General features: G+C 44.6%; 3 protein-coding genes across 3 annotated transcripts; 2 read left to right on the top strand and 1 right to left on the bottom strand.

Annotated features, from left to right (window-relative positions):
• The first annotated feature begins 4,934 nt into the window (after positions 1–4,934).
• On the top strand, positions 4,935–36,857 carry LOC144598510 (ADP-ribosylation factor-like protein 13B). The gene is made up of 10 exons (XM_078408675.1): positions 4,935–4,990; positions 8,881–8,954; positions 11,193–11,433; positions 20,041–20,143; positions 22,372–22,574; positions 28,036–28,144; positions 32,293–32,470; positions 32,588–32,677; positions 35,631–35,697; positions 36,725–36,857. Exons 1-9 carry the CDS (start codon positions 4,935–4,937, stop codon positions 35,672–35,674), a joined length of 1,098 nt encoding a protein of 365 aa, XP_078264801.1. The 3' UTR covers positions 35,675–35,697; positions 36,725–36,857.
• Positions 14,275–17,894, bottom strand: LOC144598511 (syntaxin-19-like). The gene is made up of 2 exons (XM_078408676.1): positions 17,821–17,894; positions 14,275–16,102 (listed from the first exon to the last, which is right to left on the bottom strand). Exon 2 carries the CDS (start codon positions 16,000–16,002, stop codon positions 15,118–15,120), a length of 885 nt encoding a protein of 294 aa, XP_078264802.1. The 5' UTR covers positions 16,003–16,102; positions 17,821–17,894; the 3' UTR covers positions 14,275–15,117.
• A 3,545-nt stretch (positions 36,858–40,402) lies between the features above and the next one.
• LOC144598747 (V-set domain-containing T-cell activation inhibitor 1-like) lies at positions 40,403–62,912 on the top strand. The gene is made up of 5 exons (XM_078409118.1): positions 40,403–40,488; positions 48,722–48,771; positions 56,835–57,173; positions 58,963–59,226; positions 61,075–62,912. The coding sequence occupies exons 2-5, from the start codon at positions 48,726–48,728 to the stop codon at positions 61,125–61,127; spliced, it is 702 nt and encodes a 233-aa protein (XP_078265244.1). The 5' UTR covers positions 40,403–40,488; positions 48,722–48,725; the 3' UTR covers positions 61,128–62,912.
• The last annotated feature ends 2,710 nt before the right edge of the window (positions 62,913–65,622 follow it).

Raw genomic sequence — 65,622 nt, 5'->3', positions numbered from 1 at the left:
TGTGTCTGTCTTTAGTTCAATTTCTTTGACTTGTCACCATCATAACGAATTAGGAAATCCCGTTACCCTATAAACTTGCAATGCATAAAGTGCCCGGATTTGCACCCCGCTTTACGCGCATCAGCTTAAACGCGAGGCTGCCTAAAACTGTATGTTCAATCTCTTTGGTAGACACAAAATGCTGGAGTAACTCAGCGGATCAGGCAGCATCTCTGGAGAGAGGGAATGGGTGACGTATCGGGTCGAGACTCTGCATCCTTCTTTAGGAAATCTCGTTACTCCGTAAACTGGAAATGCATCAGTGCCTGGATTTGCATCGTGCTGAACGTTTAAACATGAGATTGGCTAAAACCGTAAATTTAATTTATTTGACTTGTCACCATAATGCTTCAGGGAATCTCGCAACTGTAGGAATTAACTGCGGATGCTGCTTTACGCCGAAGCTCGACACAAAGTGCTGGAGTATCTCAGCGGGACAGGCAGCATCTCTGGAGAGAAGGATTGGGTGATGGGCCGAGACTTCTTCAGGTTGAAAGTCAAGGGAGAGGGAAGCAAGTGGTATGAAATGACTGCTTCAGTCTGTCAGTCTATCTAAGTTACTCCATAAACTTGCATTGCGGTAAGTGCCTAGATTTGCAACTCTGCTTTCCGCGCATCATTTTAAAACGTGGGACCGCCTAAAATTGTCAGCACCATTTTATTCGACTTGTCAGCAGCACAATGCAAAGACCAAATGACAGTGGGAGTTTCTGGGTTGACAGCAGCGGCGCTTGTGCTGCCCTGGAACGGAACGTTGACCCGGGACGGAGCGAGAGCCGCTGGAGGGGGTGACGTCACAAATCCACCGGGCCGCCGGGAACCAAGTAACCCGTCCCACCCCGTCTCCATGGCAACCGGAGACTGGTTACCAGGGTTACCGGGGACTGGTTAACGGGGTTACCGGGGACTGGTTACCGGGGTTACCGGGGACGGGTTACCGGGGATTGGTTACCGGGGACTGGTTACCGGAGTTACCGGGGACACACGGGTTACCGGGGTTACACGGGTTACCGGGGTTACACGGGTTACCGGGGTTACACGGGTTACCGGGGTTACACGGGTTACCGGGGTTACACGGGTTACCGGGGTTACACGGGTTACCGGGGTTACACGGGTTACCGGGGTTACACGGGTTACCGGGGTTACACGGGTTACCGGGGTTACACGGGTTACCGGGGTTACCAGGGTTACTGGGGACTGGTTACCGGGGTTACCGGGGACTGGTTACCGGGGTTACCGAGGACTGGTTACCGGGGTTACCGGGGACTGGTTACCGGGGTTACCGGGGACTGGTTACCGGGGTTACCGGGGACGGGTTACCGGGGATTGGTTACCGGGGTTACCGGGGACTGGTTACCGGGGTTACCGAGGACTGGTTACCGGGGTTACCGGAGACTGGTTACCGAAGTTACCGGGGTTACCGGGGGCTATAAATAACCAGCGGCTGCCAAGGGCAGAGAGCGTGGTAGTCGTCGGGACAGGAGGTTGGTCAATGACTCCATGGATCCTGTGGCGTGGTTCCCAGAGCAGACTGCCCAGCTTGTCTGGCCAAATGCCTCATCGCCAGAACTCCCCAACAAGCACCAAGACCTGGCTTGGCTGGCGGTGAGGGGAGCCCTCCCAGTCAGATCCTTCCTGCACTGCCAGAACCTCACGACCAGCGCACTCTGCCCTCAGGACGATGCTGCTATGGAGAGGAGACGGTTGCCCACCTCTTCGCAGAGTGTGGATTTACAAAGAGAGTCTGGAGAGGTTTGCAAGGGTCCCTGTCACGGTTTATTCCGAACAGCTCCGTTGCAGAGGACTCTGATTTACGGACTGTTCCCAGGGAAAGTCATCAACTTGGTGAAAGACGCTCTTTGGTCTGCCTGAGCTTTGTTGACCTCCCAGAGGAGCGAGCTGTCCGTCGGGGAATGTTGCCGACTGGCCCGCTGCAGGCTACAGGAGTAGGTGCTGAGGGACGCACTGAAGCTCGGTGCAGCCAACGCCAAGGCTCTGTGGGGGAAGGCCACAGTCTACGGTCCTTCCGCTGCTGGACATTGGGGCAGGGTGTGGTGGAGAAGACCCTCAAAATAAGGAAATGGATTCCATGCCAGTGGGCCACATGGGAATTTTGTGTAATTGGTGTATTGAATGTATGTATTGAATGTATATATAGCGTCCGAGAATGTTGGATGGAGTTTTGTATGTTTTTTCTTAATTGTAAGTGTTGGATGTGATGTAGTCTTTTTTTGTGGTTGTGTACTATGTGAGGGGAGGCGGGGGGAACTATAAAAATTGTATCTTCCGAACGTGTCTCCGTTCTCGCTGCGGCCTACCATCGGCCAAACACCTGGAGCTTGCGGTCTCCAGCTGGGACCACCTGGTTTGCCGAGCCCGCAGACTGTCTTCGGAGGCTGTGGTGGCACTGTGAGTGCAGCTGCGACTCGCCTTCGGAGGCTTCGGCCGCGGGCCCTGTGGACGTCTGAAGCTCGCAGGCCCCTGGGTGGGGGCCGACTTCAGGAGCTCCGGCAGTGGCAGCGTCTTCGTCTGCCCTGAATTGCGAGGCTTGGGTCGGCCCGCTGCAGACCTTTCACCGTCCGGCGCAGCCTGGAAAAGGCCACGGGATTTCCACCGCCCGGCGGGGGCTTCAATGTCGGGAGCCCCAACCGCCCCGACGTGGCAATTTCTACTGCCTGACCGCGGGAGAAGGCGGCAGGGAAGAGAAAGACATTGTGGCCTTCCATCACAGTGAGGAGGTGACTGGAGGAGACTCACTGTGATGGATGTTTTTTGTTTTATGATGATTTTTGTGATTGTGTGTGTTATTGCTTTCTTTTTATTGCTTCTCATTGTTGACTAGGGGTAACGTAATTTCGTCCAAAAACATGTTTTTGGATGACAATAAAGGCTATTCTATGTAGGGTTAATGTTTGCTTTACATTCAAATGATTGATCTTGAAACAGTTACCAACACAAGACCAAAATCTAAAAAGTACCTTTAAAACCAAGTATTGTAAACAGACACAAAAATAATCTGCTGAGTGTTCCCAGCATTTTCTGTTTTGATTTCAAATTTCCAGTATACAGTAAACTTTTAAATCCATTTCAGACATGGGCAGGAAAGTTAAATATAACTATATCGTAGAGCACAAGTCTTTACTGTTTGCAACTCCAAATTCTGTGTCATTTGCAAACCGACTAACCAATCCATCTACATTTTTATTTATAACTAGACCAAGTGGACCCGTTGGGCCTAAACCTCTCCTGCATTGGTGCAGCACCCTGTCCTCCCCCTCCCCTCTCTCCTCAATCCCCCCTCCCCTCTCCCTTCTCCCCCACTCCCCCTCCCTCCCTCCTCCCCTCCCCCTCCCCTCCTTTTAAACTTAAAAATGTGAATAACTTAAAAAATATAACACCGATTTCAATAAAACTACTTGCAATAAACTACTTTCAATAAAACTACATGACAATGGTGAGTAAGGTGGGCCTAAAATTGTCGCGCTATCATGTACCGTTTTGGCTGAAGTTCAGTCACAAACAAGATAACAAACGAGAGTTTCAGTATATAGATTGCAAGTGAGCGTCCCAGCATCGATGACTGCGGAGCACCACTGTCCACATGATGTGCGGATAGTTTTCTTTGTAATACTATTTCTAAGTCTGGACTAAGATCTTGTGTAATCACACTCTATATTTCAAAACATTAATAACAAGAATTATTTAACCTTAGAATTTTTTCTATTCTAATTTTCATTCATAGAATTCGAAAATACTCCCTTATCAAAATGAATGTTCACTTCTTTTAATCAATTTCTATTTTTAAAAAAATCTTTGGCCGAAGCACTGGGCTGTGGAGGTTTGCACAGTTTAGGCTTGTAGAGGTAATATTTTTCATAACATTTTCCAATACGCTGGGTTGTGATCCCATCTCCATTTTATGACTACGTAGTCTAGTCCATCACACAGATCAAATGCTCCACCATTTACACTTCACAATGTATCGGAAAAGCTGACAACATAATCAAAGACTTGTCCCACCCTGGACATTCCTCCTATCTGCTCTCAGCGGAAAAAAAAGATTCAGAAGCTTGAATGTGTACACCACCAGACTCTGGAATAGCTTCTTTCTCCTCTGCTATCAGGCTTCTGAGCAGCATAATTCTTTTTGATGTCGAATTAGAGTAATTCTAAAAAGTCAGGGTGAAGAAACATGCTTGAGATGGAAAGTGAACATTAAACTTCTAAGTTGGAAAAATTATGGACTTTTTATTAAAAATTCTACACTATCTCAGAGGCATGAAATGTGGCCAGAGGACGGAAAATAGTTAGAAGGGGGGAGGGGTGGGGTGGGATTGTGGGCGTGCATTCCAGGTGGGGCACGAGGAAGAGAGAGAGAGGCTTTGATAGCAATTGATTTTTTATAATTGCTGCATTTAACTACAGTTCCAATGTCTTTATGTGAAAAATATTGATGAGAAGTGATTGCTTATAACTTAGATAATTAGTCCAGAGATCTGCCAATAATGGATATGTTAAAGAAAAACAGGTGCTAGAAATCTGAAACAAAACGATGATTGCTACAAAATGATTGCCACAAAATGATCATTTAGCATCAGTGGACTCTCCACTGACGTGCTGAATGTATCCATTCAAAATTTTCTATGTTCAACATCTGTCAGCCTTGGAAGAACACACCTGGCTTTGAATATCAATAATACAGTTATGATTTATATCCTCTTACTTACTTTGCACTTCAAGCCATTAATCCTTTTTCGTTTGCACGAAATAACAATAAGTTTGTTATTTCTATCTTTGCAAATATTTTCTAGTGAACGCTGGTTGATATAAGCTTTCTTCATTTTGTTGCAGAGAATTATCTCTTTGTATAGCGGACGTGTAGCCATTGGGCAGACATGTTTAGCCTCATGAGGCAGTGCTGCAGTTGGGTCAAACGTCGAGAACCTGACGGGTATGATTTAAACTTATGATTCCTGTTAGCAATGAATTTTTCCATTATACGATACGATATGATAGAACTTTATTTATCCCAGAAGGGAAATTGATCGGCCAACAGTCATAAAAACACAGAATACACGAAACATGAAATTAAAGTGATGAGTGGAAAGGATTGGAGATGTTCAGAGAGGGGGGAGGGGAGTCGAGCCAGTCTCAGTCTAGCCCAAGACAGAAGGGGGATGAGTTGTACAGTTTGATAGCCACAGGGAAGAAGGATCTCCTGTGGCGTTCTGTCTTGCATCTTGGTGGAACCAGCCTGTTGCTGGAGGAACTCCTCAGGTTGACCAGTGCGTCATGGAGGGGGTGAGCTGTATTGTCCAGGATGCTCCACAATTTAGAAACTTAGAAAATAGGTGTAGGAGGAGGCCATTCGGCCCTTCGAGCCAATTTGAGGAGCATGCTCCCCTCCAAGACCACCTTCCATGAATCCAACTCCACCCCCAGGATGGAGCCAGCCTTCCTGATGAGTTTGTTAATCCTATTGGCGTCTACAGCCTTCGCCCTGCTGCCCCAGCACACGACAGCGAAAAAGATGGCACTGGCTACCACCGATTGGTAGAAAATCTGCAGCATCTTACTGCAGACTTTGAAGGAGCCGAGCCTTCTCAAAAAGTACAGCCGGCTCTGTCCCTTGTACAGGGCCTCAGCATTCCTGGACCAGTCCAGTTTACTGTCCAGGTACACTCCAAGGTATTTGTACTCCCTGGTAAACTGCACATCCACGCCGTTGATGGAAACAGGGGACAGGGGTTTGACTGGATGAAAAGAAAATATATGAATTTCAACTGGGTTTGAAAATTCCCCTTGTATGACAATTTAAATGTAATAAAGGAAAGGATGTTTTCAAAACTAACTTCCCTCAAAGGCATGGACTACTTTTCAAAACTTTATATAACAATGATCCCTATCTATATGTAAGCCAGCAACATAAATTGTACAGTCAAATCAAAAGAATTCAACAACTTCTAAAGTTAAATGTTTAATAATCCATTTGTGTACTTCAATATGCTCAAAACATTAATTTATGTAATATCCATGTATATTTGCTTAAGCTTAATCTATTAACATTGCTTAAATGTCTGTGTGCTAAAGGCAAGTAGATATCAATGAAGAAAAGTATTTATTTATCTCTCAGCTAATGATATTAGCACCTGGCAGACAAGATATTCTTTAAAAAGTATGGTGAATGGTGACAATAAATAATAATATGTGTTCTATTGTCTTTATTATTTTTGTAACCCTTAAAATCATTGTATTTTGTGCATTAAATTTGTCAATGCAGTGAGAAGCATTTTCTGTGGATCGAATGCCACAGTTTATCTTCCTCCTTTCCTTCTTTCCTTCCTTCCCTCCAACCAATCTTAAGTACTAATCTGGTACAGATATGAACTCCATTTGTCTTGTGTTGCCTTGCCTCGCCTCTGAAATGTATAGCAATACATTATTGCCAATTCCGCCTCGTCCAGAGTACAGCTGAGACCCAGCCTTGGCATGTTTCTAACAGCCTTTCAGAGAGCAAAACTCCCATTGGTTTTCCCTACTGTCAAGTCAGTAAGAATGTTTACATTTGTCTGGTTATCAAAGTTCTTTACAGCCTATTTGAATTATTTTAATAATTCAAATAAGTTAATTAAAAATAGATCATAAACAAAGTAAAGAAAACAAATTTTATATTTTATTTCCTGGATAGGAATAGGAATTTGGGTTCAGTTTATTGGGGATTTCCTGTGTTGGTTGACTTAGTTCCCCCTTGCTATGTTGGGGAATTTCAGTCCAAATTGCCACTGCCTCTAATATTTGTTTATAATTAAATATAAACCAGCCCAATATCTTTTTGTTGGCTTAAGTGATATTCAGGATTTGTGATCCATTGCTGAAGTTCAATCCCAACAGCTCACCAAATATATTAATAATAACTGGGCGTCTACATAGTTAAGGGCCTGTCCCACTTAGGCGATTTTAAGGTGACTGCCGGCGACTAGGCTGTCAATAGACAATAGACAATAGGTGCAGGAGGAGGCCATTCGGCCCTTCGAGCCAGCACCGCCATTCAATGTGATCATGGCTGATCATTCTCAATCAGTACCCCGTTCCTGCCTTCTCCCCATACCCCCTGACTCCGCTATCCTTAAGAACTCTATCGAGCTCTCTCTTGAATGCTTTCAGAGAATTGGCCTCCACTGCCTTCTGAGAGTTCGCCAGGGTGTCGTGGGCATGATCGTGAGGAGTCTTCCAAGAATCGTAGTGGATCTCAGCACGTCGCTGAGAAATCAACCGGAGTAAAATTTCTCGGCGACAGCTGGCTTGTCGCCAGGTATCGTTGCTTATTGCGGGCGCTGTCGCGTGCTGTCCCCAGGTTTGCTAGGTTGTCTTAGATGCATTTAGAAGCACGTAATATTAAATTAAGTAAAGTCATTTGAAGATACCATAAAATACTTGTGTTTAACCAATTTATTTACCGTCAGGACATTTGACAGGTAGATTGGAGGCGACAGTTTAATGGTCAGGTAAGCGTGGGAATTTTCGCGATGTTTATGGCCCTCAGTGATTACATTTAAAGTGTGCTCCCAACCCAGATATGCAACCCAGAAACCAGATATGCATCTCCCGTACATTTTCAAAGAATGTCCACACTCATCACAAAAATCCATTTAACCACTTTAAAAATTAAATTTCTTAATACTGCTATTAGTAAACTGGAAGTCAATCCAGTTTATGCCTTGTTATCGTGAAGCTTGGTTTTCAAGTACCGCGGGCAAGATGTTACATTTCAAAACTCTCAAGTACTTACCGACTTGTCAGTGATTTCAGCGAAAATTAGGACGCCGGAGAAGCATTGACAGCGTGGGAATTTCGCGATGTTTCCAAAGACGGTGTAATCTCGACCTAACTCGGCATTGTCGTGGTCATTGTCGTCGGGTAAAGGAAAATTTTGGCGATCTGCTACGACTGTGACAGTCGCCTAAAAAACCACCTAAAAAATCGACTAAGTGGAACAGGCCCTTAAATACTTTCCCTGTAAAGCTATTTTACAACGCAAAAATATAATTTGGGGTATTCTGATTGTCATATCTCTAAGTGAAATATGTCATGTTAAATATCAGTCAGGTGGGTGGATCACTGGCAAATTACTTCTGCAGAATAATTAATCTTGCCAGTTCCATTTGCCTTTTAACTTTTTGAGGATTGGTAGTTTAATAGTTTCCTGATTTTTTTTTCCTTTCGTTCAACATGTGGCAGGTGTTGTAATTGACAGAATGTTGATAAATCTGCAGTTGGAGGGTAATCGTTGTTAGGAGCAGACTCGGTGGGGCGAAAGGCCTGTTCCAACACTGTATCTCTAACCTTAATCAACACATCCACAAAAAAGAATCTTTTACAGTCTCTTATCCCACATTTTCCTTCCAGCCAAATCGGTAAAGTTGCCTCTGCTTCTTTTGTGGGTTCTGATCTGTACTTACCTTATTGCTGCAGGGAATATTCTTTTATTGTTCCTGTCTGATTTCTACATATGTTTCTGATGATGCCTAAAATCAATTCTTCATTTATTCACAGACCCTTAACAAATATTGAATACTCAGTATAAAGTTTTGTCCCTTCAGTTTGCCATATGGTTTGCTCCTTGTAATGTGCCAAAGGGAACACATATTTTGTGCTCGGTTGAAACCATACAACAGCATTACTGTAGTAGTGGGAATGTGATTCTGAAAAATGATTTTATTGGTAAACAATTTATAAATGATTTATAATGTTTCACCATTTTCCGAGCTCTGCACTTTAACATTTGGTTCACATTTATTGTTGAATTAATGGAAAAATTGTTCGCAATTGTTCATTTCATAGGAAAATTACTCTCATGCTGTTGAGATTGGATAATTCTGGAAGAACAGGGATTTTGGGAGGTAAGGAATCTCTGAAAGTACAGAGAATTATAAATCTCTGCTTCTGTTGTAGATATTAAAACACTAAAGTTGACTCAGTTTTGTCCAAAATGCCTCGTTTTGCTTCTTATACTCCAAATTTAATTTTAATCACTTAATTGCATAATTATATTGTGGAGGTGGCATTACTTGCAACTAATAAAGGTCATTACTTGCACAGATGAAAACTTGTTTGATATGTTCTTTAGATCATTGGGATGTTATGGTCAAGATATTTTAATTTCATGATCATACAATACATACACTTAGCATTTCGTGACCAGCACATTACAATTGGATTCCGCAGTCTGATCTGCTTCGAATATAGCTGTTACCACAAAATTTACCTTTGGTTACAAAAAAATCAAGAACATTGACAGAGGGAGGTATGAAAATGAGAGTTGAGAATTTTCTTTCCATGAGCACTTTGGGAGGGAGAAAATGACAGCTGGAGTAATAATATAATTAAGCAAATAAGTGATGAAAATTAAATTCTGAGTATTAGGACCAAAACAAGCCATGATTATTCAAGAAAAAAACAGGAGATGATGGCCTCTCCTGCATTTTACTTATTTGCAACTTTTTTTGCAGATATTTCCCTCATTTGTTCTATATCTCTCTACATCGTCATCTATATCTCATTTTCCTTTCCAGTGACTTTCAGTCTGAAGAAGAGTCTTGACCCGAAACCTGAGTTGCTCCAGCATTTTGTATCTATCTTCTCAAAATTAGGACTCTTTTCCATTCATCCCTGCAGAAACAGCTGCCAGTACCCTGCACAAGCACCAGATGTGGTGTTTTCGTTTATTAGGTTTATTGTTGTCACAGATATAGCGAAAAGCTTTGTTTTGCATACGATCCAAACAGATCAGATATATTATACATCAATACTATCAATTCGCACTGCAGTACAATAGCTAGAACAACGGGGTAGATACAAAGTGCAAAATATAGTTCTCAGCATTGTATTGCACCAGTTCCATAGACAAAGTCCAATGTTCACTTTGGGGTAGGGGTAAATCGGACCCAGTACCCTAGCTTATGGAAGGATTAATTTTTACAGGAAATCTTGTAATCTCGAGCTAAATAGGCCACCAGCAGAATTAATGATAGGTAGCTCCCATTACAAATTCAGAAAACGGAATTACTTGATGGCTGCAGGTTTAAGCCATAGTGGGTGTTGGCAGCGAAATGGATTCACATTATAGGAGCCACTGGTTTTTGATTTTGTATTAAGTGGACATTAAGAGTAAGTGCAATTGGTTAGATTGCCTTATGATATCGGTCTCAATTTCAAGTTCTGCAGCTTTTTCTTGCTAGTTTTTACAGTAGGTGGCAATAATGAGTTTATAAAATCTAATAATCATCCTTTCCTTACTTTTAGCTTTATTGTACTTCTTTGCACAGTTTAGGGGACCAGATGCTGTGGTCATCCCTATACGGGGAAGACTAAATTCATTGGATTATGGGGCACAACATTCCCATCTACAAAAAGACTCTAAACCAGACTTTTTAATTTTGCACTTCATGGTCTCGCCCTTTGACCCCCCCCCCCCTAACATGGCTTGATGGAAGCTTGGGGAACTAGTTACTCCAGCTTTTTTGTCTATCTATACCTAATGACCGCTTACTTCGTATCCGTTTAGACTGATCATTTGAGCACAATTATTCAGATCAGAAATATTCTATCCCTTTTGTTTTTGAGACATTTGCTTTTGCTATTTATAACTCATGTGGACTCTGCTTGTCCAATTATGATTCCATCATAACTTAATTCCTCCTGCCTTTCAATCTTGTACACCTTCAATTTTGTTCTTTGTTTCCTTTTCTCATCCTATTCTTTCTTTTAAAACGTTGCATCAACAGCATTTTCTAGTTCTTTTGTACAGTGCTTTTAATATAGCCTAAACATACCAAGGTTTTTAATGGGGATGCTTATCAAACAGAAAATTAGCAATAAGCTGATAATTTATTTAAAATTTAATGGTGAATGGACTTGATTTAGAGTTGAAATAACCTCAGCATGTCTCATAACACAGAAAAATACAGACCTTCTACCTGTCAACCTGTAATTTACCAACCTACTCTCCTTTGGGATGTGGGAGGGAACCAGAAGCATTAACTTTGTTTCCATCCCCCCAGGTTCTGCCTGTCCTTAAATATTTCAAGCTTTTTCTGTTTTGTTTTTAAATTTTGGGCATCTGTAGTATTTTGATTGCGTTTTCCTTTTTCTTTCTTCAACAGAACCTACAATAGGTTTTTCAAGAGATAATATAATGACGGGCAAATATGACATCTCCATATTTGACGTGGAAGGTGGGAAAAACATCAGAAAGGTTTGGAAGAGCTATTATGCCAACGCCTTTGGAATCATTTTTGTTGTGGATTGCAGTGACATTCGGAGAATGGGAGAAGTAAAAAGGCTTGTGGAAGAGGTCGTGAGTGATCCTAGGGTTGCTGGCAAACCCACCCTGGTGTAAGTATCTTGTCTGGTTAGTAGGAAGCTGATTCTCCAGCAGCTTAAACATCTGGCTAATATATTCTGCTTTTGTGAACTCCAGGATTCAAGAAAATCCAAGATTTTCTGCTCATTTGTAAGATCTTAGTCTTGGAGCATTATGATTAATGTATTGAATTTAATGTCAGATTTAAAATTGGAGCTAAAGTGGATTTGTTTCCACAGGAAAAGTGAACCTTTACATTATTAAAGATAGACACAAAGTACTGGCGTAACTTCTGCAGCTTCTCTGGAGAAAAAATGACTAGAATCTGAAGACGGGCCCCGAACCAAAACATCACCTATCCTTTTTCTCCAGAGATGCTGCCTGACCTGCTGAATTACGCCAATACTTTGTCTATCTTTGGTATAAACCAGCATCTGTAGTTCTTTATCTACTTTCTGTGGTTATGTTGATGCCCATCTTTTAAAGTAAAACTTGTATTAACACTTTTCCTAATTAATTTCTTGATTATTGTTATGGTGAAATATCTACTCATTCCAGACTTTTACCAAATGTATCAGTGAGTACAGGTATATTTTGGCAGGGAGGAAAGAAAAACACATACTAGAATATAGCTCTGGCAAGTGTGAAGTGATGCATTTTGATAAGTCTATAAGGTCAGGACTCTTGTAGAAACGAGGAACAATAGACAATAGACAATAGGTTCAGGAAGAGGCCATTCGGCCCTTCGAGCAAGCACCGCCATTCAATGTGATCATGGCTGATCATTCTCAATCAGTACCCCGTTCCTGCTTTCTCCCCATACCCCCTGACTCCGCTATCCTTAAGAGCTCTATCCAACTCTCTCTTGAATGCATTCAGAGAATTGGCCTACACTGCCTTCTGAGGCACAGAATTCCACAGATTTACAACTCTGACTGAAAAAGTTTTTCCTCATCTCAGTTCTAAATGGCTTACCCCTTATTCTTAAACTGTGGCCCCTTGTTCTGGACTCCCCCAACATTGGGAACATGTTTCCTGCCTCTAACGTGTCCAACCCCTTAATAATCTTATACGTTTCGATAAGATCTCCTCTCATCCTTCCAAATTCCAGTGTATACAAGCCTAGTCGCTCCAGTCTTTCAACATATGATAGTCCCGCCATTCCAGGAATTAACCTAGTAAACCTACGCCGCACGCCCTCAATAGCAAGAATATCCTTCCTCAAATTTGGAGACCAAAACTGCACACAGTACTCCAGGTGCGGTCTCACTAGTGCCCTATACAACTGCAGAAGGACCTCTTTGCTCCTATACTCAACTCCTCTTGTTATGAAGGCCAACATTCCATTGGCTTTCTTCACTGCCTGCTGTACCTCCATGCTTCCTTTCAGTGACTGATGCACTAGGACACCCAGATCTCGTTGTACGTCCCCTTTTCCTAACTTGACACCATTCAGATAATACTCTGCCTTCCTATTCTTACCACCAAAGTGGATAACCTCACACTTATCCACATTAAACTGCATCTGCCATGCATCCGCCCACTCACAGTGTATTCCTCAAATCTTCTCTTCAGCTAGAATGGCTTGTTTATAAATGCTTGTTTTCCCTTATCTTTCTCTTCTTTGGTAAACATTGGTTTGGAAAATCACCATAGAAAACCATGGTGTCTTGCTCACATATAGCTACTTCAATGCGGGAAATAAGTGATGCATTATGAAATCCAGATCTCTAGAATTTGCAGGTTCAAGTGCTGCTCACGACAGCATTTTTTCCACAGCACAGTGCTGGAGAAACTCAGCGGGCCAGGCAGCATCTGTGGAAGAAATAGTCAGACAGCATTTTGGGTCAGGACCCTTCTTCAGAAACAGAGTTCTGAAGAAGGGTTCCGACCCAAAATGTCGCCTGTCCATTTCTTCCACAGATGCTGCCTGGGCTGCTGAGTCCTCAAACACTTGCGTTTTACTCAAGATTCTAGCATCTGCAGTTCCTTGTGACTCTGTCTCTCAGCTTTTCTTAATTAGCCCATTATTTTAACAACTTGCTGAATTTGCCTGTTAAATTGACAACAATAAACTATTTAACTGAAATTAGCATTCTAGTTATCTTTTTAATGGTTAGCTAGACCAAGTGGACCCATTCCTCGTAGAGGGGGGACAGGGAAGGGGAGAGGGTATCACTGACCTGGGCCCTGTGGTGCCAGCGCTGCAGCGAGAGGGAGCCGTGGATTCAAAGCCTCTCCTGTACTGGTGTAGCACCCTCAAACCCCCCCCTCTCAATCGCCCTTATCCCCCCTCCTCCCCCCACTGACCCACTCCATCCCCACCTACCCCCACTTCCCCCTCCCCTGCCCCCACAAGGAACAATTTAAACTGTTCAATCTCATTCTATCTAGCACATAGTTTATCGTTAAATTAAAAGAAAATATTGCCTTTTGTCTGCCTTCCTGGGCATTTTTCCCCTTAATCCTTTCTTTCCATCCACTATTTCTATTTCTGTTCACTTTTACTTAATTCTCCTCTTCTGCTTTATTCAATTCCTTAAGCACATTTTTTCGATGAGATGGGAAAATGGTTGCACTCTTCACTGAGTTTGCCCTTGCTGTGGTATCATCAGCTTCCACTTCCAGCAAATCACAAGGCCTTTGTTTTCTAGTTGAAGAAGGAAGAGAAGCCGCCACGGCTACTGCTGAATTATCCAACTCCTGTAATGCTCAGCCTGACATTTGTTTTCAGTTTGTAATTGATAGGTCTGACGATTCGTTTTGAAAAATCTTGGATGTTGTGCAGTTCACTATTTGGTAGGAATGAAAATTGAAGTAAAAGTAAACCTCAAGGAAATTTTGTAATTTTCATTTTATTTTAAAGATGGTTACCTTTGTAATGTATGGTGTGTGAGATTGCTCTTGCACAGCAAAGCAAAAGGCCAGTTCACTATTACAGGTTTCAGAGCTATCTGAAGTATGAACTCAAAACAAACTTGTTGCTCCAAGTATGTGGTGACCTCTTGCGCAAATCCAATTATCATCAATCTCTTGCTACAGATCCAATTTGCATAAACTATTTACTTGTCAAATAGACCGCGGATTAGTTGGGTTGCCTACGATATTTTCAGGCTTCCTTAATAACAGCTTGTGATTTGCAATTCTTGATACTCGCCAGTCTCAATTTGACCATTAGTAATGTTGTTGGTTAAATTCACTCATTAATTTTGTTTTTGCATTAATTTTGATTTTGCATGATAGTGCCTAGCTTTACTTTTATCTTTCTGTATATTTACTTATTCCTTGGAGTAACAGTGTTTAAACCACAGTCTCAGCATTCTATTAACAGATGTGGCTTAAGGTAACTGTAAAGTCAATAGTTTCTCATTGAAATTATTGTTGGCAATAAATGGACCTATTACATGTTCTTGGTTCAGTTTAGAGATACAGCGTGGAAATAGGCCCTATGACCCACTGATTCCGTGCCGTCCAGCGATCCCCACACACTAGCACTATCCTACACACTAGGAACAATTTACAATTTTGCCGAAGGCAATTAACCTGCAAATCTGTACGTCTTTGGAATATGGGAGGAAACTGGAGCACCCGGAAAAAATGCACACAGTCACGGGGAGAGCATATAAACTTTGTACAGACAGCACCCGCAGTCAGGATCGAACCTGGGTTCCTAGCAACTCTACCACTGCGCCACCATGCCGCCCCATTAAATAAAGCTACAGGCAACAAGTGAAACACCAACAACAGCACTGTCTGCATAGACTTTGCTTTGCGTATTTTCCTGCTTGGGTGATTTCATCCTTGCTCTTCTCAATATATTCTTTTGTGTTCATTGTTGCTCTTTCAATGTTGTTGAGGAGGTCCCCTTGCTCTTGCACCAAAAGTGAACTCTGCACAAACAGATCTTTCAGCTCTTTGATCTGGTTCTCAAGGCTGATCAGCTCTTTATGGCGGAGTTCAATTTCAGACATGCGTCGTTTAGTAATTTTGAGGTCACTGAGGTAGTTTTCATTGAAAATGTCCCACTTGTTGTGTTCCACCATGATATTTAGCTCCTCTTCTGATACTTCCTTTCCAAAGACATCAAGCTGACGTTGCATGAATTTCTTGCAACTTTCCTGCTTGGTAATTAGAACAGTGTTGATTTGGAACATGGTCATCCGATATTGCTCAAACATGAAAGAATATTGTGCTCTCTTAACTCTTGAAACAACTGCATCTTCTCCAAACTCTGCAATGGATCGTTTTACATCATTTGATAAAGAATCTAACTGCTTGTGGATGGATGCAGCTCGGACTTTGATGCATTTATTGAGATTGGAACTGTCCTTTTTTATAATACTGAATCGTCGTGTGAAAAGCACAGAGGCATTGCTTTGTTCACTCAGTTTCTTTACATCATTTCTTAGTTCATTAATTTCATCTTTAATTCCATGCGTGTATGCTAAGAAATCCAGTATAACTGGTTCATTTTCAAAAATGATAACCTGGTGTTTAAAAGCCACATTGCCCCTTGTTTGCTTTAGTTTTTCACTTTCATTGTCTGTTGTAAGTTCAGTCTCCTTTGCCCTTTGTCTAAGCTCTTGAAGGCGGTCCCTCATTTTTGGCTCCTTTGGTTTATTGCCAAACGGTTTTGCTCCTCAGAACCACTGCTTTCTCTACAGATTTGTGGACTTTGAATCATTACAAATACGTTTGATTCTGTGTGAAGCAAAGAAACTTTCTTAAGTTAAAATGTAAACCATTTGAATATTTCCATTGCAACTTCCTTACAATGCATTGTTTTCCTTCAGAAGTGTAAGTAATTTGAGCCTGTTCCTATAATATTAATTTTCAAATTTCTGTGATTACAACTTTCTTAGTCAACTTGCATTAACTTGCATCGACTGACGGCAGTGCCTTGCTCAGTGCCTTCCTCTCCCTTTTCCTCTTCCCCCTCACACTGAGCTTTAAGCGGCGTGGCCGGGCTCGCAGGAGGGGGGTTTGAGTGGGTGGAGGGGAGGGTGGGAGTGGGAGTGGGGGTGGAAAGAAGGAGCGAGTGGGAGAGGAGGGGGACGGGGAGGAGAGAGTGGGGGTGGGAGGGGAGAGTGGGGGGAGAGTGGGGGTGGGGGGAAGGGGGTCGGGGAGAGGGAGTGGGGGGAGGAGGGGAAGGGGGACAGTGGGTGTGGGAGGCAGGGGAGGGTGCGGGTGAGAGGGTTGGGGGTCGTGGTATGAGAGTGGGGGTGGGGGGGAAGGGGGACAGTGCGGGGCAGGGGAGAGTGGGGGTGGGGAAGAGGGGAGAATGGGGAGGGGTTGGGGGGAGGAGAGAGTGGGGGTGGGGGGAAAGTGGGGGTGGGGGAAAGGGGGGGTGGGGAGGAGAGAGTGGGGAAGGGGGTGGGGGAGGAGGGGGTGGGGTAGGTGGGGCGGGGGAGGAGAGAGTGGGGGGAGGAGAGAGTGGGGGGAGGGGGTGGGGAGGAGGGGGTGGGGAGGAGAGAGTGGGGGTGGGGGGGAGAGTGGAGGTGGGGAGGAGGGCAGGGTGGGGAGAAGAGGAGTGGGGTGGGGGAGAGTGGAGGTGGGAAGATTGGGGGTGGGGGGGACAGTGAGGTGTGGGCAGGGAGAGTGGGGGGAGGGGAGGGAGGTTGGGGCATGTGGGCGTGAGGGGAGGGGGGAGGGGGGAATAGGGGTGGGAGGGGGAAATGGGGGTGGAGGCAGGGCTAGGGGGAGTGGGGGTAGGGGAGGGGCAAATGGGGAAGGGGCAGGGGAGGGGCAAGTAGGGGTGGGTAGGGGGGATGGAGTGGGGGGAGGAGGGGGGGATAAGGGGGATTGAGTGGGGGTTAAGAGTGCTACACCAATACAGGAGAGGCATTGAGTCCAGGGCTCACTCAGTGACACCCTCTCCCCTTCCCTGTCCCCCCTCTATGCGGAATGGGCCCAACGGGTCCACTTGGTCTTGTATTACTTAATTTTCAATAATATTTCCCAGTATTGTTCGGCTCCTTTAAAATCCCTATAGCTGAATATTACCACTTTTACTTTCCACCATTCACATTTTGTTCTAGTTCATAATTTCACCGTACCTGTTATCAAAGTATTCTCTCATTCTGAGCTATTCTACTGTTGGCACTTTCAGGGAAAATCAACTATGCACGAGAATCAAAGTTTAAAAAATCAAAGTGGACCAAGGGCTCTCTAGGCTAAATACCAAGGGCTCTCTCGGCTAAATAAAAGTCCTGGTCCTGCTAATTTTGTCACAGAATAAAGAATTTTAAATGCTTTAAATTTACAAAGTAATTCATAATACAATGTTTAACAGTTATGATCTTTAGCTCTCAGTGCAACAGTTGTCCAAAATCAATCAGACTGTCTTTCATTATTCACCCTAAGCATATTTTGCCACTGATATAGTCCATAAAATACCATTAATATCATTTATACCATACCTCATGTGATCTGGATAGTGTTGGTAACACTGTTTAAAATCTTAGCTGGAACTATGTTGTTTGCATGAGTCGCTTCAAGTCTCAAAGAAAGCTGCAGTTCACAATTTCTGGCTTTTATTCAATGATACTCCATCTTGTTAAAAAAAAAATAGTTTCTCAGAGTAGATAACTTGACAAGCTTCCAAAAGAGATGTGATCAAACAATTTGACCTTCCCAGTGACGTCAAGGGTGGGATTTTTTTGTTGTTCTGGGAATCTAGTTCTGTCTCCTGGGAATCGAATTTGTCTTTCACGGCAGAGGAATGTATTCCTTGGTGGCTACCCTATCGCCTAAAGCTTTTAGAAACAACTAGACCATGTGGACCTAGACTAACTAGACCAGATGTCTCCTGCATTGGTCCAGCACCCTCTCCTCCCGCACGCCCCCTCCCCCCCCACTACCCCCCTCCTCCCCTCCCCCCCTCAGCCACTCACCCACTCCATCCCCTCTCAACCCCCCTTCATCCCCCCTCCTCTCCTCCCCCCCAGCCACTCACCCAATCCATCCCCCCTCAACCCCCCAAACCTCTCCTGCATTGGTGTAGCATCCCCCCTCCACTTCCCCTCCACCCCCGCCCACCCACTCCATCCCCCCTCAATCTCCCTTATACCCCCCTCCTCCCCCCCACTCACCCACTCCACCCCCTCAATCCCCTTATCTCCCCTCCCCCCCAACCCCCTCACCCACTCATTCTCCCCTGAACTCCCCTTATCCCCCCTCCTCCTCTCCGCCCCACACCCACTCCATCCCCCTCAATCCCCCTTATCCCCCTCACCTCCCCCGCCCCCTCACCTCCCCCGCCCCCCTCATCTACTCAACCACTCCATCCCCCCTCAACCCCCTTTATCCCCCCCTCCTCCCCCCCCCCCCTCCCACATTGTTGCAAAGTCGAAATATCGTAAGTGGAAGCATCGTAAGTCGGGGAGCCATCCTGCGGCCCGGCAACCCTCCCCCAACTGACGAGCATTTATTAAAGTTAGCGGCAGCTCGTCGGCTTAGCAGCCACCCCCCCCCCCCCCCAATAGCCGCCACTCTGGCGGGTCCCACCCCCGGCAGCCATTGTGGGCCCCCCCTCCCTCGTTGGCCGCCACTCCCGTCACTTGGGCGGGTCCCATTGTGACGTTGAACGCTGAAGACAGCCAGGGTAAGTTGAAAAGGTCATTTTTAAACTTTAAAATGTCTATAACTTTAAAAATATAAGACCAATTTGAATGAAACTTGGGTAGTAAAGACCCCAGGACAACGGTGAGTAAGGTGGGGCTAAAATTGTCACGCTATTGTGTGACGGGGACACAAACATAAGGCACAAACATACAGAGGGAACAATACGGGGGGAAACAAACAAACAAACAAGAGCTTTAGTAATATATAGATTCCATAATTATTGCAGCAAGACGCAGTGCCATGTAAATTAATTGATTATAGATTGCAAATGATTAAAATTAGAAAACAATCATAATGGATAATGTAATGTATTTAAAACTAAAATATTGAAGACTAATCTGCCATGTTGTATTCTCCTTGAGTAGCCATTTCATTGAACTGGTTCTGGTAAGGACATTTGAGAACCAATTCATTATTATGGTTCTAGTTTCAAGGTTGAAAGAAATGACAAGTCATTTTACAGATTGATTTCATCATTATAAATACATTCATTTCTGCTTTGAATCAATTTTATTTAAACATCTATTTTTGTAATATAGTAAATGCAAATTCCTATCTTCAATAAGTTATAATTGTGAATATTTAAAAATGGGGATCATCGTAACTCTACAATCTTTAAGGAAAATTAGACTAGCATCCTTATTTTGGAAATCAAATTCTGAATTGCCTTTTTTTTAAAACAATATTGGGTTTAATCATAGAGATATAAGTAGTAGAATTGATTAGTATGTCCAAACATAATAAGGCAAAGGAATTAAAGTATATAACAGATAAGATAAAGATGCTGGGATATCCTCCGGTGAATGGATGACAGTCTAATTGCTTTAATAATTTATCTTTCTCAAAGAAATGAGAAAACAAAAGTCCACACAAAGGCATCTTAGGAAGTTCATTTGTCAATGCTCAACGTGACAATTTGTCCCATTGAATAACAGACTAATATTTCACCAATTATGTGATTACATTTCGTAAATTTAAATAGTGGACGTGAAATATAATTAATTTCTTTACTTTAGACTGGCAAACAAACAATCAAAACAAGCTTTAAGGGAGGCTAAGCTCATGGAATACCTTTCATTGAATAAAGTGGTCAATGGGAATAAATGGCCCGTCCGTATTGTAAGTAACTAAGTTCAAATACTTCCATTTAAAAGCACCTTCCTATCCTCTACATTATTAATGCCTTTGTGAAATCACAGTGAATCACTTCTGTCTTCTCTATCGTCTTGACATCTTTCCTAGACTAAGATACCACACAAAGAATATGATATTGTTAGTCTAATAAATATTTTTTATATGTTTACCATTACTTATTTATCTTCTGTTTACTAGTTTACAAACATAGATCCTGCTCTCAAACTGTTCTTGTACTTGGCAGTTTGTGTTTCTGAGACCTTGATTGCTGCTATATTTAAATCTTTACAGTTAATGTTTGTTCCCATTCTTGCTTTTCTTTGCAAAAATTGGTACCTTGCATTCAGAGGAAGGCAGTACTTTGAAGGATAGAAAGCAACCAACACTGACAGAACTACAAAATAACTTTGGAAATTATTTTTGTTTGCTGTTCACTATATCATTTAACATTGTGGATAATGGTATCATATACATCAACAACAATGTGGTAATGGTGGTCATCAACTTATTAGCTAAGGTACTTCCATCCTATTGCGCATTGCTATGTATGTTGAGTAAATTAAGTAGTTGATTTATGCAACAACAAAAAATTCTACTTCTTCTTTCTGATGAGCTGTGAAATCAAGATGTGCAACTGACTGTTATTCAGGTACACTGCAGAATTTCTTGAAGGTTGAATGAAAACCACTTTATTTTAAGGGGAAAGGTATTATTGGTTGTTTTCCCCTTTTACTTTGAGAATATATTCACCCATCAATCTTCCACGTCTGTTGCTTCTCTGAATTACGGCATTAATAGACCTGCTGATATTCTTGTCAGTTTTCAGTCCGCCTGTTGGCAAACATCTTCTCTATTGCTATGCCATCTAACTGTAAATGCTTACTAATCAGCACAAAGGTTAACTTTGCACCCCATCCCTGCAACACATTTCCCCCATCCCCCCTCCTGTCAAACATGTCCCTTTGCAACTCCAGAATTCAACCTCTGAGGTACATTCCTCAATGCTCATCATCCTTCTTCTTTTCTAATAAACCCCATCCTTATTTTAAACATTGCTAGATCATGTTTTCACTTCCCAGCACTTTCCCTTCCACTGACTAATTTTACTGCTGTAACTCAGAATCGAGCCAAAACCCTGCCCTTCTGTGCCCTGCTCAATCCTCAATTGATCTTCTGGCTGGCACATCTCCCGGGCCTTTTTTTTGCACTCTAACGAATGCTACTATATCCAACTGTGTGGCTAAGCAACGACATTGCTCCCTATCCTCTATCCTGATTGCATATTTAGTCATTTGTTTTCCAAATGCCAAATTACATTGATCACGTTGCACACTATGAGTGCTGAAGCGATGGGAAATGTTCGTACTCTTATTGATTCCACCCCACCATCAATCACCATCAATCACCCCACCCCACCCCACCATCAATGTTAAACACCAGTATATCCAAACCTTTGTAAAAAGTGGTGGAAAAAGTAAATCATAGAATCCTAGAATGAAGCCTAGAATGAATGAATCCTAGAATTATACCCACACTGAGTCCTTCAAAATAGTGAAGGCAATATAAAGCACTTTGATGGTCGTCATAAACAACGTGAGTAATTCAACTTAATGTCCAGTTAATGTCTTAATGTCCAAATTAATGTTCAACTTAATGTCCTTATGTCCAGATAGTGTGTCTAAACTTAACTTTAGTTTAGTTTAGAGACACAGCGTGCAAATAGATCCTTCGGCCCACCCAGTATGCTCCAACCAAACGCTCCCCGTGCATTAACACACTAGGCACAATTTACAATTTTACCAAGCCAATTAGCCTACAAACCTATACGTCTTTAGAGTGTGGGAGGAAACCGGAGCACCCGGAGAAAACCCACGCAGATCACAGGGAGAACATACAAACTCTGTACAGACAGAACCCATAGGGAGGATCGATGCTGTAAGGCAGCAGCTCTACCGCTGTGCCGCTGTGCCACCGGAACTGTGTAACCCATGATTGAACCAGGCACCTTTTAGATCTTCAGTCTAATGCTCTCCCAACTGAGCTCTTCTGAGGCTGAAAGATTGAGATCAAGTTCTTCAATTCATCTGCTGCCATTTCTGATTTTGTCTGTTTTTAATGCAAACAAGAGGTCCGGCCGTTATATGCATTGTCTTTGAAGTGAAGTAGCAATTTCTGAACGAGCATCTTTTTCTTCCCTTATTTTATACCAACAGGAACGATGTTCTGCCATTATAGGAGAGAGTCTTATATTGGACAAATATGTTGCTAGAAGTCTTTCTTGGCTTGTGGATAGCGTAATAATCAACTTTGATAGCCTGGTAGAACGGGTTGAAAAAGATGTAAGTGAGCGGACTGAAGCGGAAGAAGCAGAGAAACGAGAGCGTGAAGAGATAATACAAAAAGTACACAAGAAGAGGTAAAAGATATCAGTCACACTTGCCTGATTTCTTTAAATCATTTCTAATTAATTGATTGTATGCAAATAGGCCCTTTGGCATGCCGAGTCCATGCGGACTATCAAACAGCTTTTTGCGCATTGCTATGTTATTCCACCTTCGTATCCACTCTTTACACACCAGGGGCAATTTGCAGGGGTCAATTAACCTGCAAACTCACACTTTGGGACGTGGCGGTGAACAATCAGACAGAAGACAGAACCCGAGGTCAGGGTCGAACCAGTGTCTCGGGGACAGTGAGACAGCAGCTCTACCAGCTGTGTCACTGTGCTTCCCTTCTCTTCAACGTTATGCCTTTGAAGAAATTGTTCTCCAATCCCTAGATTTTAATTTCGACCATCTCCCACCGTTTTTGATGAAATTTAAAAAATAATAATTTCCTCTCTGTATACAATCTAGATTGTAAAGATAAAATAATGCAATATTCACATGCTTTCAAATCTAATAGATGGTATTTGTGTAGTGCCATTAACATTATAAAACAGTCTAAGCATGGTAAAATTAACAAAGAAAATTTGATTCTACGTCACAAAGACTAATTAAGGCAGATGCAAGAGAAGTTCTGGGTCAGAATTCCAGAACTTGGTGCCACTGCAAACCACAAATCAGGATGAAAATTTTAATTTGCCTGGATGAGGATTGCTACAGGTTCCTGGACCCTCTGCTGTCTTCCCGCAAACTTTCCCAACTCCTCCACGAGTCCTTGTTTTATGTTATGCATGAATCATCCGCTTGAATTATACTTTATATCACGAGTAAGCTTTCTCCCACCAGTAAAGAACGTGATATCCCTAAAGGCCTTTAGAGTGCCTATGATGTCATCCGGTGGGGGTGGGGAGGAGGGGAGAGTGGGGGTGGGGGAGGGGAGGGAGGTGGGGGTGATGGGAGGGGGAGGGGGAAGGGGTGGGGAGGGGGGAATGGGAGTGGAGGCAGGGCTGGGGGAGTGGGGGTGGGGGCAGGGGAGAGACAAGTGGGGGTGGGGTCGGGGGGTGGAATGGGTCAGTGGGGGGAGGAGGGGGGGATAAGGGGGAATGAGTGGGGGGGTTGAGGGTGCTACACCACTACAGGAGAGGCTTTGGGTCCAGGGCTCACTCAGTGACACCCTCTCTCTCCCCTTCCCTGTTCCCCCTCTACGAGGAATGGGCCCAACGGGTCCACTTGGTCTAGTGGTTACCTTAAAAGCCACTCTACTAATCACCCTGTAGCATATTTTGGGTGTACGCTCACTGACAGTACCCTCCTTTGCTCCAACAATGTTAAGATGTTAAAATTCAACCTTTACATATTTTATTTTAAATACAGAAAGGTTACATAGAAACATAGAAACATAGAAACATAGAAAATAGGTGCAGGAGTAGGCCATTCGGCCCTTCGAGCCTGCACCGCCATTCAATATGATCATGGCTGATCATTCAACTCAGTAGCCTGTACCTGCCTTCTCTCCATACCCCCTGATCCCTTTAGCAAAAAGGGCCACATCTAACTCCCTCTTAAATATAGCCAATGAACTGGCCTCAACTACCTTCTGTGGCAGAGAATTCCACAGACTCACCACTCTCTGTGTGAAGAAATGTTTTCTCATCTCGGTCCTAAAAGACTTCCCCCTTATCCTTAAGCTGTGACCCCTGGTTCTGGACTCCCCCAACATTGGGAACAATCTTCCCGCATCTAGCCTCTCCAACCCCTTAAGAATTTTATATGTTTCTATAAGATCCCCCCTCAGTCTTCTAAATTCCAGCGAGTACAAGCACAGTCTATCCAGTCTTTCCTCATATGTAAGTCCCGCCATCCCAGGGATCAATCTGGTGAACCTTCTCTGTACTCCCTCTAAGGCAAGAACGTCTTTCCTCAGGTTAGGAGACCAAAACTGCACACAATACTCCAGGTGCGGTCTCACCAAGGCCCTGTACAACTGCAGCAGAACCTCCCTGCTCCTAAACTCAAATCCTCTTGCTATGAATGCCAACATACCATTCGCTTTCTTCACTGCCTGCTGCACCTGCATGCTTGCTTTCAATGACTGGTGCACCATGACACCCAGGTCCCGTTGCATCTCCCCTTCTCCCAATCGGTCACCATTCAGGTAATAATCTGCTTTCCTGTTCTTGCCGCCAAAGTGGATAACCTCACATTTATCTACATTATATTGCATCTGCCATGCATTTGCCCACTCGCCTAATCTATCCAAGTCACTCTGCAGCCTCCTAGCATCCTCCTCGCAGCTAACACTGCCACCCAGCTTCATGTCATCCGCAAACTTAGAGATGTTGCATTCAATTCCCTCGTCCAAATCATTAATATACACTGTAAATAATTGGGGTCCCAGCACTGAGCCTTGCGGTACCCCACTAGTCACTGCCTGCCATTCCGAAAAGGACCCGTTTATTCCTACTCTTTGCTTCCTGTCCGCCAACCAATTTTCTATCCACCTCAACACTGAACCCTCAATACCGTGTGCTTTAAGTTTGTACACCAATCTCCTATGTGGGACCTTGTCGAAGGCCTTCTGAAAGTCCAGATATAACACATCGACTGGTTCTCCCTTATCCACTCTACTAGTTACATCCTCGAAAAATTCTATAAGATTCGTCAGACATGATTTGCCTTTGGTAAATCCATGCTGACTTTGTCCGATGATATCACCACTTTCCAAATGTAATGCTATCACATCTTTAATAACTGACTCTAGCATTTTCCCCACTACCGATGTTAGGCTACCTGGTCTATAATTCCCCGTTTTCTCTCTCCCTCCCTTTTTAAAAAGTGGGGTTACATTAGCTACCCTCCAGTCCTCAGGAACTACTCCAAAATCTAAAGAGTTTTGAAAAATTATCACTAATGCATCCACTATTTCTGAGGCTACTTCCTTAAGCACTCTGGGATGCAGCCTATCTGGCCCTGGGGATTTATCTGCCTTTAATCCATTTAATTTACCTAACACCACTTCCCGACTAACCTGGATTTCCCTCAGTTCCTCCATCTCATTAGACCCCTGGTCCCCCGCTATTTCCGGCAGACGGTTTATGTCTTCCTTAGTGAAGACAGAACCAAAGTATTTGTTCAATTGGTCTGCCATCTCCTTGTTCCCTATGATCAATTCACCTGTTTCCGACTGCAAGGGACCTACATTTGCCTTAACTAATCTTTTCCTCTTGACATATCTATAAAAGCTTTTGCAGTCTGTTTTTATGTTCCTTGCCAGTTTTCCCTCATAATCTATTTTCCCTTTCCTAATTAAGCCCTTTGTCCTCCTCTGCTGGACTCTGAATTTCTCCCAGTCCTCTGGTATGCTACTTTTTCTGGCTAATCTGTATGCTTCATCTTTTGTTTTAATACTATCCTTGATTTCCCTTGTTAGCCACGGATGCACTACCTTTCCTGGTTTGTTCTTTTGCCAAACTGGGATGAACACTTGTTGTAGTTCATCCATGCGACCTTTAAATGCCTTCCATTGCATGTCCACCGTCAACCCTTTCAGCATCAATCGCCAGTCTATCTTGGACAATTCACGCCTCATACCCTCAAAGTTACCTTTCTTTAAGTTCAGAACACTTGTTTCTGTATCGACTTTGTCACTCTCCATCCTAATGAAGAACTCTACCATATTATGATCACTCTTGCCCAAGGGGCCTCGCACAACAAGACTGCTAACTAACCCTTCCTCATTACTCAATACCCAGTCTAGAATGGCCTGTTCTCTCGTTGGTTCCTCGACATGTTGGTTTAGAAAACCATCTCTCAAACATTCCAAGAAATCCTCTTCCTCAGCACCCCTGCCAGTTTGGTTCACCCAATCTATATGTAGATTGAAGTCACCCATTATAACTGCTGCGCCTTTAGTGCATGCATTCTAATTTCCTGCTTGATGCCATCCCCAACCTCCCTACTGCTGTTAGGTGGCCTGTACACAACTCCCACTAGCGTTTTCTGCCCCTTAGTGTTTCGTAGCTCTACCCATATCGATTCCACTTCCTCCAAGCTAATGTCCTTCCTTTCCACTGCTTTAATCTCCTCTCTAACCAGTAACGCTACCCCACCTCCTTTTCCTTTCTGTCTATCCCGCCTGAATATAGAATATCCCTGGATGTTGAGCTCCCAGCCTTGGTCACCCTGGAGCCATGTCTCCGTAATCCCAACTATATCATAATCATTAATAACTATCTCCACATTTAATTCATCCACCTTATTACGTATACTCCTTGCATTGAGACACAAAGCCTTCAGGCTTGTTTTTACAACTCTCTTACCCCTTGTACGATTATGTTGAAAAGTGGCCCTTTTTGATTTTTCCCCTGGATTTGTCTGCCTGCCACTTTTACTTTTCACCTTGCTACCTGTTGCTTCTACCCTCATTTTACACCCCTCTGTCTCTCTCCTCCAGCTCCCATCCCCCTGCCACATTAGTTTAAATCCTCCCCGACAGCACTAGCAAACACTCCCCCTAGGACATTGGTTCCATTCCAGCTCAGGTGCAGACCGTCCTGTTTGTACTGGTCCCACCTCTCCCAGAACTGGTTCCAATGTCCTAAAAATTTGAATCCCTCCCCCTTGCACCATTTTTCAAGCCACATATTCATATGAAATATCCTCCTATTCCTACTCTGACTAGCACGTGGCACTGGTAGTAATCCAGAGATTATTACCTTTGAGGTCCTACTTTTTAGTTTATCTCCTAGCTCTCTAAATTCACCTTGTAGGACCTCATCCCGTTTTTTACCTAAATCGTTGGTGCCAACGTGCACCACGACAACTGGCTGCTCACCCTCCCCCTTCAGAATGTCCTGCAGCCGCTCAGAGATATCCCTGACCCTTGCACCAGGGAGGCAACATACCATCCTGGAGCCTCGTTTGTGGCCGCAGAAACGCCTATCTATTCCCCTTACAATTGAATCCCCTATCACTATAGCCCTTCCACTCTTTTTCCTCCCCTCTTTAAAATAACATTTATTAGTGGAAGCATTAAATTGTTCAAAAACAAATCTGGGTCATTTACACATCTCTTCAGATTTTTATTTTGGTCAATCCTCATTTTAATGCTCCTCGTACATGACTTTGTCATTATATAAGGCACCATTTTGACCGTGTGTTAGATCACTGGTGCTGGGTACCACTGCACCAATAATCCTGAGAACAAGAGTTCGGGTTGTTACGAGTTTGCTGATTGAATCATAACACCGTAATGTTTTGAAGATTTGAAAGTTTGCACCTTAAGACGTAGTTGTTGGAAGGTCACACAAATGCATTCTCGGATGCCTTTCTTTTGAGACCCACCAACTTACAAGACGTACAGCTGTATCAATTGCTGAACTGAAGTATGGGCAATCAGTGATGACATTGCCTGCCTAAATATTGACTGGGAATTAATTGTTTAAAATGTTTAAATTATTTAAAATATGTATATTTTTGTCTTTGTAAAAGCAGAGAAAACGGAGAATGTTCAGGTCCGGGACACTCTTCAAATCAGGAAGATAACGAGGAACCGAACCAAAGCAGAAAGCCCTTTCAACCCATATCCAAAATCATTAACTTGGTGGGTAGTGAAATATGATCCATATCCCCCCATTCCCTGCATATCCATACACTTATCTAAAAGCATCTTAAACGCCACCATCGTATCTGTTTCCACCGCTACCTGTGGCTGTGTGTTCTAGGCACCTACCACTTTGTGTGTTTCATAAAAAAAGTTGCACTGCTCATCTCCTTTAAATATTTTCCACTCATCTTAACACTACGCCCTTGTGTATTTGATATTTCCACCTTGGGAAATAGATTCTGACAGTCTACCCGATCTATGTCTCTTATAATTTTATAAACTTCTATCAGATCTCCCTCCCACCCCCCGCACCAATGTCTGATGCTCCAGAGAAAACGATCCACGTTTGCTCAATACTTCCTTGTAGCTAATATCCTCTAATCCAGGCAGCATTCTGGTAAACCTCTTTTGCACCATCTCCACATTTCCATATCCTTTCTGGAATGGGGTGACTAGAAATGTGCACAATAGTCCAGATTCTGTCTAACCAAATGTTTATAAAGCTGCAACATGATTCCTTAATGTTGTACAGGTATGTAGGTTAATTGGCTGGGTAAATGTAAAAATTGTCCCTAGTGGGTGTAGGATAGTGTTAATGTACGGGGATCGCTGGGCGGCACGGACTTGGTGGGCCGAAAAGGCCTGTTTCTGGCTGTATATATATGATATGATATGATATGATATGCACAAACTGTTTTAACGTCAATCCATTAGAATAACATTCATATCAATTTCTAAACTGAAGTTTACAGTTAATGTTAATGTAATTTATTAATTCTAAACTAATGGTATCTATAATATAATGCAGGTAAAGTTCACGTTATAAGAGTAGAATTGGGCCAGTCGGCCCATCGGCTCCACTGCCATCCAATCATGGCTGATCTCTGCCTCCTAATCCCATTTTCCTGCCTTCTCCCCATAACCCTTGACAACTGTTCTAATCAAAAATTTGTCTATCTCTGCCTTAAAAATATCTACTGACTTGACCTCCACAGCCCTCTGTGGCAATGAGTTCCACAGATTAAATGCCATCTATCTAAAGAAGTTCCTGCTCACTTCTACATCCTCTTTCTAAAAGAGCCCCCTTTAATTCTGAGGCTATGACCTCTGGTCCTAGACTCTCCCACCAGTGGAAACATCCTATAGCCTGGGACTGGATGTCAAGTATCCCGACAGGCTTTGGGAGGATGCTAGTAGTTAGAGACAGACAGAGCGAAACCCAGGGAACAGGAGAACAAAGAAACACTGTGAAAATGGTCACATGATGGACATCTGGTGAGAACAGAGCTGCAAGTAACTTCATGGCTTTGAGAAGATAAGGTGTCTGGGAACAGCCATTTTGCAAAGGAACTGTATGATGAGAATAAAAATATGAACAGGCAACATAATTAAGAACTCCCTAGCCTGATAAGGAACGAAGATGCGTTTTGTTGATTCAGCACTTGGATGAGCGACAACTCAAAATGATTGACTTTAGAATTGTGAGAGCCTTGGGTTAGAACAAAGGCTTCCTTTAGCAGATTGTAGGAAAATTAGTATAAAAGAAGGGCGTTCCGAGACATCGGCAGCGACAATCCGTGAACAGCCATCGCAAGATGGAGTTCAAAGCTCAGAGAAGACAAACCCCCTACTAATAGAGTGAATCTGGCCAATCCATTCATAGCGGCAATATCTGACTTTGTGATTTAGTTTAAGAAGTGATACGTTGAAATAGTAAAGTAAATAAGAAGTTATTAGAAGTCAATTGTTTGCATGCATGTTTAAAGTTACTCGAGTGTTAATAAAGATTAAGTTGTAGTAAACTACACTAAAGGTATCACAAAATGCTGGAGTAACTCAGCAGGTCAGGCAGCATCTCTGGAGAGAAGGAATGTGTGATGTTTCGGGTGGAGACCCTTATTCAGACTGAACCTCGGTTTAGAGTCTTGTTCGACATGTCATTTGATACCCTATAGAGGTAATAGGGTCAACAATCCTTTCCACATTCACTCTATCTATGCCTTTCAATATTCGGTAAGTTTCAATGTGATCCCCCCTCAACCTTATAAACTGCAGCAAATAGAGGCCCAGTGCTGTCAAAAGCTCATCATGTGCAAACCCACTCATTCCTGAATCATTCTTGTAAACCTCCTCTGGACCCTCTCCAGAGCCAGCACGTCCTTCCTCAGATATGGGGTCCTAATTTCCTCACAGTACTCCAAATGCGGGATGACCAGCGCCTTATAGAGCCTCGGCATTACATCTCTCCTTACAGAGCCTTATAGAGCCTCAGCGTTACATCTCCCCTTATAGAGCCTTATAGAGCCTCAACATTACATATTATAGAGCTTTATAGAGCCTCAGCATTACATCTCTCCTTATAGCGCCTTATAGAGCCTCAGCATTGCATGTCTTGCGTAAAGGTTTATAGTTAAGTCTGCTGACTACTCTTTTTCACTTTTATTGATTAATACTCCTTTCCTTCCATTTCTCATTCTCACTGGCTTTTTGATCTCTCGTATACCTGTATTATTTCTTTAAGACAAATTTAAAGGAATTATTTAACTTCTCTGCCATTCTCCATCTTTAATTCCCCTGTTTCTGCCTGTAAGATTCAAGATTCAAGATTCAAGATAGCTTTATTTGTCATCCAAATTGGACGAAATTCAATCACCCACAGTCCAACAATAAAAGCATTAAATAGGCATTAAAATTACACAACCCCAAAAACACACAAAAAAAGAAACATCCATCAAAGAAACATCCATCACAGTGAGTCTCCTCCAGTCCTCTCCTCACTGTGATGGAAGGCCACAATGTCTTTCCCTTCTCCTGCCGTCTTCTCCCGCAGTCAGGTTGTTGTGGTTGCAGGCCGCGCCAGACGGTCCGCAGCGGCCCGAGCCTAAGGCGAGTCTCAGCCGCTCCCGCAGCCTCCGAAGACGGCTGGCTCCGCCGGTGATAAGTCCGATCCGGGGCGGGCGAACATGCTGCCGCTGTTGCTGCACGTCGGGGCGGTCATGGCTCCCGACATTGAAGCCCCCGCCCAGCAGAGAAAAATCCCGTGGCCTATTTTAGGCCGCGTCGGACGGTGAAATGTCCGCGACCCAAGCCCCGCGACCCGGGGCGGGCGAACACGCTGCCGCAGCTCCCGATGTCGGCATCCACGTGGCCCGAGCCTAAGGCGAGTCGCAGCCGCTCCCGCAGCCTCCAAGGACGGCCGGCTCCGCTGATGGTTAGTCCGATCCGCGGGCTCTGCGAACCAGAGCCCTGGAGGCCGCCAGCTCCAGGAGTTGGGCCGATGGTAGGCCGCAGCAGGTACGGAGACCCGACCCAGAACACAAAGGTCGGCTCTCCGTTCGGAAGGGACACATATTTACAATTTTACAGTTCCCCCCTCCCCCCCACACACACACACACACAGAGTACACAAACACAAAAACACGACATCACAACTACAATTAAGACAAAAAAACAACAAAAACACAAAGACAAATGGACCGCAGGTAAGCCGCAGCTGCTATGGCAGCGCCGCCATTTTGGTCATCCATGTAAGGGCCCACACCTGCCATTTTTAGTATTTTCCTCCTGCAGTCCATTTTATGTTCACACCATTTGAGGCATACAGTATAAAAACAGGCCTTATCCATGCCAACAGAGATTTAATCTAGTCCCATTTGCTCACATATAGCTCATATCTCTTCAAATCTTTCCTATCCACTTGTGCCTGTCCAATCTTTTTTTTAATGCTGTTATCGTACCTGTTTTAACTATCTCCTCTGGCAGCTCCTTCTATATACGCACCACCCTGTGTGTGGAAAAGTTGACCCTCTGGTTCCTCTTGAATATTGGCCCTCTCACCTTAAACCTATGTCCTCTGGTTCTTGATTTCCCCTACTCTGGGTAAAAGGCTGTGCATTCATCCTATCTATTCCCCTCATGATTTTGCACATCTTGTCTTGTATTCCGTTCTTTATAAATTCTTTATCAATTTATTGGTTCTCCTTTGAGTTCTAAATGTTTCCATTCTTCAGGCCAAAAACTATTTCTGACAACTTATGAGCTTTTTAACACTCACTTTAATTCTTTATGCCAGCCATGAATAATTCACTTTTTTTTGTTGGTTTTTTGTGCATTAAAATATATTTTTCAATTGTTCTTGATGTCAGATTGAAGAGAAGATAAAGATGCAAAAAAGGAAGAACAGAGTAAACCCGACTGAAGATTATCTATCAAGCAATGAAGCAGAAAAGAAGATTAAAGGGAGGAAAGCAAAGCAAAAAAGTAAGAACAAAGTAAAGCCGACTGAAGATTATCTATCAGACATTGGAGCAGGAAAGGAACAAAGTGAGTTGCTTAGAAAGTATGAATACTGTTTAGAATCCTTTGCAATGACTGTTGAAATGTGGGACATGCACTGTTTAAAAAATGTTCATTCAAAATCTGTATTTTCAACAATGACAGAGCTCAAAAAATTGAAGAAGAGAAAGAATAGGGTAGAACCAGTCGAAGGAAACGATGAACCTGGCAAACCAATTCCACGCATTGTGCACGGTAAATAAAAATCCTTTTGCTCTGACATATCCATAAGGAAACAGCAATTTATTGGGAACTGAACATAATACTTGAAATGGTCACCAAAAAGAACAAATGAATTTGAATAGTGTGCTCAGAGTAAATGAGATAATACCTTGCAATTGGTGAATACAATTATAGTCTTATGTATTAATAAGACTGGCCAATCCAGCTTTACCTCTTCCTTTCCCCAACCCCCTCTTTTAAAAAAACATTAACCTGACTTCTGTTTGTATCTATTGAGTAATGTTGGGTGTTTCAAATTCATGCAGACCATGAAGAACTCCAGTTGCTTTGTGTCTGTGGACCAAATAATAAGGGTGATAAGATAAATTCAGACAGGGTCCGATTTCAAAATCCTATTTAATGATCTATATCAGGAAGTGTACATCATGAATACATTCTCTACCCCATACAATAGGAAGAATAAGTACGCGGGTGATTTATGTGTTTGCAAAGACCTATATCACTGTAGCTTAGCAGAACTTTTTATTTTAAGAAGCAAAATTGTGCTGGGGTAGGGGTTAAGAAGGAATGTAGCACTCTATTGTCCAAATGAAAGCTCGAGAGCTTTTAATATTGAGGGCATCATTTTGAAAGCCACTTTTCTATGTTTCTCTCATTTAATTATTCTATGGTACTTTATTGTCTCATGTACCTAGGTAGAGTGAAATTCATTTTTTTGTATACAGTTCAGTAATCATTTTGTTGTAAATGGGGTACAATCATACTTAAGTACAGGAGTGTGAGATTAGTAGATCACAGTGAGGCACTACACGAGAGTCGCCATGTTTCCAGCGACATCTTGTGCCCTTCAAGTTCAGAGTTATTAATAATGTGAGAGTCTTGGCCATAAAAGCACATTGTCCAGGCAGTGGCAGTAGGTTGGAGTTGCAGGGGTCAGCGTGACCAGGCGATGTGTCGATGCCCTCCACCGTTGCTCCGTTGCTCCATATTTTAAAATAGTGTCTCATTTCTTTCTGTTAAAATTATTTATTTGGAAGTGTGTATAAGTTTTGATCCTATGTGGCTGGGAATGTTTAATACCAGAATAGTCAAAATAGTAGGGATATATGTGTTGATGCTTGGTGTATAGATGACCATTACATTCAGAATTCCAGTTAGAAATTAAGGATCAGTATTTCTATCAGGGCTGACTTTCTGTCGAAGATTTCTTGAATCCAGTTTCGGTCATGGCTAGGAAACCCCATAGCTGAATCCAGATTTATTTTACTACCAAATGGGCAATTTATCAGTTAAAGTGATCTTGGAACGTCAGTCTTTTCCTAAATGAAACTATAAAAGATTCTGGATAACTTTGCTCTCTTTTGCATTGAGATACTGCACATAGCCATTTGAAACTAAACATAGTTTCTCAATTTAAAATAAATTGATTGCATGGATTATTTTTGCTCGCGGATGTTTCATTAAAAAATATATATTTCTCACTTTATTGAGGTTTACAATCAAAATTGTAGCAATGATCTCTTAAGCCAGACTCGAAGGTATTTATTCACAAAATGCTGGAGTAACTCAGCAGGTCAGGCAGGAGAGAAGGAATGGTGACGTTTCGGGTCAAGACCCTTCTTCAGACTGATGTCAGGGGGCGGGACAAAGGAAGGATATAGGTGGAGACTGGGAAGGAGGAGGGGGGGGAGAACTGGGAAGGAGGAGGGGGGGGGAGAAGAGAGGGACAGAGGAACTATCTAAAGTTGGAGAAGTCAATGTCCATACCGCTGGGCTGCAAGCTGCCCAAGCGAAATATGAGGTGCTGTTCCTCCAATTTCCGGTGGGCCTCACTATGGCACTGGAGGAGGCCCATGACAGAAAGGTCAGACTGGGAGTGGGATGGTGCGTTGAAGTGCTCAGCCACCGGGAGATCAGGTTGGTTAAGGCGGACTGAGCGAAGGTGTTGAGCGAAACGATCGCCGAGCCTGCGTTTGGTTCGCCGATGTATAGAAGTTGACATCTAGAGCAGCGGATACAATAGATGAGGTTGGAGGAGGTGCAGGTGAACCTCTGTCTCACCTGGAAAGACTGTTTGGGTCCTTGGATGGAGTTGAGGGGGGAGGTAAAGGGACAGGTGTTGCATCTCCTGCGGTTGCAGGGGAAAGTGCCCGGAGATGGGGTGGTTTGGGTAGGAAGGGACGAGTGGACCAGGGAGTTACGGAGGGAATGGTCTCTGCGGAATGCAGAAAGGGGAGGGGATGGGAAGATGTGGCCAGTAGTGCGGTCCTGTTGAGGGGACGGAAATGTTGGAGGATGATTTGTTGGATACGCTGGCTGATGGGGTGGAAGGTGAGAACGAGGGGGATTCTGTCCTTGTTACGAATGGGGGAGGGGGAGCAAGAGCGGAGCTGCAGGATGTAGAAGAGGCCCTAGTGAGAGCCTCATCTATAATGGAAGAGGGGAAGCCCCGTTTCCTGAAGAATGAGGACATCTCTGATGCCCAAGTGTGAAACACCTCATCCCGGGCGCAGATGCGGCGTAGACGGAGGAATTGGGAGAAGGGGATAGACTTTTTGCTGGAGACAGGGTGGGAAGAAGTGTACTCCAGATAGCTGTGCGAGTCAGTGGGTTTATAGTAGATGTCAGTCACTAGTCTGTCTCCTGTGATGGAGATGGTGAGGTCCAGAAACGGGAGGGAGATTTCTGGAGATAGTCCAGGTATATTTAAGGGCAGGATGGAAATTGGAAGTGAAGTGTATGAAGTCAGTGAGTTCTGCATGGGTACAAGAGGTAGCACCAATGCAGTCGTCAGTGTAGCGGAGGTAGAGTTCGGGGATGGGGCCAGTGTACATCCGGAACAGGGACTGTTCGACATACCCGACAAAGAGGCAAGCATAGCTAGGGCCCATGTGAGTGCCCATAGATACGCCTCTGGTTTGCCAGACTTGCATGTTTAATGGTTATTTTGTCTGTCTTCGTTTAGGTAGACGAATTACTTTCAAAATTATGAAACCTCCAACGTCTTGACGTTTGCGATGAATCAGAACTTGGTAAAACAAAACTCCCGACGTTTGGTGTTGTTTGTGTATACTTAGTTTGAATACTATAATTTTTGCAGCTTCAGCTTTCACTTGTAAAGCTTGCAGCATAAATATCTTAAAGCAATTATTCTTCAGACTGAGAGTCCGGGGAGAGGGAGATTCAGAGAAAAGGAAGCGTAAGGTGTCACGGAAAATGGAGAATAGATCATTGTTAGCTAGGAGAAGGTGACAACGAAGCATGCAGAGATAACATTTAATCGGGGGGGATAGTCAGACTGGTCAGTGAAATTGGAAGGGGGAGGGATGGAGAGAGAGGGAAAGCAAGGGTTATTTGAAGTCAATATTCATACCGCTGAGGAGTAAGCTGCCCAAGCAAAATATGTGGTGCTGTTCCTCCAATGTGTGCTGGGCCTCACTCTGACAGTGGAGGAGGCCCAGGACAGAAAGGTCAGCGTGGGAATGGGAGGCGGAATTAAAATGTTTAGCAATTGGGTGATCAGGTAGGTTTAGGTAGACTGTGTGGAGTCGAGGATTGAACCTGGGTCTCTGACGTTGTGGGCAACTGTACCATCTGTGCCACTGTGCCTCCCTTCTCTGCATGGAAACCCAATCACAGATTAGGCAACCGGTTTGCAGAGCCGTTACATTTAGTATCCCAAGGGTGAAGCAGTGTGACTATTCTCATGGGGTAGTTAGGTTTTTTTAATGAAAAGTCATTCATTGTCTGAACTTTCAAAAAATAATATTATTATCTAATATTAATTAAATTAATATTGTATTAAGAAATCGAATTAGAGACCAAATAATGCCTAGAATAACACAATATGGTAAATGCCATTACAGCTAAATGTACAAAACATATTTTGGAAACTATGACTTACACCCTGCACTAAGATGTAAGTTGATTGGAAAAACACAATGGCTTGTTTTCAGAAAAATTTAGATTTGTACAATTATTTTGTACTTTTGGTGCTGATCAGAAAATGTTATTCTTCTACTCTAACTTGGTATATTTCTCATTTATCCTATTTTGCAGAACATATCAATCAGCAATTGCCACCATTGCCATCATTGCAATCAAGCTCGAAATTAACCTCTGATATCTTACCATCTGACTGTATGGATGTGATACAAATAATTTTAGATAAATGCACATAAAATTTATAAGAAAATTAAAATTAAAATTAGATAAGACTTTTTGGATCTACCATCAATTTCGACAAGAATTGACCAGTGCCCCAAAAAACAAACTTCTGTATTCTGCATTGAAGGTCATAGTATTGAAACAGCATTGTGCACAGATATATTAGGTATATAATCTTGGTGAATGGAACAGGTGATGTGATGATATATTAGGGAAAATTCCTTCTCCATATGCCTAGAACACTTTATATCATTTGAAAGTTTAAGGACACCCACTGAAATATGGCAGAAAAAATAATTATTTTAGCAACATTTATTTTTTATATAGAACAAACTGTTTGAAGTTATTTGAGCAGAATGCCTTCTGATAAATCATTACAGAAAATGCAATGTAGTCATCAGATTAATAATGGTTAGAATTATAACACATCAATAACTTTCAATTCCTAGGCCCCCATTCCCTCATCTTTACCATGGACCTTCAGTCCCTTTACACTTCTATTGCCCGTCAAGAAAGTCTTGGAGCCCTCAGGTTCCTCCTCCAGAGACCCACTCAGTTCCCCCTCTGTTAACCCTCTCCTTCACCTGCTGATCACATTGAATGGCGGTGCTGGCTCGAAGGGCTGAATGGCCTACTCCTGCACCTATTTTCTATTGTCTACTTTTCCCTGCAGCCACAAGAGATGCATCCTCTACAAACTTACTAATCATGTTTTTGTACATTAGATGGGAATGTACAAGGCGTAAGTAAGTTTTCAGATGATAATAAAGTAAGCAGCTTTATAGACAGTGAAGATGGTTATCAAAAATTACAGCAGGATCTTGCTCAGCTGGGAAAATAGGCTAAAGAAGGGCTAATGGAGTTTAGTGCAGATAAGTGTGAGGTGTTGTATTTTGGAGAGTTCAACCAGGACAGGACCTTCACAATGATAGGGCTCCAGGGAGTGTGGTAGAGCAGAGCAATCTTGCAGTATGAGTACATAGTTCTCTGAAAGTGGTGTCACAGATAGTGGTAAAGAATGCCTTTGATACATTGGCTTTCATCTGTCACGGTACTGAGTATTTAAGTTGGGATGTTACATTAAAGTAGTATAAGACGTTGGTGAGGCCACATTTGGAGTATAGAGTACTCATTTGGAAAGAGTGCAGAAGAGACTTATGAAGGTGTTGCCAGGGCATGAGGGCTTGGGTTGCAGAAAGAGATGCAATTGAGGTATTTGGAGATGTGTTTTGTAGGGTGGGAAGGGACAGAAGCAACTAGAACAGTCGGCATTCCTGTTGTGGATTTTGGAACGGAAATAGAAATGGGCAGTTCAGGGCTGGGGAACTATAAGATTGGAAGCATAGAGGAGAGATTTCAGAGGTGATAACTCCATCCAAACCACCTCCTCCCAGGTACTTTTCCCCTGCAAACGCAGGACATGTGACGCCCGTCTCCCTACCTCCTCACTTGCCACCATCTAGTGATGCCAACAGTCTTTCTGGGTGAGACAGACGTTCGCATGTTCTTCCTCCTTCCTTGTCTGCTGCACACAGTTTTCCGATGTGGCCTCCTGCATCGGTGAGAGCAGGTGTGGATTGGGTGGCTGTGTCGCTGAGCACCTGTGCTCGGTTTGCCGGGGTCTGCTCTGTCTTCTGGTTGCTGGCCAATTTAGCCCCCCCCCCCCCCTTCCTACATTTCCCCTCCTGACCTAAGCTGCCTTCTATACTGGAGTGGGGCCACACGCATTGAGGAGGGACAGCACCTTGTGTTTGGCTTGGGTACCTTGTATCCTAATAGCATGAACGTTTCGGGTAACACCTGCACACTTGGATGTGCACACATTTCTCCCTTTCGCTTTGTTTCCATTTACGTAGCTCTACCTATAGACCCTACCTTCTTTTCTGTGGTATAAGCAGAATATCTACATGTCCCATCTTCAATGCACTCTGCCTTGGTTTAGTTATACCATTTACCTTCTCCAGATTAGTGTTGACTCAAAATACGACCAGTTCCTCCGGAGTTCCTCCAGCTCAAGCCTTGCATCTCCTTGCAGCTCCAGTCTTGCATCTCCTGGCCAAATTTTTTTAATAAATCGTAGGTAAAATCTTTCTTTAAATGCAGTAAGTGTGTTTCTACCTCTCATGAATGGAAAGGCGTTTTTTATATTTTGTTGTTTCCCTACAACTGTAAAGTAAATGTATCCAACCCATTAAGAATGTTCCTCCACCAATACTCCATCTTGGCTCACCTGAAGATTTGTTTTTGTATTTAGAGTATGAATGCCAATCACTATCCAGTGTTGTGCTAATTAGGAACTTTATCTATAAACCTCAATTGATTTTTTGCCATTTAAAAAAAAACTAAACTAAATCGGTGAGAATGACCAATTGCAGCTCAAACCAAACTTATTTTCCAATATTTCAGGCATGTGAATTTTACGCGTTTCTGCGGATTTCCACGTTTTTTAAATCCATTTTCCGCGCTTTTTGCATGGTTTCCACGTTTTTCACTTTGCCAAATAAACGGAGAAAATCGGATCGAAAAAAAGAAAGAAAAATAAATGATGTATCGACTTGTAATAAACACTAGGTTCCACTGGAGGTCGCTAGAGGTTCTGCGAGAAATCCCCCGCGCTCTGGAAGTCTCCACGGAAATGTGGCACCAAGGCTGTGCAAGGCAGCCAATCTCGACCTCATCGGGACTTCCATGGCCAATTTGTCAATTCGGCCACTAGAGGGCGCTAGAGATTACACGAGAAATCCCCCGCACCGTGGAAGTCTTCCCGAAAATGTGGCACCTAGGCTGGGCAAGACAGCCAATCTTGACCTCATCGGGACTTCCACAGCCGATCAGTGGGTTGAATTTGCTACTTGCGGCCGGGGCTCTGGAACTCCAGCCCAGCTGGAGCCAACAAATCTATCCCCATAGCCGTCTTTCTTGGCCTGCTGGATAAACTAGCAAAGCTCTGGAACAAGAGTGCCAGAAAATCAGTGGTAGAACTGTAATGAGTAAATATTAAATTTAAGTGCAAGATTATATAACTAAATTAATGAAGACAGGGTTAAAATATAAAACACAGCAGAAAAGCCAGTTACCACCTTTCTGGGCTGATTATCAATTAATGCATGTGATTCATGACATAAACTTTTTGATAAATCCCACTAACTTTCCAACCTCACATATTTGAATATTCAGGCTTCACCAAACGCCTCCAATATGCCTATTGAATATTCAAGTCATTGTGTTTTAAGTTTCATCTCCACATTGACTGAACCAAAAACGGAAATGTTTCATGCAGATAACTTGGAACTGACTTGTAGACATCAGTGCATTAAAAATAAAGCATCATTTATCGGTACGTACCCCTCAGTTATACTGTTTTGATTATTCTGAACAACCAACTTAAAAGTTAATGAACGAATACTCCAAAGAGCATCGCGCAGGCGTAGTCTGCAGCAGAACAACGTTGTACAACGTGCCGCGGCCGCCTCTGCCCGGCAACTAGTGACGCATACGGGAAGCGGGCATCTGGTTGGCCCGAACCTGTTCCTGATTTGTATCAATGTTGGCCACTTCATTCCAGAGTAACTTCCTCATTTCAGTGGAGCCAGTGAAAAGGGGCAGTAGGATAAACGAAGGCTCAGCTTTCTCAAGCAACGAGACCTACCATCAATGTACGTATTCCTTGTCAATATTTTGTCATTGTAATTCTAGTTGTAAATATGTATTTTTATATCTGTTACGTTAATATTGCAGGTCTGTCCACTAAGTTTATTTGATCATTGTAGCATCCTAATGAAGTATAGGCAAGGCGTTGAGGGATATTAGAAGACCTAAATAAACACCGTGGATGCTGGAAACCTAAAATATTAGCAGAAAATGTTGGAAACACTCAGCAGGTGTGGCAGCTTGTGTGGGGGGAGAACAAGGGGGGCAATTATGGAAAATAAACGGTATCCTTTTCTTGCCTTCAATTTATTTTCTGTGCCCACCTCGCCCCCTCTATTTTCAGTCTGAAGAAAGGTTCTGACCTGAAACGCCACCTACTCCTTTTCTCCAGAGAAGCTGAGTTACTCTCGCACTTTGTGTCTATCTTTGATATTTATGGCCTGTTGTGTTAACCAACAGCTGTGACTCCCTTAGTCCTGAGAAACATTTAATTTGCATTTTATTTACTTATCGTCTTCAGAATTAGATATTGCTCCTGTTAATAATAGTAATAAAGTCATAGAGTGATACAGTGTGGAAACAGGCCCTTCAGCCCAACTTGCCCATACCGGCCAACATGTGTTAACGTTCTTGACCTTGTAACAAATAGACAACCACCTAATCAATTTAAAACACATAAAGCTTACCCACTAACGCCCAGGCGGGAAGTGGCAGAGCCGGCTACAAGTACGTAGCAATATTTGCCAGATCTGAGCACCCACTTCAGCAATAGCAGCATACAGCTTCTTTTTATTATGGAGGTGACATGCAAAATCCACAAACAAATGGCTTTACCATATATGGAATAAACCTGCTCCAAGTTAGCTATCTGAGCTAAACTTTCTGCAGTGCTCAAGGTACATAATAGAGGTACACAATAGAGGCAATTATCATATTGGGGTAACCAGACATGAAGGCAGTTTCAGCCATTAACATCTTCCATGCCACTGACCATATACACAATAGTTAAGTATCTCTGCAACCAAATGTATAAGATAATAACTGCAGATGCTGGTACAAATCGAAGGTATTCACAAAATGCTGGAGTAACTCAGCAGGTCAGGCAGCATCTCAGGAGAGAAGGAATGGGTGACGTTTCGGGTCGAGACCCTTCTTCAGACTGATGTCGGGGGCGGGACAAAGGAAGGATATAGGTGGAGACAGGAAGATAGAGGGAGATCTGGGAAGGGGAGGGGAAGAGAGGGACAGAGGGACTATCTAAAGTTTGAGAAGTCAATGTTCATACCACTGGGCTGCAAGCTGCCCAGGCGAAATATGAGGTGCTGTTCCTCCAATTTCCGGTGGGCCTCACTATGGCACTGGAGGAGGCCCATGACAGAAAGGTCAGACTGGGAATGGGAGGGGGAGTTGAAGTGCTCGGCCACCGGGAGATCAGTTTGGCCAATGCGGACCGAGCGCAGGTGTTGAGCGAAGCGATCGCTGAGCCTGCGTTTGGTTTCGCCGATGTAAATAAGTTGACATCTGGAGCAGCGATTTGGAGCAACCAAATTAGCTGTCTGGGCTTGACTTCTGCAGTACACACATTTTTTTAGCCACCTTTTCTTTAGTCGAGCATCCCATCAACCTCTGCAAGGCAAGGCTAGTTAGCCAACTTTATCACATGTACCAGCTACACTAGTCCCACCTGCCCACGTTTGGTCCATATCCCTCCAAACCTGTCCTATCCAAGTACCTGTCTAACTGTTTCTTAAATGTTGGGATAGTCCCCGCCTCAACTACCTCTTCTGGCAGCTTGTTCCATATACCCACCACCCTATGTGTGAAAAGGTTACCCCACAGATTGCTATTAAATCTTTTCCCCTTTACCTTTAACCTATGTCCTTTGTTCCTCAATTCACCTACTCTGGGCAAGAGACTCTGTGCAGCTACCTGATCTATTCCTCTCATGATTTTATACACCACTATAAGATCACCCCTGAGACTCCTTCCTGCGCTCCAAGGGATAGAGTCCCAGCCCACTCAACCTCCCTATCGCTCAGACCCTCTCGTCCTGGCAACATCCTTGTAAATCTTCTGTGTACCCTTTCCAGATTGACATTTTTTTCTAAAACATGATGCCCAGATCTGAACACAATAAATGCAGCCTCGCCAACATCTTGTACAGCTGCAACATGACCTCCAAACTTCTATACTCAATATTCTGACTGATGAAGGCATATATCCTAATAAAAGATAGCACAGGAACATGATGCCAAGACCAACTCTCATCTGATAACAAGGAACTGCAGATGCTGATTTATACCAAAGATAGACTCACAGTGCTGGAGTAACTCAGTGGGTCAGGCAACATCACTGAAAAACATGGATAGATGACGTTTCAGGTCAGGATCCTTCATTGACTTTTATCTGTCTGCATGTAAAAATGCACAGAGTAAAAATAATGAAATGAACAGAACCAATTTGTTTAGATTATCGTCACGAAGGTGGGAGACAGTTTCAGGGGGGAGCCAACGTGGACTACAGGAGACCCCGGTGGCTGTGCCTATTGCAAACAGGTACACCCTCTTGGGAACTGTCGGGGCAGAAGACGCTTCCAGTCCGAGCGGCGGATGTGTTGGGAGATCTAACCCAGGCAAGGAAACTCGAGTCGGGAAGAGCCATAGTAGTGGGTGACTCCATTGTCCGAGGTACGGACAGTAGATTCTGTGGCGGCAGGCAGGACTCGAGGATGGTCTGTTGCCTCCCTGGTGCCAGGGTTCAAGACATCACGGAGCGGCTTCAGAACATCCTAGAGAGGGAAGGCAATCAACCGGAAGTAGTTGTGCATGTGGGCACGAACGACGTCGGGAGGAAGAGGAAGGAGATACTGCGAGGTGAGTTTAGAGAATTAGGAAGACTGAGAAGTAGGACATCGAAGGTGGTTGTCTCTGGACTGCTACCTGTACCTCGTGCTAGTGAGGGCAGGAATAGAGAGATCGGGGATGTGAATGTATGGCTGAGGGGCTGGTGCGGGGAGCAGGGATTTAGATTTCTAGACCAATGGGATCTCTTCTGGGGTAGGGGTGACCTGTACAAAAGGGACGGGTTACACCTTAACCAGGGGGACCAACATTCTGGCAGGCAGGTTTGCTAGTGCTACAAGTGTGGCTTTAAACTAAGTAGTGGGGGGGAGGGGTTGACAAACTGGGAATATGGAGATGGAGTTAAAGGGGAAGCGAATACAGGAGACATTGCAAAGGATTCTCGAATGAATGGGGAGGGAAGTTCTAGAAGGGATAAGAGAGTACGGTCAGGGCCAATTGTGACCGGTGTGAGAGGGGAGGTGATTACCGAAATTAAAGTGTTGTATTTATATGCGTGAAGTATAAGAAATAAAGTGGATGAGCTTGAGGCTCAGTTAGACATTGGCAAGTATGATATTGTGGGAATCACTGAGACATGGCTACAAGAAGACCAGGGTTGGGAACTGAATATTCAGGGGTACACAACATATAGAAAAGACAGACAGGTGGGCAGAGGGGGTGGGGTCGCTCTGTTGGTGTGGAATGATATTCACTCCCTTGCAAGGGGTGACATAGAATCAGGAGATGTAGAATCAGTATGGATAGAAATGAGGAATTGTAAAGGTAAAAAGAGCCTAATGGGAGTTATCGACAGGCCCCCAAACAGTAGCCTCGACATAGGGTGCAAGTTGAATCAGGAGCTAAAATTGGCATGTCGCAAATGTAATGCTACGGTGGTTATGGGAGATTTCAACATGCAGGTAGACTGGGAAAATCAGGTTGGTAATGGACCCCAGGAAAGAGAGTTTGTGGAGTGTCTCCGAGATGGATTCTTAGAACAGCTTGTACTGGAGCCTACTAGGGAGAAGGCAATTCTGGATTTAGTGTTGTGTAATGAACCTGATCTGATAAGGGGACTCGAGGTAAAAGAGCCATTAGGATGCAGTGATCAAAATATGATAAGTTTTACTCTACAAATTGAGAGGGAGAAGGGAAAATCGGAAGTGTCAGTATTACAGTATAGCAAAGGGGATTACAGAGGCATGAGGCAGGAGCTGGCCAGAATTGACTGGAAGGAGGCCCTAGCAGGGAAGACGGTGGAACAGCAATGGCAGGTATTCCTGGGAATAATGCAGAAGTTGCAGGATCAATTTATCCCAAAGAGGGGGAAAGATTCCAAGGGGAGTAAGAGGCACCCGTGGCTGACAAGGGAAGTCAAGGACAACATAAAAATAAAAGAGAAGAAGTACAACAAAGCAAAAAAGAGTGGGAAGCCAGAGGATTGGGACTCTTTTAAAGAGCAACAGAAGATGACTAAGAAGGCAATATGGGGAAAAAAGATGAGGTATGAGGGTAAACTAGCCAATAGACAATAGGTGCAGGAGGAGGCCACTCGGCCCTTCGAGCCAGCACCGCCATTCAATGTGATCATGGCTGATCATTCTCAATCAGTTCCCCGTTCCTGCCTTCTCCCCATACCCCCTGACTCCGCTATCCTTAAGAGCTCTATCTAGCTCTCTCTTGAATGCATTCAGAGAATTGGCCTCCACTGCCTTCTGAGGCAGAGAATTCCACAGATTCACAACTCTGACTGAAAACGTTTTTCCTCATCTCAGTTCTAAATGGCCTACCCCTTATTCTTAAACTGTGGCCCCTTGTTCTGGACACCCCAACATTGGGAACATGTTTCCTGCCTCTAACGTGTCCAACCCCTTAATAATCTTATACGTTTCGATAAGATCTCCTCTCATCCTTCTAAATTCCAGTGTAGACAAGCCTAGTCGCTCCAGTCTTTCAACATATGAAAGTCCCGCCATTCCGGGAATTAACCTAGTAAACCTACGCTGCACGCCCTCAATAGCAAGAATATCCTTCCTCAAATTTGGAGACCAAAACTGCACACAGTATTCCAGGTGCGGTCTCACTAGGGCCCTGTACAACTGCAGAAGGACCTCTTTGCTCCTATACTCAACTCCTCTTGTTATGAAGGCCAACATTCCATTGGCTTTCTTCACTGCCTGCTGTACCTGCATGCTTCCTTTCAGTGACTGATGCACTAGGACACCCAGATCTCGTTGTACGTCCCCTGTTCCTAACTTGACACCATTCAGATAATACCCTGCCTTCCCATTCTTACCACCAAAGTGGATAACCTCACACTTATCCACATTAAACTGCATCTGCCATGCATCCGTCCACTCACACAACCTGTCCAAGTCACCCTGCAACCTCATAGCATCTTCCTCACAGTTCACACTACCTCCCAGCTTTGTATCATCTGCAAATTTGCTAATGGTACTTTTAATCCCTTCATCCAAGTCATTAATGTATATTGTAAATAGCTGCGGTCCCAACACTGAGCCTTGCGGTACTCCACTAGTTACTGCCTGCCATTCTGAAAGGGACCCATTTATCCCCACTGTTTGCTTTCTGTCTGTCAACCAATTTTCTATCCATGTCAGTACCCTACCTCCAATACCATGTGCTCTTATTTTGCCCACTAATCTCCTATGTGGAACCTTGTCAAAGGCTTTCTGAAAGTCAAGGTACACCACATCCACCGGCTCTCCCCTGTCAATTTTCCTGGTTACATCCTCAAAGAATTCCAGAAGATTAGTCAAGCAAGATTTCCCCTTCGTAAATCCATGCTGACTCGGAACAATCCTGTTACTACTATCCAAATGCTCCGCAATTTCGTCTTTTATAATTGACTCCAGCATCTTCCCCACCACTGATGTCAGACTAACTGGTCTATCATTTCCTGTTTTCTCTCTCCCTCCTTTCTAAAAAAGTGGGACAACATTAGCTACCCTCCAATCCACAGGAACTGATCCTGAATCTATAGAACATTGGAAAAAGATCACCAATGCGTCCACAATTTCTAGCGCCACCTCCTTAAGTACTCTGGGATGCAGACCATCAGGCCCTGGGGATTTATCAGCCTTCAGTCCCATCAGTCTACCCAACACCATTTCCTGCCTAATGTGGATTTCCTTCAGTTCCTCTGTCACCCTAGGATCTCTGCCCACTAGAACATCTGGGAGATTGCTTGTATCTTCCTTAGTGAAGACAGATCCAAAGTACCGGTTCAACTCGTCTGCCATTTCCTTGTTTCCCATAATAAATTCCCCCGCTTCTGTCTTCAAGGGGCACACATTTGCCTTGACTATTTTTTTCCTCTTTACATACCTAAAAAAGCTTTTACTATCCTCCTTTATATTATTGGCTAGGTTACCCTCGTACCTCATCTTTTCTCCCCGTATTGCCTTCTTAGTCATCTTCTGTTTCTTTTTAAAAGAGTCCCAATCCTCTGGCTTCCCACTCTTCGTTGCTTTGCTGTACTTGTAATATAAAGGAGGATAGTAAAAGCTTTTTTAGGTATGTAAAGAGGAAAAAAATAGTCAGGGCCTGATGGTCTGCATCCCAGAGTACTTAAGGAGGTGGCACTAGAAATTGTGGACGCATTGGTGATCATTTTCCAATGTTCTATAGATTCAGGATCAGTTCCTGTGGATTGGAGGGTAGCTAATGTTGTCTCACTTTTTAAGAAAGGAGGGAGAGAGAAAACGGGTAATTATAGACCAGTTAGTCTGACATCAGTGGTGGGGATGCTGGAGTCAATTATAAAAGATGGAATTGCGGAGCATTTGGATAGTAGTAACAGGATTGTTCCGAGTCAGCATGGATTTACGAAAGGGAAATCATGCTTGACCAATCTTCTGGAATTCTTTGAGGATGTAACTAGGAAAATTGACAGGGGAGAGCCGGTGGATGTGGTGTACCTTGACTTTCAGAAAGCCTTTGACAAGGTTCCACATAGGTGATTAGTGGGCAAAATTAGAGCACATGATATTGGAGGTAGGGTACTGACATGGATAGAAAATTGGTTGGCAGACAGAAAGCAAAGAGTGGGGATAAATGGGTCCCTTTCAGAATGGCAGGCAGTAACTAGTGGGGTACCGCAAGGCTTGGTGCTGGGACCCCAGCTATTTACAATGTACATTAATGATTTCGATGACGGGATTAAAAGTAACATTTGCAAATTTGCAGATGACACAAAGCTGGGTGGTAGTGTGAACTGTGAGGAAGATGCGATGAGGTTGCAGGGTGACTTGGACAGGTTGTGCGTGTGGGCGTATGCATGGCAGATGCAGTTTAATGTGGATAAGTGTGAGGTTATCCACTTTGGTGGTAAGAATAAGAAGGCAGAGTATTATCTGAATGGTGTCAAGTTAGGAACAGAGGACGTACAATGAGATCTGGGTCTCCGAGTGCATCAGTCACTGAAAGAAAGCATGCAGGTACAGCAGGCAGTGAAGAAAGCCAATGGAAAGTTGGCCTTCATAACAAGAGATAGGAGCAAAGAGGTCCTTCTGCAGTTATACAGGGCCCTAGTGAGACCGCACCTGGAATACTGTGTGCAGTTTTGGTCTCCAAATTTGAGGAAGGATATTCTTGCTATTGAGGGCGTGCAGCGTAACTTTACTAGGTTAATTCCCGGAATGGCGGGACTGTCATATGTTGAAAGACTGGAGCGACTAGGCTTGTATACACTGTAATCTAGAAGGATGAGAGGAGATCTTATTGAAATGTATAAGATTATTAAGGGGTTGGACACGTTAGAGGCAGGAAACATGTTCCCAATGTTGGGGGAGTCCAGAACAAGGGGCCACAATTTAAGAATAAGGGGTAGGCCATTTAGAACTGAGATGAGGAAAAACGTTTTCAGTCAGAGTTGTGAATCTGTGGAATTCTCGGCCTCAGAAGGCAGTGGAGGCCAATTCTCTGAATGCATTCAAGAGAGAGCTAGATAGAGCTCTTAAGGATAGCGGAGTCAGGGGGTATGGGGAGAAGGCAGGAACGGGGAACTGATTGAGAATGATCAGCCATGAGCACATTGAATGGCGGTGCTGGCTCGAAGGGCCGAATGGCCTCCTCCTGCACCTATTGTCTATTGTGTTGGGAAAAGCTTTTCTGTTGCATGCTACACTGTAGGTGGAAAGACTACATGATTACATTCAAGCCAGCCACAGAGTATAGATACAGGATAATGGGATTAATGTTTAGTGCAAGTTAAAGTCCGATTAAAGATAGTCCAAGGGTCTCCAATGAGGTAGATGGGAGGCCAGGAGCACTCTCTTTGGGGAATGAACTTTTATTATGCATTTGTGATCATTTGGGTTGACTTTAAATGCTCGCTCTCCTCCATTCTAACCAGTTGTTACTTTCATTTCAGAATAATGTACTTCAAACATCTGGTGTTTTCCATCTTGTTCGTTTGTGCTGGTAAGTTCCTTTCTGGGTGTGGGTGGTTGCAAGTGCTTCAGTCTTGGTGTTGGCACTAGCGTGGTAACCTTCACCCTTGATGAGGCTAGAGTTATTATGAGTAACCTCCTCGCATTACTATGTTTCCGTTCACATTTATTAGAGCCTTACAGTGTAGAAACAGGCCCTTTGGCCCAACTTGCCCTCGCTGACCAACATGTTCCATCTACACTGGTACCATCTGCCTGCATTACATTAGTACCATCTGCCTACATCCCTCTATCCTACCCATGTACCTGTGACACCACCACTATTGGATGAATAATGGGTAACAATGAGTCAGAATGCAGCAGAGAGAGAGTGACGCAGGGGTAAGTTGCTGCCTTACGCCACAGACCCAGGTTCGATCCTGACTATGGCTGCTGTCTTCCCGGAGTTTGTACATTCTCCCTGTTTCGTTGGTAATATTGTAAATTGTCCCTTGTGTGTGTAGGATAGTGCTACTGTGCGGGGATCACTGGTCGGTGTGGACTCGGTGGGCCAAACGGTCTGTTTCTGTGTTCTATCTCTCAGACTAAAGATTGAAAACCTGATTGTATGGTACCTCTGTGGTGCGGCAGGTAAAGTGACGTCAGTCTAGCTCCTGGCTGGATAGTTGCTCGGATATTTCCTCTGTATTTCCCTTGGGGAAAGTCCTGAATGCTGGGGGTTCTTGTGGATGTTACTACTGATATCTTGAAGAAAGTCCATGTTACTTAACTTTAGTTCAGTTTATTGTTATGTAAAGTGAAAAGCTTTTGTTACGTGCTAACCAGTCAGCGGAAAGACATTACATGATTACAATCGAGCCATTTACAGTGAGTGGATACATGATAAAGGGAATAATGTGAATAACGTTTAGTGCAAGAGAAAGTCCAGCAGTCCGATAACAGATAGTCCGCGGGCCTCTAATGAGGTAGATACATAGACAATAGGTACAGTAGGCCATTCGGCCCTTCGAGTCAGCACCACCATTCAATGTGATCATGGCTGATCATCCACAATCAGTAGTGTAAGAAAATAACTGCAGATGCTGGTACAAATCGAAGGTATTTATTTCACAAAATGCTGGAGTAACTCAACAGGTCAGGCAGCATCTCAGGAGAGAAGGAATGGGTAATGTTTCGGATCAAGACTGAAGAAGGGTCTCAACCCGAAACGTCACCCATTCCTTCTCTCCTGAGATGCTGCCTGACCTGCTGAGTTACTCCAGCATTTTGTGAAATAAAAATCCACAATCAGTAGGTATCACAAAATGCTGGAGTAACTCAGCAGGTCAGGCAGCATCTAGGAGAGAGGGAATGGGTGGCGTTTCGGGTCGAGACCCATCTACCACATCAACAAGCAGTACCTCGTTGCTGCCTTCTCCCCATACCCCTTGATTCCGTTAGCCCTAGGAGCTCTATCTAACTCTTTTGAATTACTTGATAGTAGCTCAGGACTGCTCTCCAGTTGTTGGTTGGATGGTTCAGTTGCCTGGTAACAGCTGGGATGGAACTGTCCCTGAATATGGAGGTGTGCGTTTTCACACTTCTATACCTTTTGCCCGATGGGAGAGGGGAGATGGCAGCCTGAGGTATTCGCTGTGTCCACAAAACTCTGCAAATTCTTGCAGTCTTGGATGGAGCTGGTCTCAAACCAAGCTGTGATGCATCCAGGTAAAACGCTTTAGAAACATAGAAACATAGAAAATAGGTGCAGGAGTAGGCCATTCGGCCCTTCGAGCCTGCACCGCCATTCAATATGATCATGGCTGATCATCCAGCTCAGTAGCCTGTACCTGCCTTCTCTCCATACCCCATGATCCCTTTAGCAAAAAGGGCCACATCTAACTCCCTCTTAAATATAGCCAATTAACTGGCCTCAACTACCTTCTGTGGCAGAGAATTCCACAGACTCACCACTCTCTGTGTGAAGAAATGTTTTCTCATCTTGGTCCTAAAAGACTTCCCCCTTATCCTTATCCCCCTGGATCTGGACTCCCCCAACATCGGGAACAATCTTCCCGCATCTAGCCTCTCCAACCCCTTAAGAATTGTATATGTTTCTATAAGATCCCCCCTCAGTCTTCTAAATTCCAGCGAGTACAAGCCCAGTCTATCCAGTCTTTCCTCATATGCAAGTCCCGCCATCCCAGGGATTAATCTGGTGAACCTTCTCTGTACTCCCTCTAAGGCAAGAACGTCTTTCCTCAGGTTAGGAGACCAAAACTGCACACAATACTCCAGGTGCGGTCTCACCAAGGCCCTGTACAACTGCAGCAGAACCTCCCTGCTCCTAAACTCAAATCCTCTTGCTATGAATGCCAACATACCATTCGCTTTCTTCACTGCCTGCTGCTTCAATGTAGAAGTTTGTGAGAGTCGTTGGGGACATGCTGAACTTCGCTTGATACGCTTAGACAGCAGTAGGTAGATAAATCCCAGTGATCTGATCAAGTGCGTCCTTGGATATTGTGAGAAGCTCGGGAAGAAATTGACAAAACATGGCAGGACTTGCAGAGTAAATGGTAAGGCCCTGGGGAAGAACTCCCGGAGGGCCACTGGCCTGGCTCACCCGCTGTGGAATAGGAACCCGCCTGCAGGGGGAGCCTCATTCAAGGCTCATCTCCTGCTCACCCTGAAGACCGGGAACCCTAGATAGATAGATAGATAGATAGATAGCTTTATTTGTCATCCAATATTGGACGAAATTCGGTCACCCACAGTCCAACAATAAAAGCATTAAATATGCATTCAAATTACACAACCCCAAAACCCCCAAAACACAGTCCAACAATAAAAGCATTAAATAGGCATTAAAATTACCCAACCCCAAAAACACACAAAAAAAGAAACATCCATCAAAGAAACATCCATCACAGTGAGTCTCCTCCAGTCCTCTCTCTCCTCACTGTGATGGAAGGCCACAATGTCTTTCCCTTCTCCTGCTGTCCTCGCCAGCAGTCAGGTTGTTGTGGTTGCAGGCCGCACCGGACGGTCCACAGCGGGCCAAGCCCAAGGCGCGTCGCGTCGCAGCCGCTCCCGCAGCCTCCGAAGACGGCCGGCTCCGCCGATGATAACCCTAGAGGAGGGTGGAGGGAATTGGTGACGCTGCAGAGGCTGGACAAAGCCGGGAAGAAGAACTGGGGGTCTTATTCATTGGACCATTCAATCAGTTGTTGCCAGAATGGACCAACAATCTTGGTCACAGCATCAGCAAGACCAGTGCGCAGATGGTTGACTTGAGATGGGGTGAGCCGATGATCCACACAACGTTTATCACAGATGGGCCAACGCTGGTAAGTCAACAAGTTCCTGGTCGAGCATATCTATGAAGATCTGTCCTAGGCCCAGCACATTGATGCATTCACAAAGGAAGCTCATCAGCCCATTTCCTGAAAAGATTGAGGAGATTTGGGACGCCGATGAATACTCTGGAACCTCTGTACGGTAGAGAACACACTAACTGGTTGCATCAACGCCTGTTTCGGCAACTCGACCGCCCAGGAACGAAGGAGATTACAGAGAGTGGTGGACACTGCCCGGTCACCACCAGCAGTAGTCCAAATGCTTCATCCTCCCTACCATCCAAGGGATCTACAATAGGTGGTGTCTCATGAAGGCAGCCTGCATCATCAGAGACCTAAGGTGCTGGAGTAAGTCGGCATACATATACATGCTGTGTTGGAAGGAACTTTAATAATAATAATAATAATTCATTTATTTTATATAGCGCCTTATCGCATGCTCAAAGCACAACCTGTTGTACTTGTGTATGGTATGATCTGTCTGGATAGCACATAAAGTGATATTTTTTTACTGTATCTCAGTACACGTGACAATAATAAACCAGCAGTAACATATAATTACCTACCAAGGCCGCAAGAAATGGCATATCTGACACGCTTCCTAGTCAAGGATCTATCAATCTCTGCTTCAAAAAAAGACTCCACTCCTGTCTGTGGTAATAAATTCCACAGATTCCCCACCCTCAGAGTCCTCAACTCCTTTGTCTATGGAACTGTTGAGCTACAATGCTGAGAACTATATTCTGCACTCTGTATCCTTTTCTTTGCTTTATCTATTGTACTTGATTTTGGCTTGATCACATCACTGAGGATGTGTCCCAGTGCATCCAGAAGATGTATCTTGCACATTGAAGTCTGGCTCAGCCAGTGGCACCTAGAATAGAATAGTTTGGTGACTACTGGAGAGACAGTTGATGGCACGGAAAGACGGCACCCGGGACAGGGTGGGTTAGAACCCCAGTCTGTGTCTTTCGTGAGAAAGAAACCCAATAAGCTACGGAAAGGCCTTATGAAACATAACCCCAGGAGATCCCGAGAGGGGGGGAGGATGAGATCTCCAATAGGATGGACCAAAGGTTATTGACCCACGCAATAAAATGAAATGCTCGGAGATGGAGAAAGAGGTGCAGCGCACAGGCCCTGAACCTGGTGAGACGCAGGACTCACCCGGCCAGGACTCACCCCACAGAGCCCAGTCCCTCCACACACCAGTCTCCCAACCCCTGCAGAGTAGTACCACAGCAACGGATTAAGTGGCCCCCAGCCAGCAACCGGAACGAATGGCTGCAGTTTGACAAAGACGTGACCAACATCATTCACGCCACAGCCAAAGGAGATGCAGATCGCCGACTCCAAACAATGACTGCCATCATTGTCAGTTATGCCTCTGAAAGATTTGACCATGGTGAGAAAGGTAACACCAAGCCCACCACCTACACCACGAACCGCAGGGCCACCAAAATACATCAACTGCGGCAGGAGCTTCGAACCCTCAAAAACCCGTACAAGACATCTACAGAAGAGGACGAGCAAGCCTTGGCCGACCTACGAAACATCCTAAGGAAAAGGCTTATGACCCTCCACAGAGCAGAGTGGCACAGGAGAAGAGGCAGAGAGAGAGCCAGGAAGTGAGCTGCATTCATTGCCAATCTCTTTGGCTTCACCAGGCGATTACTTGGGGACAAGCGCAGTGGCCGCCTCATGTGCTCAACAGATGAAGTCAATCGCTTCCTCCATGACACCCTGAGCGATCCGATGAGGGAACAGGGGCTTGACCCCAACAAAGCTCTCATCAGCCCAGCCCCCCCAACAAGAGTTCAACCTGAGGGAGCCGAGTCTGAAGGAGGTTGAGATGGTTATCAAGGCGGCACGGTCAGCCTCTGGTGGTGTACCATACATAGTGGTACCATACATAGTGTACAAGCGCTGCGCAGAGCTCCTTCCACACCTATGGAAGATCTTGAAGGTGGTATGGCGAAGGGGGAGAGTTGCTGATCATTGGAGGTACGCTGAGGGAGTTTGGATCCCGAAAGAGGAAAACTCAAAGAACAATCAGTTTCGGTCAATCTCGCTGCTGAGCGTGGAAAGGAAGGTGTTTTTCAGCATTGTCTCCCGAAGATTAACTGAGTTTCTCCTCAAAGACAGCTACATCGACCCCTCAGTGCAGGAGGGTGGGATTCCTGGAGTTCCCGGCTGCTTGGTGCACACTGCAGTAGTCACGCAGCTCATCAGAGAAGCCCATGAAAACAGAGGCGACCTAGTTGTTCTGTGGTTGGACCTGGCCAATGCCTATGGGTCCATGCCGCACAGACTGGTTGAGCTTGCACTACATCGCCACCAAGTTCCCAGTAAGATCAAGGTCCTGATCCTGGATTATTACCATCATTTCAGGCTGAGGGTGACTTCTGGGTCAGAAACATCAGACTGGCATGAGCTTGAGAAAGGAATAATAACGGGCTGCGCCATTTCTGTTATTCTTTTTGCTCTTGCCATGAACATGGTGGCCAAGTCAGCTGAGGTGGAATGCAGAGGCCCCCTAACCAAGTCTGGTGTATGACAGCCCCCAATAAGAGCTTTTATGGACGGCCTATCACCACAACATCAGTCCCGGGGAGTAGGTGGATCCTACAGGGTCTTGAGAAACTGATCACCTGGGCAAGGATGAGTTTCAAGCCAACCAAGTCAAGGTCCATGGTGCTGAAGAAGGGGAAGGTGACTGACAAATTCCACTTCTTATTATCCGGAACTGCCATTCCCTCCATTACTGAGAAACCTGTCAAGAGCTTGGGGAAGCTTTTTGACGCAACTCTGAAAGATTGCTGCCATTCAAAAGTCCATCGAAGACCTTGAAGCCTGGCTCACCAAAGTCGACAAGTCAGGCCTGCCTGGCAGATTCAAGGCCTGGATCTATCAGCATTCCATCCTGCCCCGTGTCCTGTGGCTTCTCCTGGTTTACGCTGTTCCATTGACCACAGTTGAGTCCCTCGAAGGAAAAATCGGTGGCTTTCTCCACAAGTGGCTTGGCCTTCCCCGCAGCCTCAACAGTGCAGCACTGTACGGGACCAGTAACATCTTGCAGCTCCCATACAGTGGCCTCACTGAAGAGCTTATGGTGGCACGGACAAGAGAAGCCCTACAGTACAGGGACTCTAGGGACCAAAAGGTGTAATCGGCTGGCATCGAGGTGAGAACAGGGAGGAAATGGAGGGCAGAGAAAGCAGTGGAGGTGGCAGAGTCACGCCTAAGGCAAAAGGCATTGGTGGGGGTCATAGCAACTGGCAGAGCAGGCTTGGGATACTTCCCTAAGATCCGGGTTGGCAAGGCCCAGGGTAAGGAGAGACACCATCTCATCCAGGAAGAGGTCCGAGCAGGTGTGGAGGAAGAGCGTGTGAGCAGGACGGTGGGGCTCAGGCAGCAGGGAGCGTGGACAAGGTGGGAGAGCATACCGCAGCGCAGGATTACCTGGTCAAACATCATGCAGGCAGATTTCCAGCGCGTCCGGTTCCTTGTCCAAGCTGTCTACGATGCCCTACCAAGCCCAGCAAACCTCCACGTCTGGGGAAAGAGCGTGACACCTTCCTGCCCACTTTGCACTGGAAGGGGATCATTAGAACATCTCAGCAGCTGCCCAAAGTCCCTTGGGGAAGGCTGGAAGACATGCTATTAACCCATAGAGGTGGGCTGTAGAAGCTTTGCAGGATGGTAACTCTGCAAAGCCCTCAACCAATTGGGCATTACGGGGCTGGCAAAGAAGAGTGCCATTCAATCCACAAGCGGAGAAAGCCACTAGATGGCTTTGGATTACGAGGCCTGATCCATGGGCGTTTGCTGCTGGGATGCAAGTCGGGGCCTGATCAACCCCGGCTGGGTCGCATGGGCGAGGGTGTCTGATGTTGTGAGACCCGAAACACCCGATGACCCCGGGTCACATCACTGAGGATGCGTCCCAGTGCATCCAGAAGTTGTATCTTGCACACATGTACAGTATCTGATTTGATTGGACTGCATGTTAAACAAAGCTTTTCACTGTATCTCTGTGCATGTCCCCAATAACTATCACCAACTTCTACAGATGCACCATGGAAAGCATTTTATCGGGATGCATCACAGCCTGGTTTAAGATCAGCTCCATCCAAGACCGCAATAAATTGCAGGGAGTTGTGGACACAGGCTGCCCAGACCATCACACAAACCAACCTCCATTCCTTTGATAGACACAAAATGCTGGAATAACTCGGTGGGACTGGCAGCATCTCTGGAGAGAAGGAATGGGTGATGCTTCGGGTCGAGACCTCCATTCCTTTGACTCTATTTACACCTGATGCTGCCACGGCAGGACCAGCAGCATAATCAAGGACAAGTTGCACCCTGGCCACTCCCTCTTCTACCATCAGGCAATAGGTACAGAAGTGTAAAAACGCACACCACCAGATTCAGCGACTGTTTCTTCCCAGCTGTTATTAGGCAACTGAACCATCCCACCAATAACTAGAGAGCAATCCTGAACTACCATCCACCTCATTTGAGACCATCAGATTATCTTTGGGCTTTGTCTTGTACTAAATGTTGTGCACATTGTTCCCTTTATCATGTATCTATACACTGGACGTTGCGATTGTAATCATGTATTGTCTGTCTGCTGACTGGTTAGCACCCAACAAAAAGCTTTTCACTGTGCCTCGGTGTATGTGACAATAAACTCAACTCAACTCAAGTGAACGTGACAATAATAAACCCCTTTCTGTCTTTTGTTCAGATGCATTCACCACTTGTGAACCAGCCACAGATACAGAGATCGGCATGGATGTCACCTTCACGTGTACGTTCGAGTGCAACCATCCATGTGCACCAAGGGTGAGGTGGGACAAGGAACAAGTTGCCGGAAGCTTGTACGAGTACAAGGAAGATAAAAGCGATGTCAGCAAACAACATGCCAACTACTCGGGGAGAATTAACGTTGACGCACTCTCATTTAAAGAAGGAAAAGCACTCCTTACATTGAAGAATGTTCAAATCTGGGATGAGGGAAAGTACATTGTCAGTATTAGCACTAACAATGGATATGGAGTTGAAATTGTCCAGCTATCTGTTTGGGGTATGTCTTCATAAGTGATAATCATAATCATACTTTATTAGCCAAGTATGTTTTGAATCATTCGAGGAATTTAATTTGGGATACAGTCATACCAATAAAAAGCAACAAAACACACAAAATACATTTTAACATGAACATCCACCACAGTGACTCCTCCACATTCCTCACTGTGAAGGAAGGCGAAAAAAAGTTCAATCTCTCCCTTCTTTGTCCTCCAGCGGTCGGGGGCCTCTAAACTTGCGTTGACAGGACGATCTTGACACCCTTAGCCGGCGGTGGGCCATCCTCGTCAGGGCGATCAAGCTCCCGCATTGGGGGGGATCTCAGCTCCCCACGTTGGGCGATAAGACCCCGGGTCGGGGCTATCAAACCTCGTGCGGCTTTGGAGCATCCCGACGTGGGTCTCAACCCGAGACTGCGAGCTCCTCGAAGTTAAAGTCCGCAGGCCGCGGTTGGAGCATCGATCCCAGGCAAGGAATCGGCTCCGATGTAAGTCCACACCCCGCAGTGGGTCTCATAGTCAGTCCCGAGTAAGGCCTCCAGCTCCACGATGTTAGGCCGCAGAGCGACCGGAGATACGATCCTGAAAACAATCGCATCTCCAACAAGGCAAGAGATTGTCTCCCCATCCCCCACATAAAACCAGAGAACATTAACACAAACTTTCTAAACACACCAAAAAAAGATGAAAAAGACAGACTGTAGTCGAGGCTGCCGTCGTGGTGCCACCCGGTGATAGGAGCAGAATTAGGCCATTCGGCACATCAGGTCTTCTGCCTTCTCCCCATATCCCTGACTCCCGTACTAATCAAGAACCCGTCAATCTCCATTTTAAAAAAAACAATGACTTGGCCTCCACTGCCGTCTGTGGCAATGAATTCCACAGATTCATGCCCTTGGGTTGGAAGAAATTCCTCTCCTTTCTAAAGGAATATTGTTTTATTCTGATGCTGTGCCCTCAGGTCCTAGACTCGCCCACTACTGGAAACCTCCTTGTCTTCTATCTTGTTCTGTTTACAATGAAGGTCAAATGTACCTGGGTTTATTTATTTCATTGTTGAGAATTTGGGATTCTTTTTGATTCTTAACACAGCTTTATTTTACAGGAAGCCAGATGCTGATAATTCTGGTGTCATCTGACTTCATCAGAATTCATTTGTGAAGTTTCACCAGTTCAAATAAACTTCATGCCTCTGTCAGGAAATGTATCTGAGAATGTCCATGGCATCAATATTGCAGAGAACAGGGTGTCTTTGGGGTATCTAATTATACAACTATTAATGGTGGCATGGTGGCACAGCGGTAGAGTTGCTGTCTTATTGCACCAGAGACCAGAGTTCGATCCTGACTACGGGTAAGGTCTGTGTGAAGTTTGTATGGTCTTTCCGTGACCACGTGGGTATTCTCCGGGGACTCCAGTTTCCCACACAAAAGACATAGAGGTCTGAAGAAAGGTCTCGACTCGAAACGCCACCCATTCCTTCTGCTGTCTGAGTTACTCCAGCATTTTGTGTCTATCCTAGGTCAGTAGGTTAATTGGCATCGGTAAAAATTCCCATATTGTCATCGGTAAAAATTCCCATATTGTCCTGCAAGTCTTTGGAGTGTGAGAGGACATTGGAGCACCTGGAGAAAACCACGCGGTCACGGGGAAAAGGGACAAACTCCGTACAGGCAGCAGCTGTAGTTGGAATCAAACCCGAGTCTGTGGCACTGTAAGGCAGCAACTCTACCGCTGTGCCACCATGCCGCCATTAATGGTTGCAATTTATATTCCTTTTCTTGGCAGCTGCTGGTGGTATCAAACTTAACTGGGACCTCGAAATGGAAATGCTCTCTTGCCGGTCGTCAGGGTGGTATCCTGCCCCTACGGTGGAGTGGAAGGACCAATCCGGGACTGATTTAAACAAGAACAGTGAAATAATCATGGAGAGAGAAAGCAATGGCCATTTCAACGTGACCCACAATCTGAACGGATTCAATGAACAGAATCAGTACATCTGCTCCATGTGGCATAAGTGGATGAAACAACAGACTCGAGTGGGATTCACAGGTAATTTTATCTCAGGTTATTAATCAAGTGAAAGTTAACTTAAATAAGCTCAGCAGAGATATTTTCATTCATAATCTGGGATCCATCAGTCATTGACAAGTTTATTGGTGAACAATTCCAGGATATAGATTCACCAACCCACAAGATTTAGGTTTAGGATTATTATTATCACTTGTAGAGTTGCTGCCTCACAGTGCCAGAGACCCGGGTTTCATCCTGACTACAGGTCTGTCTGTTCGCAATTTGTACGTTCTCTCTGTGACCCCATGTTTTGGTGCTATTTTGGAGTGGCAATTGTAAGTGCAGGGTTCTTGACCTGACCATGAAGGCCTGTTGTCCTGGTGGCGTTGCAGGGTCGGCCTGGCCATGTGTAACCACGATGTCCTCCACTACTCTAGACGGTGCCCGGTCCCCATGCTCGGCCTCTTGGAGCGATGCCCGGTCCAGCCGAGCCCCAGGCTGTTGCAGGGCTTCCAGCGGCCCACTCCCCCGTCAAGGCAGGGCACTACCTCCTGCAGCCAGTCTGCTTACGGCCCCTCTGTCCAACCCACTCCACCCTGGGAGGGTGATCCGGGCCTTGCAGGCGAGTTCTGGTCTGTGGAGCTGGTCCTCGATCCACGGCAAGCCAGCTGGGCCTGCTGGTGGGATTTGCTGAGGCTTGCCGGGATCCTCCCGCCGTGTGGCTAGCTGAATACTCCGCCATGTGCAGTGTGTAGGATAGTGCTAGCGTACGGGGTGATGGCTGGTCAGTGCGGTCCCGATGGGCCGAAGGACCTGTTTCAGCGCAGTGTCTCTCAAGTATGGTAAAGTAAAACTTATACTGCACGGATGGATTAACTCAGTTTGGCATAATGTTTCTGATTGTGAGTCATGAGAAACTTTGAAATTGTTGGCAGTGTGGAATGATTGATGACTATTTTCTGGATTGCCGTATTAAGTAATGCAACCTCCATAGATTGGAATTCTCAGATAAGACGATTATGTGGTTGGTTGGATCACAAATAATGTGCATAGTTCAAAATTCAGTGCAGCTGCAGTTTTAGAATAGGTTTAGTTTAGGTTTATTATTATGTGTACTAAGGTACAGTGAAAAGTCACGCCACCCCGACCTTTACCTGCACTCCGGCTGGCCGCGACCATTGACCCTGCCCACCCTCGCCTCTCTCCCGGCCGCCAGCACCCACCTGCATTCCAGACCCAGTTCCCGACCAAGAGTCTGAAGAAGGGTCCTGACCCGAAGCATCACCTGTCCATGTTGTCCAGAGATGCTGCCTGACCCGCTGAGTTACTCCAGCACTTATACAATGATAGACAATAGACAATAGGTGCAGGAGTAGGCCATTCGGCCCTTCGAGCTAGCACCGCCATTCAATGTGATCATGGCTGATCATTCTCAATCAGTACCCCGTTCCTGCTTTCTCCCCATACCCCCAGACTCCGCTATCCTTAAGAGCTCTATCTAGCTCTCTCTTGAATGTATTCAGAGAATTGGCCTCCACTGCCCTCTGAGGCAGAGAATTCCACAGATTCACAACTCTCTGACTAAAAAAGTTTTTCCTCATCTCTGTTCTAAATGGCCTACCCCTTATTCTTAAACTGTGGCCCCTGGTTCTGGACTCCCCCAACATTGGGAACATGTTTCCTGCCTCATGTTTCCTGAGTAATCCCTTACTCAGTTATAGCAGGCGATTGGTAATAACAGATACCATTCTCCCCCTCCCCCCCCACCCCCCATGGTCTGTTATAAAGAGGGTTTACTGTAATGTTATGATTATTGTTTACAGTGCAAACCCATGTCTGGACAGCATTAGCAGGGACAATGTTGATTTTCTTTCCCTTGATTTTCAGATGGAAAACACTTAGTCCGTGTGGATGATGGAACAAAATCTTCAGAATTATAAATCAAAAGATGCATTGCTCCAAATAACGTGTTTTTGTCACACAAGGAAACTAGTGAATTTTCGAATTTTCATCTCCGGCCTTTGCTCACCTGTCTGCCAATCAAACCCATATCTTACCTGTATCCACCTCTTACCTGTATCCACCCATCACTTGCCAGGCTTTATCTGGCCCACTCCTCTCTTCCTGCTTTCTCTCCCCCCCCCCCCCCCCCCCCCCCCACTCCCCACCACAATCAGTCTGAAGATCTTGGTCGGTTGACCAGGGGTGCTAAGAAATAGCTTTCAGGATCAGGTCCTTAAACAGGAGTCGGTGTCAGCTTCTCGACACCAACAATAAGGAACGTATAGCTTAACCATTTTGTCTACAAAAAAAAGCACTGCAGGGCAAAGAATAATCAAATGTGGACAGTCGTGGATATCTTTCTGTGCATTCATGCAACTACTCAAGATTCTCAGCTGCCATGTATGTCTACTTTGAAGGTGTTCTCTGCTTTGTGATGGGATTGAGTGCTTATTTGTAATCCAAAAGGTGCTATGAGGTGTTGTTCTTTGCTGTTGGTGTCTAATGTGAATCATCGTCCTGTAAGATGTTTAAGGGCCTGACCGCCAAATTTAATAAATAAGTGGGTGGCACGATGGCACAACGGTAGAGTTGCTGCCTTACAAAGCCAGAGACCCGGGTTCGATCCTGATTATGGATGCTGGCTGTACGGAGTTTGTACGTTCTCCCCGTGCCCTGTGTGGGTTTTCTCTGGGAGCTCCAATTTCCTCCCACACTCCAAAGACGTATGTGTTTGTAGACTAATTGGCTTCGGTAGAATTGTAAATTGTCCCTAGCGTATACGATAGTGTTAGTGTACGAGGATCACTGGTCAGCGCCGAATTGGTGGGCCGAAGGGCGTGTTTCCGTGCTGTATCTCAAAACTGAGCTAAATGTTATTGTTTAAAATTTAAACACACTCTCTCTCACTGCTCCCCCTCTGTGAGTTATAGCCACGTGTGATTCCTCAGCACTTGCCTTCACTGCTCAGTTGTTCCACGTGGCTTCCAGTTCCAATCTGAGGTCTCTCAGTTTCTGGGCCATCCATGGTCTAAGGTCCCTGGACCCTACTTATACCGACGTGCCTCACTCTCCATCCATGCTCCGAGCTCTACACTCTACACCATGCGCTGTCAGCAGTAGACTCTCGCTCTCTCTCCCACAGCTCCGTGCCTCACTCTCTATCCATGCTCCGAGCTCTACAAGCTACACCATGCGCTGTCAGCAGTAGACTCTCGCTCTCTCTCCCACAGCTCCGTGCCTCACTCTCCATCCATGCTCCGAGCTCTATACTCTACACCATGTGCTGGCAGTAGTAGGCTCTCGCTCGAACTGTCTCACAGCTCCGTACTTCACTTGGACATGGACCTTAAATGAGATCCACGTCATCCTCTGCCTGAACCACCCCCGGTGTCACAGCGACGCAGTGGCAGAGTAGCTGCTTACAGTGCCAGAGACCCGAGTTTAATCCTGACCACCGGTGCTGTCTGTGTGGAGTTTGCACGTTCTCCCTGGGACCATGTGGGTTTCCCCTGGGTGATCCGAATGCCCCCACATCCCAAAGACATGCGGGTTTGTCGGTTAATCAGCTCTGTGTAAATTGCCCCAAATATATAGGATGCAAAAGTGAGATAACGTAGAACGAATGTACAGGTGATCGATGGTCTCATGGACTCGGTGGGCCGAAGGGCCTGTTCCAAACTGTATCTCTAAAACTTGAAAATAAAACTCCCGGTTTTTGTGTAGGTGAGTTTGGTCTCCAATCTATCATGGACATTCTCTCAATGCTGATCATCGATCACCCGTTCACACTAGTTCACTTTCTTATCCACTCTCCCTGCATACTAGGGGCATCTTTACAGCCAATTAACCTACAAACCCACACATCTTTGGAATGTGGTAGGAAACCGGAGTACCGGAGCAAACCCAATTGCAAACGAATTGCAACCCAATTGCAAACTCCACACACAGACAACACCGGAGGTCAGGATCGAACCCGGGTGTCTGGCGCTGTGAAGCAACAGCTCTACCCACTGGAAGCCAACTATTTAAAAAATGTTTATTTTCTTTTTTTTTCTCGTTCTGAAACCTCTGTTTCTCTTCCCGCTGATAATATTTTCTATTTTTGTTTTGGATTTCCAGTATCTGCAGTATTCATTGCAGTATGTTCATTGTGCTCATTGAAATGGTTAATCATATATAATTTGAATGCAGTCATTCCCCAGGGTAGGGGAATCAAGAACCAGAGAGCATAGGTTTAAGGTGAGAGGGGAAAGATTGAATGGGAACCTGAGCGGCAACTTTTTCACACAGAGGGTGGTAGGTAAATGGAACGAACTGCCAGGAGAAACCTTTGAGGCAGGTTCAATAACATTTAAAATACATCTGGGCAGGTACATGGATAAAATAAAAGTACGTACCTTCAGAAAGATGAGGATATAAAAGTACGTGCCTTCAGAGGGTGGTGAATCTGGGATTCATTTCACAGATGGCTGTAGAGGCCACGGCTTTAGGTGTTTCTGAATTGAAGTCTGACAGATTCTTAATTCGTAAGGTTACGAGAGAAGGCAGGGAAATGGGGTTGAGAGGGAAAGATAGATCAGCCGTGTTGATTGGCAGAATAGACTCAATGGACCAAATGGCCTCATTCTGCTACAACTTATGGTCTTATGATAGGAAAGTTTTAGTGGGATTTGGGCTAAACACAGGCAGGTAATTGGGGCATCTTGGTTGGCATGGGCAAGTTGGGCTGAATGGCCTGTTTCCATGGATTCTGACTCGTACATGACAGAAGAGGCTGCGTTGAGAAAGTTGGTTGTACATTAGCACCGTGAATGAGCCTGATATGATGCTGTAGAATTCGGCAGATTGGGGAACGCCAACCCATATTATACAGGTAAACCGATCCATAAGGATATGCAATCAACATCAATGCTTGGGATTAAAGGACTTAGAATTCACACAATCTCATAAATCAGACTAGAAAGGAAGATGAGTTGGAGGTTCTTGAATATTGTTTGAAGAGAGGACTTTGAATAGGTTTTTGAATTCATGAGTATCTCAGTGAAATAGTGGACATTTGAAACATATTAGCATCAGCCTTTAATATTTTTTGTGAATTGCAGTATAATGAATGTTAATGAAAAGCTAGCAATCGTATAAGTAGAGATAGACACAAAATGCTGGAGTAACTTAGCAGGTCGGGCAAATTCTCTAGAAAATGGATAGGTGCATTTCGGGTTACATAGGAAATAGGTGGAGGAGGAGGCCATTTGGCCCTTTGATCCAGCACTGCCATTCATTGTGATCATCCACAATCAGTAACCTGTGCCTACCTCCCCATATCCAATGATTCCAAGAGCTCCATCTAACTCTCTTAAATTCATCCAGTGAATCGGCCTCCACTGCCTTCTTTAGACAGGGTCTAAAGAAGGGTCCCAACCCAAAACGTCAGCTATCCATTTTCTGCAGAGAATTTGCCTGACCTGAATTACTCCAGCGTTTTGTGTCTTTGGTATATACCAGCAGCTGCAGTTTCTTTTTATTATAATTGTATAAGCAACTGGTTTAGATGCGTGCTCTTAGCTGTTGAAGTGCTATAAATTAAACTTTAGACGTAATGCACACTTGATGAAGCCCAGGAGAGATCTAACAGTTGAGTGTTGGTTGTTGAAGATGGTGTGGTCAGCATAAGGATGTTAATTTGTTGGAACCTGGAAAAAGTCGATCATAGATGAGATGAGATGAGAATGAAGGGAGAGGGAGGTAAGTCACCAGATTTGTGCACAGTGAAGACCAGATTGTAATGAAGTATCTGAGGCTTTCAAACTTCACCTTGTGGGAACTGCAGTATGACAAAGGCTAAGGTACCTTGCCTCCAGCTACAGTTTTGAATTTTGAATATGTTTTAGAGGTTTTGGGTGTATCTTAGTGAAATAGTGGACTTTAAAAACATTAATCATTAGCGCTGGATTTTAATATGTTTTGTTAATTGCAATGTCATGAATTTTAATTGAAAACTAGAAATCCTATGTAACTGGTTTAGATGCATGTTCTGTGGCTTTGAACTTTTCAATATTCTGATATTTCATGAATGTTTTATGAATATTTCAATCTCTACCTTGTGGAAGTTGCAGTATGAGAAAGATTAAGTTAGTGTGCAACCAGCCACACGTTTACAGCTAAAGATCCTTGAGAGTTAGCCTGTGATGCACTGCCTGTGATAGCTGTGCAGAACAAGCTCCTGGAGAGTTGTCCTTTTGACGTGCAACTGGCTCTAACCATACAGCACAAGGTCCAAGAGAGTTATCTTACTGATTAAATGCAAATAGAGGATTGAACAGCATGCAGTTTTAAATTTGATTTTAGTGCTTTTATGAACGTATTGTGCTTGGTGATAGGAATTTGGAGAGTGTGCAGGATTTGAATCGGTCAGAATTTATATAAAAGTCAACA

The sequence above is a fragment of the Rhinoraja longicauda genome, chromosome 12, assembly GCF_053455715.1.
Source record: "Rhinoraja longicauda isolate Sanriku21f chromosome 12, sRhiLon1.1, whole genome shotgun sequence".
Taxonomy (NCBI): Eukaryota; Metazoa; Chordata; class Chondrichthyes; order Rajiformes; family Arhynchobatidae; genus Rhinoraja; species Rhinoraja longicauda.
The sequence above is the reverse complement of the archived record's forward strand: the minus strand, read 5'-3'. Positions and strand labels throughout refer to the sequence as shown.

Excerpts from the sequence above, each read along its gene's own strand:
- LOC144598510 (XM_078408675.1), top strand. The coding sequence starts at position 4,935 with ATGTTTAGCCTCATGAGGCAGTGCTGCAGTTGGGTCAAACGTCGAGAA. Across the intron at positions 22,575-28,035 it reads CAAAAAGTACACAAGAAGAG|AGAAAACGGAGAATGTTCAG; the intron begins GTAAAAGATATC and ends TTGTAAAAGCAG. Across the intron at positions 32,471-32,587 it reads TGGAGCAGGAAAGGAACAAA|AGCTCAAAAAATTGAAGAAG; the intron begins GTGAGTTGCTTA and ends CAACAATGACAG.
- LOC144598511 (XM_078408676.1), bottom strand. The coding sequence starts at position 16,002 with ATGAGGGACCGCCTTCAAGAGCTTAGACAAAGGGCAAAGGAGACTGAA.
- LOC144598747 (XM_078409118.1), top strand. The coding sequence starts at position 48,726 with ATGTACTTCAAACATCTGGTGTTTTCCATCTTGTTCGTTTGTGCTG. Across the intron at positions 48,772-56,834 it reads CATCTTGTTCGTTTGTGCTG|ATGCATTCACCACTTGTGAA; the intron begins GTAAGTTCCTTT and ends TCTTTTGTTCAG. Across the intron at positions 57,174-58,962 it reads TGTCCAGCTATCTGTTTGGG|CTGCTGGTGGTATCAAACTT; the intron begins GTATGTCTTCAT and ends TTTTCTTGGCAG.